The sequence below is a fragment of the Phoenix dactylifera genome, chromosome 3 (genome assembly GCF_051530095.1).
Source record: "Phoenix dactylifera cultivar Ajwa chromosome 3, Ajwa_hap1_PhDact_Kaust_v1.1, whole genome shotgun sequence".
Taxonomy (NCBI): Eukaryota; Viridiplantae; Streptophyta; class Magnoliopsida; order Arecales; family Arecaceae; genus Phoenix; species Phoenix dactylifera.
In genome coordinates this window covers 4,160,607-4,232,695 of record NC_143192.1, presented here as the reverse complement: position 1 = coordinate 4,232,695, position 72,089 = coordinate 4,160,607, and the positions used below count along the sequence as shown (strand labels likewise).

General features: G+C 40.1%; 1 protein-coding gene across 1 annotated transcript; it reads right to left on the bottom strand.

Annotated features, from left to right (window-relative positions):
- Positions 1 to 15,011: 15,011 nt before the first annotated feature.
- On the bottom strand, positions 15,012 to 29,741 carry LOC148714208 (uncharacterized). Its single transcript, XM_089929363.1, has 3 exons — positions 29,562 to 29,741; positions 28,860 to 29,480; positions 15,012 to 15,146 (listed from the first exon to the last, which is right to left on the bottom strand). The coding sequence occupies exons 1-3, from the start codon at positions 29,739 to 29,741 to the stop codon at positions 15,012 to 15,014; spliced, it is 936 nt and encodes a 311-aa protein (XP_089785489.1).
- Positions 29,742 to 72,089: the final 42,348 nt, after the last annotated feature.

The following is a 72,089-nucleotide window of genomic DNA, read 5'->3' as shown; positions in this document are numbered from 1 at the left end:
GCCCACGGGGGGGACGGCGGGGGGGAGCTCGCGGGGGGGACGGCGGGGGGTGAGGGGAGAACGGCGGGGGGGGGGGAGCTCGCGGGGGGTGGGGAAGACGCGCCGTGCGGGGGAGACGAAGGGGGGGAGCTCGCGGGGGATGGGGAAGACGCGCCGCGCAGGGGGCGGGGAGCTCGGGGGGGGGGGGACGGCGGAGGTGAGGAGCTCGCAGGGGATGGGGAAGACGCGCCGGGGTGGGGGTTGGAGTGGTGTAAGGATTATAACATCATTTCAAAATTTAATTTTATTTTTAATTAATATAAATATTATTTTTTTAACACCGTTAAAATAACTGTTATATTAGGGGTATTTGTACAATAACAGAGTTTTACAAGGGTATACATGCAAATATTAATTTTGAAAGGATATTCACGCAAAATCTAATATTTAGAAGGGTATCCATGCAAAAAGCCCTTAAAAATAATATGGTTAATATTCATGTTCGACCATGCATATATATAAGTATCCTTTGCACATAAACATTTACAAATCTAACTTATTGAATATCCACCCTGAAAGTAACTATTTACATACGCACCCCTCAAACATCCTGGTTTTGCATGGATGCCCCTCTTATTAGATGTTTGGCTAACAATTCTAATAAATAACCCTTCCGAATATCATTTGGCATAATTATCCTTTTATGTTAACATCCCTGCATTTGTTATATATTCCTCAAGAATATTATTGTAAGGGGTGATAAAATTATTTTACTCTTAAAATGATTACTTCTCAACACCGTCAACTAAAAATATAACCACATATGTATTCATGCAAAAATATGATGTTTTAAGAGATACATATGCAAATAGTAATTTTCGAAGGCTAGAAATACAATAAGCTATTTTTGTAAGGGTAATGAACAAAAAAAAGGATAAAAAGGGAAGAAGAGGAATAACATGACAAGAGAAGAAAATGATCTTTTTAATGAGTAGAGCAAGAACAAGAGGAATGACATGAGAGTGGGCCATTGAACAACTAGGCAGCATATTGAAGGCTTGCTAGTAGTAGAATAGGTATTGGAAAGCTTCATAAGAGCCTCCAGTTGGTGATACATATGCGAAGGAGGAGGTTCTGAGGTAAGAAGAAATAGGGAAAGGAATAAGCAAAGTAAAAGCATCTTGTAAGTTATGTATTTTCACTTTCAATTTATGTAAAATAAAAAATTATTTCAGTATAATAGTGAAAATAAGGTAATGAAAGAAAGTACAAATCAAAAAAAAGTTATTTTTTCTTCTAATATAAGTCTACTCTGCTGCTATGTAAGTAATCTATGCTTTACAAGTGCATAGGTAGACCGCCTAGGCACCTATACAGCACTCTTAACAACACTATCAAAAAGAATGTAAAGCATTTTGGCCAAAGTTTTCGAGAAAGTTTATTTCTGCAATTAACTCCTATTAGTAGTAATTTGGACACTTAAAAGTAAGATAGTCATATCGAGAACCATTGTTACTAACAAACAAAGATAGTCATTTCTGCAATTGTGTATCCCTTTTACTATAAAAAGGGAAAGAAGGCTTTATTCGGGCTCTAGATGCACTATCTACTAGACAATTGATATCGATAACAACATGGACAAGGCTTCTAAATCTATCCATTATCTTTTACTTTTCTCTTTTTCCTCCCCCTCCTTGGTGTAGACCTAATTAACTCTAGAGTTTATTTTAGTTTTATCAATCATTTTGTGTTGTGTTTTCAATGATTTAATGTATCAATGATGTATGAAATTGGACTATATGAATGTTGTTTTGTTTCATTTTTTTGATCTAGTTCTTTTCTTTGGTGGTTCTGATTTTTCTTGTTAGTTTAACCACTTGGTGGATTATGAAGTCCTTATGATCGAGTTACTGAATTTTTACAAGTGCATATGGATTGCTAAGAAAATGTTGTCAGTTGTATAATATTGTTTATCAAGTCTAATTTACATTGGTGACCCTTTTGCTATTAGCTTAAGCTTTTGCAATCTGACATATTGTTATCATAGTATCATAACTTTAGATTTTCTAGAAATCATGAGTTAAAATCCTTAAAATACAACCTTCCTAAAATTCGAACCCATAACCTCCTCCTAGAACATGGTTCTGAACATAATGGCAGATTGTCTACTGTGCATATCTTTATACAAATTGATATGACTAATTATGTAGACTTGAGGATAGGTATTATAATATACAAGGCTACCATTATCTTGTTAGAAGTATATAATTTTCTTTCCTCATTTTTAAAATCTTCTATTTTTTTATTGATTTATTTTCTTATATTTGTTGTTCTACCATTACGCAGATTTTAGAATAAAAGTTTCAAATGCTCCCATCTCCCTTCCAATTTCTATTCTGTTGTAGAGAAGGATATGCCTAGCAAGTACAATCAGTTGGACCACACCAAGCCTCGTAGGAGCCAATGCATTCATAGATGAAGATCGCAGCAATATTAGCTTCTCGCCAATGACTTTTCCAGTAAAGACTATGTGAAGTTTATCCTACACTTTTCTCTTCTTGTTCATTGTGCTTCTCTCTATATAACTACGACTGTTGTGTGCATTGTTCGTGTTGAAGCCTCATTGCTTCATGATACTCGAACTTTGATATAAATAGATGGCTGGTGGTCGGAAGAAGAAATAGAGATAGAACCAAAATTAGAATCAGTCTAGGGCTGATGTTCATGAAGAGCCACATTGATGAAATGAATACCAAGATATTGAGATAGAAGAATTGATAAGGTAAGCAGATCTCTCGACCATGTATTTGGCTTTTGTCAAGGATCGAACTTCTTTAGACCACACTATGAAGATGATTATGTTGATGATCATGTTGAGGATCGCGTTACATAGCCATCTGATTTGACAATCCAATCCTTGAAGGAGTTATACGTTAGGGACCTTTCGGATGGGGTGACAAAGATACTGGATTGGTTGAACACCTTCGCATGCATCATTGAATACAAGGATGTGTCCTAGAAGAGAAGAAGGTGAAGCTGGTATCCTGAAAATTTAGAGACCAAGCTTTAGCTTGGTGGGAGCAATCTAGAAAAGATCATGAGTGGAGGAACCATACAGCATCTACCTTTCAACTATACCCAAAACTTGTACCAACGCCTCTAGAATTTTCAACATGGCAACAGATAGTGTTGGGCAACGGGCCGTGCCGGGCCGGCCCGGCCCAGGCCCACCGGGCCAAAGGACTAAACGGGCCATGCCTGGCCCGGCCCGCTTATGAAGCGGGTCGTGCCTGGCACGGCCCGTCCAGCACGGAACGCCAGCCCGGCCTGGCCCCAGGCCCGTCTATTGGCGGGCCAGGCCGGGCACGGCAACGGGCGCAAACGGGCCGTGCCAGGCACGGCCCGCAACGGCTTCAAACGGGCCGTGCCTGGCACGGCCCGCAACGGCTCCAGACGGGCCGTGCCGGCACGGCCCGTCTGGAGAGGGGGGAGGAAAATAGCCGTTTCCAACGGCTATTTTCGGGAAAAAGTCCATTTTACCCCTCCCAACAGTCCAATAACAGCTGAATTGAGGGGTATTTTGGGAAAAAAAAATTTTGGGCTTCTATAAATAGCCCATTCCTCCCTCATTCTCACCACACCAAACCTCTCATTCTCTCCTTCTCTACTGCTATTATTTCTCTCTTCTAAAGTGCTCTTCTAGCAATTTAATTTTTAGTTTGTTCAAGTGCTACACAAGAGGAGGTTTCTGTTGAGAAGAGAAGGTCGCTTCTGTTGAGAGCACAAGAGGAAGCTCGGAATCTCGGCTCTGCCTCTGCCCTCCGACCCTCTACTCAATTCCTCCTTGCGGTTAGTTTTTATTTTTTGAATTAATCATAGATATGTCATCTTTTGAGGAAAGTCAGTTTGGCATTCCTGTTTCTGAGGGAGAAGAAACTAATCCCCAACCCCATGTTTCTAGTTCCTCTAGAACTGGTGAACCGAGTAAAGATCAAACCTCTTCTCGTAAGAGGACTAGTGCTGTATGGAATGAATTTGATAGAGTTATGGTTGATGGAGTCTGGAAAGCTAGATGTAAAAAATGTGCCAAACTTTATAGTTGTAGTAGTAGTGGGGGAACAGGGCATTTAAAAAGACATCAAGAGAGTCATAGGATGCATGATTCTCATGCTCAAACTCAAAGTACCCTTAATATACAAGGGGGATTACTTGTAGGTAATTTTGCATATAATCATGAAAATCAAAGAAAAGCACTTGTAAAATGGATAGTTAAGGATGAATTACCTTTTAGTTTATGTGAATCTTTTAATTTTGAAGAATATGTTCAATTAAACCTACAATCTGCTTACAAAAGAACTAGTAGGCGTACATTTAGAAGAGTAGCTATGACCAACTTTTTAGCAATGAAACAAAATTTAATTGAAACACTTTCTACTTTAAATGTAAAAATTCCATTAACTTCTGATATTTGGTCAGCATCTGTAGGTAGTAATTGTTTTATTGCCATTACTGCTCATTATATTGATAATGATTGGCAATTAAATAAACGTATTCTTGTTTTTCGTGCTTTTGATTTTCCACATTCTGGACAACAAATTTCAAATATTATTTATCAAACTGCATGTTCATATAATATTAATGATAAAATTATGTCTATTACTTTTGATAATGCATCTAATAATAATTCTGCTGTTGCATTATTAAAAGACTCATTGCATCCCATATTAGATGGAAATTTACTGCATATTAGATGTGCATGTCATATCTTAAATCTTTCTGTTCAAGCTGGCATGGGCATGATTCAAGATGTGATTTCAAAAATTAGAAATGCAGTTTCTTTTATTCATGCTTCAAGATCAAGACTTCAAGAATTTAAGGAATTATGCATAAATCATGGTAAACGTTTTAAAAAATTTAAACTTGATGTAATTACTCGTTGGAACTCCACATATAGCATGATACATGATGCATACCCATATAAAAACTTATTAAGTGCATATATTAATGATCGTGGATTAGGCTTTACATTGTCTGAAACTGATTGGAATAAAGGGAAAAAGTTTGGAAGATTTTTTGCTTAGTTTTTATAATGCTACCAATGTTCTTTCTGGTATTTATTACCCTACTTCATGTTCATTTTTACAACAAGCATATATAATTAGTCAAAAATTTGCAGAACATAGATATGATGATGTTTTAATGCCTATTATTGACCTAATGGAATCTAAATGGAATGAGTATTGGGACAAGATATGTCCTATGCATAACTTAGCTGCTGTATTTGATCCTAGAGTTAAATTAAATGGCGTGCTAATTTTACTTGATGCATATTCTGAAAATATGAATCAAGATTCTGAATCTGCTAAAGATGAGGTAAAACAACTTCTTTATGATATTTATGCTATATATGATGAAAAAATTCGTGGATCTAGAACACAAATACAAACCTCTATTTCTTCTTCTAGTAGTTCTCATTCGTCATTTATTTTTTCATTCATTGCACAGAGAAGACACACACATGCTTCAAGTTCCTCTTCATCTTCTTCATCTTTAAGTAGTGAACTAGAATTTTATTTACGAAATGATCTTCAGTCTGCATATGATGAAAATCAAATAGAGAATCTAGATGTATTATCTTGGTGGAAGAGTGTTAGAAATCAATATCCTGTTATGTCTACAATTGCACGCGATATTTTAGCTGTGCCGATGTCCACGGTAGCATCGGAATCTGCTTTTAGTGCAGGTCGGCGTGTTCTTGACGAAAAGAGAAGTAGGATGACGGGCGAAACGGTGGAGATGCTTCTCTGCTTCAAGGATTGGTTGGATGCTGAGGCAAGACTTCAAGATAAAGGTGGACATAATACAACATCCTCTGATGATGATGATACAAACACTACTGAAGACTGAAGACTGAAGACTGAAGAGTGAATACTGATTCACTGAATCACTGATGATTAGTAAGATTTCTTAATTTTTTATAATTATACATTTTTATTGTATTCTGGAGGTCAGACCAAGGTCCAAACCTCGGCCCTTTCTTAGTTTCTTATTGTATTCTAGAGGTCAGACCAAGGTCCAAACCTCCCTTCATGTACCATTTTGATTTAAATTAATAAACTGGTAGGGGTCTATGCCAAACCCCCCACCATTAAGGTGGCTTTATATTCATAAATCCTTAGTTTTCAATATTTATTTATTTTTTTAGGAAATTTATGAAGCATTAATTTTTATCGGGCCGGGCCGGGCCCAGGCCCGGACCGTGCCAGGCCCGCGGGCCAGCCCGGCCCAGGCCCTTATGGGCCGTGCCGGGCTGGCCCGCGGGCCGTGCCGGCCCAGGCCCGAAGCGGGTCGTGCCGGGCTCGGCCCGCGGGCCAGTACCCGGTGACCCAGCACGGCCCTCTCGAATGGGCCGTGCCCGGCACGGCCCGGCACTGTAGCAAGCGGGCCGTGCCAGGCACGGCTCGCTTCGTGCCGGGCCGTGCCGGGCCGTGGGCGGCCCGGCCCAGTGCCCAACTCTAGCAACAGATCTATTGTGATTACATTGAAGCACACTATCAGTTCATTGCTAGAAACAAGTTTACGGTGATGAAGCAATAGATGACCATATGCATAGGTGGGCTGCACCAATCAATCCAAGACACCCTCAATCTGCACTTGGACTGTGCACGAGGCATATGATCATGCTATTATTGAAGAGAAGCAGCAAAACCAAAGGATGTTCCAATCTATTGGACAAGATAGTAGATCAAAAGAGATGCATGGAGCTGATGTTTAAAGAAATCCTAGTCGGGGAAGACCTGATATCCTACCATGCCGAGGTGGCCAAAAAGACTCAAGATTGTGGTTCAAATCTCCGTTGTTACAGTTATGGAAAGATAGCTCATACATGAAATAAGTGCACAAAAGGTCAATTTTTCCTCCAAATTAATAGCTATTAGTTGAAGGTAATGAAGGATCTGATGTACATGAGGACGATATGGGCCCAACCTATGATGAAGTTGACAATGTAGGAGATGAAGGGGATTGAAGGGAGATATTGATAAGTCGCTTGTTATCAGAAATAGTCTTATGGCTAAGTTTGCAAGGTTGTAATGAATAGGGAAAGCTAGGAGAATGTCACATCTCAAGAGACTATTACAAAGTAACTCTACCTATAGAGAAGCATCCTTGGCCTTATAAGCTTTCTTGGTTCCAGAACGGAAGTGATATAACCATAGATAGTGGATGTTTGGTATTGTTTTCGATTGAGTAAAAGTATTTTGAAGAAGTTCGGTGATATGTAGTTGCCATGGATGCATGGCACCACAGTTTCGAGGATTTCGCAGTTTGATGGCACCAACCATTGATTGTTCGAAGGGAAAGTCTTTCCAATGGACACCAGAGGGCCGACGAGCTTGGACAAAATCAAAATCAAGAGATTTGAGCCACACCAGTCTTTAGCTCTTCCTAATTTCAATGAAGTTTTGTGGTGGAGTGTGATGCTTCTTCAAAGGAAGTTGGACCTATATATTCTCAGTCAAGAAGGAAGGCACATAACATTCTTCATTGAGAAGCTATATTCACCTACTCATGATGCTTAATTTTATGTGGTTGTTCAAGCTCTCTGGTATTAGAGGCTTTGACATCAAGTGTTTATTCTACTCATCGATCATGAGACTTTGAGGAATGTTCAAGGGAAGGATATGCTGGGTAATCGGTGTGTGAGTTAGGTGAATTTTCTGTCTGCAGGAGTACCACCTCCAAAGCATAGGTTAGGATCTTTGAATTGGGTAGTTGATGCTTCTAGTAGGAGGGCATGACTGCTTACTGTCATGAAGGTCCGAGCGATTGGTTTGGATTCTTTTAGGGATCCGTATGCAGAGGACCAGTGTTTAAAGAGCTTGATGGCTGAAGGAGGGCAACAGGAACACCCGCTTCTTCCACCGATGGACCATCATTAGGAGGTAGGGGAGTATGATTCATTCCTTGATGTTTTTCAGCAATTAGTTGTCTAGTTGTTTTGTTGTCCGATTCTAGTTCTGTCTTCTTCATGATCAGCAGCCATCTGTCTCCGCTTAAATTTCTTGATTCAATTCCATTTGTCAATTCATACATCCCAATCCCAATTCGGAGTCAAGAAAAGTAGAATACTAAGTAAAAGGTGGGAAAACAGGATTTTTTGTAAAGGTAATTGCTGTAGAATTCTATAGCAAGAGTTGAACTTTTCATTTTAATTATCGTAGTTGGAAGATAGAGATTAAAACAACACGCCGTGACAGTCTTGAACTGTGGAATACTAAGTAAATGGTGGAAAAAAGGGGATTATTTCATGAAGATACTTGTATGAAATTCTACCACAATGGTTAGAGGCGATCTGGGGACCTTGATAAGCTAGGAAGCTCTGGAACCTCGAGTTCATTCACCACATGGTTCTAGGGACCTTGAGGTAGATTTTTTTTTTGGGGACAAAATTGGCCTATACTAAATGGCCAAGTAGGAGTCTTTGGTTGTGAACGAAACATGGAATAAGATAGAATAACTAGCTTATTTCATTCCCATTTCACCATCCAAACATAGTTTTAAGGAATAGGGATCTGGAGTCTTTATTCTCCATCAATTACCCATCAAACAACAATGTTTCCTATTTGTTCCTATAGATCTTGGATACCTAATACCAAATAGGCATCACATGCTATTGTCAATTGTCCAAAAACATCCATGAATAAAATAAAAATACTTTATCAATACTTCAAAGAGGTATGGCATATGTAAAACATGGCTTTATTAGGGTACTAATACTGTTGGTAACATCCTAGCGCACAGTCAAGGCCTAGTTATAGCACCCTAGATAAGCATTTTAGGAAACCTTATTAGTTGAACCGCGTACACTTTGCACTGCTGCTAAATTCATCATGGTGCATATTGCTATTACACATATAAGGAAAAAAAAAGAGGAAAAAGTAATTACTATTCCACGTGTTGCTTTCTGGTTGGACTAGTCCATGTGAACTTAGTCTAACAAATTATTTATCAAGGGAGTGGGATCAGGATGGGTGGGGGGCGGAGTTTAGTGGCGAGCTTCAGGTTAGGCCTGATTTCTATTTGGCCTCCATAATCTAAACCTGAATTCAATCCTGAGACCTTTTGAACCAAGCCTAAAGCCCGACCTAAAGCCAAGGCTAATTTTTAACCCGATATACCACCTAGCCAAAAGTCCACATATATCCTTTTTGAAATTTCTTGTTTAGCTTAATTCTAGTTAAGTACAGTCATCTAATGGCATAGTCATAGCCATTAGTGGGGATTTAAATAGCCACTCTAATGTTGTCGATTGGTAACCACAATTCGAACATGATTTTTCTTCTAAAACTCCTTCTATAGTAATATATATTTATCTCAAATCTAGTGGTACCTATGAGTCTTGGTTTGAGGGGACCCCAGAGCACTATAATATCCATCAATTTGAAATTCAAATTTGAACCAGTCAAATTTAAAAATCTAATCAAAAACATGTCAAAACTGGCATCCTTACTACCACCAACGATTAAACACCATCTATCATGCCCTAACATGATACTGCCGACAGGGTAGACACCTCGCAAGGCTCAGCCCTGTAAGTATCTCAAGCCTAATCTATCAATCAACTAAATACAATGTCAGCTAGACAAAGATATATATGGAAAGGATCTAAATAACTTCCTGCACATAACCTAGCTTAAGGTCTATGAGCATCCAAATCTTAAAGTAATAAAAAAAAAAATTTAACACAAGCATAACGATACCAACATTTGGTATGGATTAAATAATAGTTCCACATGATGATATAATACCAGTCGAACAACTACAATACAAGGTTCTGAGCAACAAGGTCTCAAATGAAAGAAAGATTGATAATACTCCAACTGCATCCTCGAGACAACTAAGTTTACTGATTCGTTCATCTAGACAAGAAGAAAGCTATAAGCTTAACAACGAATAAATTCTTAATTGTACACACTTCAATTTAAAGAGAAATTCACCAATTTTTTTTAAAAAAAACCAATTCAATATACATTTTGTTTTATTAAAATAACAAGTATAGAAGTATGATAATACACAAATAATGGCTATGCATACAATATGAAGATTACCACTAACTCAATAGCTAAAATAATTACAATTTCTAAGTTTGGACATGTTTAAATAATACATCATGATAAATAACTTATTTAACTTTCAGTTTGTTGTCCATTTTCTTCATGATATTAGGCAACCAATGTCATGATTCACCCTATGACAAGCATCTTCTGTTACACGATCATGATTTGCCCCATGATAGGCTTCAATCGGTTGTCATGATTTGCCTAATGACAGGCATCAATCTACTATAAAAATGTCACACAAAAATCCATAACAATAGTCCCGATAATAATAACACAATTAAATCTATCAATAAAACTCAATATCAAAAACTCATGAAGTTTTTATTCTATAATCCCTTTTATACATAATTGATCCCATGCCATGTGAACTACATTATGTATACACTCACTAATACGAAGAATGCAACCACTTCAATAAAACATGTAATAAAACTTCCACAAAAAAGTGTCTTATAGGAAAAATACAATTCTAAAATTCTAATAGATTAAAGAGTACATAAAGAGAGAACTTGCCTCAAAAATACTTGTGAACAACAAAAAATATCTCAACACCTCAACATATCAAAATAATAATGCCAATACAAAATTAATTAAATAAATGAGAACTCATATTGTAAGGATCCATGGAGGCATGTGTTTGGTCTCTTATTGGCTATGCACTACGTAGATCTTGGATACTTAATAACATCTTACGACTAGCTTTTTTAGATGAGGCACTGAGTTGTTACAAATTATATCGTAGCAGATCCGGCCTATGACCCATATAGACTAAGAGACAGCTGCAACATGGGTCCATTTTAGGTTGACCATAAGTGTTTGTGATTAGATTTGTGGTACTTGTAATTAGATTTAAATAGATTTGGACCACGAGCTTGGCAAGATACTAGGGTTTAAACAAGTAAATATGTGAAGATTCATGTGGGCATGTGTTTAGTCTCATATTTATTATCTACTAGGTAAATCTTGGGTACTTATTCAATATCAAAGAACCCAAATAACACCTTTTTGACAAGCATTTTTTAGTAAGATCCTATATTGTTACAAATAGTATCAGAGTAGATCTAACCAATGGTCCATGTGGATAAGAGAACACTGTAGCATGCGTCTATTAGGTTGACTACAAGCTAATTGTGAAATTTGTAAATTAGATTTGTGGTACTTATAATTAGATTTGCAATAGATTTAAACTTTTATCCTGATGCAGATGCCAAGGCTTAAACTGGGGGAGTTTTTGAGGACCCTTGTGGGTGTGTCATTAGTCCTACATTAGATATGAATCAGATAGATCTTAGGTACTTAATAATACCTTAAGGTAGGAATGGCAAGGGGTAGGGTACCTGCAAAATTTGCCTTATCTGTATCTGAATCCATTTAAAATCCTATAGCCCGAACCTTAACAAGTTTTAATTTTAAATCCCAAACCCTTTCCAAATCCTATAGGGCTTTGCTAAATAGATCCTATTAGGGTTCGGGACAGTTTGGGTATCCGAAAATATCTGGCCAGCTGCCATCCTATCTTAAGTCTAGCCTTTTTGGATGGGGTCTGGATTGTTACACATATACTCATAAATATATAGCAAAATAAAGTGATTGCAACTCTATCTACAGTACACTCACACTTCTTATTGAACATTGCACAAGCACCATATAATTAAAATTACCATATCCCAACAATCTATATTTCTATTGAATTGTCCAATCCTACAAATTAATCTTGCCAAGAGATCTTAGTTATATTTTCGATCTCTTGTAGTGATAAAATTAGCCAAAGCTCAAAGCATAAATTCTCGAAGTCACCTTGAAATAGGTATTTTTCATCCTAAATGGATATGTATACATCAAGTTATGTCTCCAAAATCATGCTAAATATAGAACTTATGCCAAATTTTCAGCCCATTTTAACCAATATATTGACCAAATCAATAAAGATTTAGTACAAAAATGTGGGTCTCAAAGTTAGCTTCAAAATGAGCATATATATAAGTTATCCTCAATAGCAATTGCCCAACTTTTAAAAATGGTTATCACATAACAGGGGCTCCTCTCCCTATATTTCCTCAATATGTGATATTCTAGTTCCGCATTCTTGTGAAAGAACTCATAAAAAAGAGCAAGGTAAGATCTGTGAGAAAGAAATGGAAGAGAGATGAGAAAGAGAGTTATGAGAGAGAGATTACAAGGGAGATAGAGAGAGGAAGAGGGCATGGTTAAAGGGTTATGTGTAAAAGAGAAATGGTAGATTGAAGAGAGAATTATGAGAGAAAAGTGACCATGAGTAGCGGTAGGCAAACATGTGAACCAAAAGAAACACAGAGAGAGAGAGGGATAAGGTTGGTTTAGGTTGAGGTTTAGAATCTTCTAATTGGGCTGATCTAATAGGTTGTGTTAGTAGGTCATTATCTAGCCATTATATAAATAATGGTGACCACGAGAAATCTCCAATCATCAAGCCATTGCCACAAGTCATGGAGCTAAAGAGAGATGAGATGGTAATATGTGTGATAGAAAAAAATATTTTCAACATGAACATGTTGCCTCAAACCACCAAATATTTATGATGGCGAAACTACTATTACCATGGACACAAGGTTTGCCAAGACAACATGTAAGAAAGAAAAAGGAGGAAGGGGGGGAGAGAATAGGGGCGAGGGAAAGAAAAGAGAAGGGCACAGGGAGAGGAGGCTTCTCGGCTAAAAAAAAAAGCAATGAGGCTAGGGCTAAGGGATGCTTGAAAAGGAGAGGGAGTTGTGGAGTCTCTATGAAAAAACTAGAGAAAGACTATTTAGATTTTATTGTTATATAGATGAAATTATTAAAAAATAATAGTTTGGAGAAAAGCTCCCTCTCTATTCTCCTCTAAACTGCTCTAGAGCATACATGTACGGGCCATGATTAACTATAGGTAGGGGACTATGCAACCATCAATATAGCCAGTTACGGCCAAGTACTTATAATGAAAGAAATCTTAAGTCCTTTACTTAGGATTCGATATGACACTGCATGCCACTACAAACTATTGTTGTTTAGATGCTATTGTTGCTTTCTAGACTAAGAAAGAAGAAATTATGTCCAAGTATAGACTCTCATTTGTTGCCTTCCTACTATAAAATAAAATATTACAAAAAACTATACTCTAACATATACTAATTCCTAACTAATTGATAAAAAATAGACATCCAATTCGACAAAATAATTTTTATTTGTATTTTTCAAACGATAATTTTACCCCATAAAATCAAAATCTACTCCAAAATTGAACACCTAGTTCAAAAATTAAACTCAGTTACCAAACTAATTGTTATAACCTAATCTAATCAAGCCACTCGTCTATAACCCATCTTTTTTGATGAATGTGTCACAATCAAAAATAACTTAAAATAAGAAGGTATTGGAATATACTTTATAGAAATACATAAATGACATACCAAACATCCTTAAGTACAAATATCAATTATTGCTATGATAGGCTATTCTATATTGTACCTAGAATGTTGCATGTTGAATGCAGTTAGTTGAAAATTCTAAGATATGTACAAGCCAAAACAAACAATATATTTATAAATTATCTAGATGAATTTCTATAAAAAAATTGAGTTTTGTAGTAGTATAGATACTTAAAAAAAGAATTAATTGTACAATTAAATCTTGTCCCTTAGTTATACAAAGGATAAATAGGTGGTTTGTTAACCAATACTATCCATTATTATTAAGGGGACCCCAATGCATGAGGATCCTCCCATTCTAAGGTATAGAGAGGGTTAGATATATACAGCCTTACCCTTGTGTGCAGAGGCGTTGCTTCCATATTTTTAACCTATGGAACCTAAAGTCATAATGGAGTAATCTTATACCATTACACCAAGACTCGCCCTCTAAATCTGTTGTAACTAAAAAAAAATGAAACCTAGGACTAGTATCTCTCTCACTATTATAGATCTCTATTCACCATCTATCATTATGTATCAACCTATCATAGCTAAGGATGAAACTTCTATACAACACAATAATATGGAAAGAAATAGATTGAAATGCAAATTTTAAGTAGAAGACAAGTTGAATCAGAGCGAAAAATTTTGATACCTTAAAATTACTGGAGTAAGGAGAAAAGATTAAAACTTCATAGAATCACAAATTGAACATAAAAAGAACATTCATAGAGGACTCAAACGTTTAACCACAAAAATTAAAAAGGAAAGGGTGAGAGATGGGAAGGGAGGAGGGAGGAAAGAGCAAGATCATGGGATTTCAAAAAGGGGTGTGTTGATTATGTAAGAGGAATTAGCGAAAGTGCTTGTTAAGCAAAAGAGATAAGGAAGGGAGATGTGACAAGAAGAGAGAGATAGGAAGATAAGTATTTCAAATGAAAGAAGAAATACATGGGATTTGAGAAGAGGAGGTGCTAAGGATTGGAGATATTAGGAAGTAGATACTAGTAGCCTTCACCTCCTCTTTCTATCCTACACAAGACATTGAGTCTCTCTCATTGAATATTGATGGCCCTTGTCTTTCATCCCCTTCTTAAATTCCAAAGTCTCCATCATAAAAAGTACGAGCAAGAGCATGAAAGAAAATAGGGACAAAATAGACTTGGCATAAAAAAAAAACATTGAATTTATAAAACGTTACATATATTTTGCCACTTGTAATCAATAATTGTGGCATATTATTAGTACCATTGGACTAGAAAAATAGAACTATGCTATTGGCTTCAAAAATATGAACATCCAGGAAAAATATTTATCAAACCAAAAGTCAAAGAAATTAACAACTAATATACCAAATCAATTAGTAGTATGCTCTAACTCAAACCAAAGTTTCAATCTTAAAATAACATTATTAAATTTGAAAGATTGACTCTTCTTACAAGGTCCTTTCAAACATGATGTAAAAGTCAATAAAAGTAGAATACCTTTAAGATTCTTTAAAATCGATAGTCACACAATCTTCAGAGGGTGTCGGCCTAGGAGAACCATCAACTGGCAAAAAGTTAAGATAAAGAATACAGCCTTCATAGCAACCATATTCAACAAGGCTGCGCTGATCTTCCTTCATCAGACAACCATTGTTATGCGTGAGCAAAAGCCTACTTTCTTCAAATTCCTCTTTCTTTGCGATCTCTCTCTTCAAACCACTAATAGTTTCTTCATCTCCCACCTCTATATAGAAAAACCTACCAGTGAGTATCTCTATTCCCAATCTCATCTTGTCTTGCATTTCTTGGACTCTGTTGACCTTTTTATAGAGGGGTCTATCCTTAGTGCAATCTACTTATTAAGACCTATGGCAATCATGCTCCACTTTATATCGTGACCATATCAAATAAGATTTTTAGTAGATATATACTTGGAATATTATTAATTATAAACTAAAATATTATAATTCATTAATTTTTGGTAATTGTTATTAGGATTTATTTAGTAACTTTGAATTTCTATATATCTAATTGGCAAGGCCAAAATAGGGTGCATCGAATAATGCAAATTAATAAAGAATGTGTAAACCTAATTTTTTTATGTTATTCAAAAAATGATATGTCATCCTTATTAGGATAAGCACCGCAAGAAAGTTTTGTGCGAAATAACTTTCAATAGATGTTATTTTTGCAATTAACTGCCATAACTATTTGTTTGAATACTTAGAAGGACATTATTCATATAGAAATTTATTAGTAGCCACTGTCCAAAGGTAGTTATTGCTAAATTTAACCATTTCCTCAGTTCCAAAATTCTTCTAGGTATGTTTTTCTTTTTACTCGCTCTATAAGGTCCAACCTGCTCCAAAATTTATTTTGGTCTAATTAATCATTTTATGTGATTTTTTAAGCTATCGATGTTTAAAATACGACTAATGAAGGTTTATCTAATTTCTTTCTTTTGATCTAGTTCCTCTTTGGTATTTCTTTTAATTTTTTTTTTAGTGCAATCACTTGGTGAATTGTAAAGTCCTCACGACCGAGATACAAAGGAACCATTTTCTCATTGAGTTTGCCATAAACCTCAATTACCCAATAGTTTGAAAATTTGGAAACATACTTAGTACATGATTTGGTGTTTACATGAAAATATAGCTTATCATGTCTTAATCATAAGAAAAAAGATTACATCATGATTCCTATTTAAGATTTTTAGCCTAACTCTTTGAAAAGAAAGGTTGTCAGGACATCTAACCGAAGCCTAGTCAACTGGGAACTTTACTAACCTATTTTCAAAACAAAAGGTAAAGTTTTAAAAACAAAGGTTTTTTGCATGGATACCCTTCTAAATATCGGATTTTGCGTGAATACCCTTCCAAAATTGATATTTGCATTTATACCCTCGTAAAATACTTGTTTTGCTGTTCTACTCTTTTTTATTCTTATTTTTGCATATATACCCATGTCATCTAACGCCGTAAAAAAATTAGCGGTTTCAAATTAAAATGACTAAAATACCCTTAATGGTTAGGCGTACAAATAAAAAATTTTATAAGAGTATACAAGCAAATAGTAACTTTACAAGGATATTCATACAATTTTCTATATTTAGAAGGGTATGTATGCAAAAAAAACTTAGTAGATGAAAAGAATTGAGATACATTTATTAATGTGATAGCCTTTATAATCCTGTATTTATTAGGAAATGCATTTGGTTCTATGACGAGAGGCCTGTTTCTTTATCATGAATATAACAAAAATATATAATAGGATTTATTCTCAAATAAAATATATGGTATGCAGCTAGAAACCAAAAAATAGAGCTTCAATATAGGTTCACAGTAAAAAATAGGAATGAAATAAAATCAGCTACAATAATCATTATTGTTCTTCGAACACTTGTAATGATTTTTTTTTGGTTCAGATTAATAAAAGAAAAATAGTATAAATCAATGAAAGGGAAGAGAGGGTAACATGATATTGAAATATTTTCTTATAATCAACAGATAGGAGAGATATGAAAGATTTGAAAGATAGATCGCCCCAAAAGATAAGTTTTGCGGTTAGAAGAATTTTTGTTTATCATAGGTTGGATTACAAAACTGGGAGGAATAGGAAGGAGATCACGAGCCAGCTGCATCGCGAATGCCCGCGATCAGGATCTTGATACGCGGGGGGCGGGGTGGGAAGCCCACAGGGGGTGGGGTGGGGATGCTGAGCGGCGGGGGGGAAGCCCGCAGGGGTTGGGGAAGCCAGGCGCGGTGGTTGGGAAGCCCACGGGGGGGACGGTGGGGGGAAGCTCGCGGGGGAGACGGCGGGGGGTGAGGGGAGAACGGCGGGGGGGGAGCTCGCGGGGGGTGGGGAAGACGCGCCGCGCAGGGGGGGTACGAAGGGGGGGAGCTCGCGGGGGATGGGGAAGACGCGCCGCGCGGGGGGCGGGGAGCTCGGGGGGGGGACGGCGGCGGCGAGGAGCTCGCAGGGGATGGGGAAGACGCGCCGGGGGGGTTGGAGTGGTGTAAGGATTATAATGTCATTTCAAAATTTAATTTTATTTTTAATTAATATAAATATTATTTTTTTAACACCGTTAAAATAACTGTTATATTAGGGGTATTTGTACAATAACAGAGTTTTACAAGGGTATACATGCAAATATTAATTTTGAAAGAATATTCACGCAAAATCTAATATTTAGAAGGGTATCCATGCAAAAAGCCCTTAAAAACAATATGGTTAATATTCATGTTCGACCATGCATATAAATAAGGATTCCTTGCACATAAACATTTACAAATCTAACTTATTGAATATCCACCCCGAAAGTAACTATTTACATACGCACCCCTCAAACATCCTGGTTTTGCATGGATTCCCCTCCTATTAGATGTTTGGCTAACAATTCTAATAAATAACCCTTCCGAATATCATTTGGCATAATTATCCTTTTATGTTAACATCCCTGCATTTGTTATATATTCCTCAAGAATATTATTGTAAGGGGTGATAAAATTATTTTATTCTTAAAATGATTACTTCTCAACACCGTCAACTAAAAATATAACCGCATATGTATTCATGCAAAAATATGATGTTTTAAGAGATACATATGCAAATAGTAATTTTCGAAGGCTAGAAATACAATAAGCTATTTTTGTAAGGGTAATGAACAAAAAAAAAGGATAAAAAGGGAAGAAGAGGAATAACATGACAAGAGAAGAAAATGATCTTTTTAATGAGTTGAGCAAGAACAAGAGGAATGACATGAGAGTGGGCCATTGAACAACTAGGCAGCGTATTGAAGGCTTGCTAGTAGTAGAATAGGTATTGGAAAGCTTCATAAGAGCCTCCAGTTGGTGATACATATGCGAAGGAGGAGGTTCCGAGGTAAGAAGAAATAGGGAAAGGAATAAGCAAAGTAAAAGCATCTTGTAAGTTATGTATTTTCACTTTCAATTTATGTAAAATAAAAAATTATTTCAGTATAATAGTGAAAATAAGGTAATGAAAGAAAGTACAAATCAAAAAAAAGTTATTTTTTCTTCTAATATAAGTCTACTCTGCTGCTATGTAAGTAATCTATGCTTTACAAGTGCATAGGTAGACCGCTTAGGCACCTATACAGCACTCTTAATAACACTATCAAAAAGAATGTAAAGCATTTTGGCCAAAGTTTTCGAGAAAGGTTATTTCTGCAATTAACTCCTGTTAGTAGTAATTTGGACACTTAAAAGTAAGATAGTCATATCGAGAACCATTGTTACTAACTAACAAAGATAGTCATTTCTGCAATTGCGTATCCCTTTTACTATAAAAAGGGAAAGAAGGCTTTATTCGGGCTCTAGATGCACTATCTACTAGACAATTGATATCGATAACAACATGGACAAGGCTTCTAAATCTATCCATTACCTTTTACTTTTCTCTTTTTCCTCCCCCTCCTTGGTGTAGACCTAATTAACTCTAGAGTTTATTGAAGTTTTATCAATCATTTTGTGTTGTGTTTTCAATGATTTGATGTATCAATGATGTATGAAATTGGACTATATGAATGTTGTTTTGTTTCATTCTTTTGATCTAGTTCTTTTCTTTAGTGGTTCTAATTTTTCTTGTTAGTTTAACCACTTGGTGGATTATGAAGTCCTTATGATCGAGTTACTGGATTTTTACAAGGGCATATGGATTGCTAAGAAAATGTTGCCAGTTGTATAATATTGTTTATCAAGTCTAATTTACATTGGTGACCCTTTTGCTATTAGCTTAAGCTTTTGCAATCTGACATATTGTTATCATGGTATCATAACTTTAGATTTTCTAGAAATTATGAGTTAAAATCCTTAAAATACAACCTTCCTAAAATTCGAACCCATAACCTCCTCCTAGAACATGGTTCTAAACATAATGGCAGATTGTCTAATGTGCATATCTTTATACAAATTGATATGACTAATTATGTAGACTTGGGGACAGGTATTATAATATACAAGGCTACCATTATCTTGTTAGAAGTATATAATTTTCTTTCCTCCTTTTTAAAATCTTCTATTTTTTTATTGATTTATTTTTTTATATTTGTTGTTCTACCATTACGCAGATTTTAGAATAAAAGTTTCAAATGCTCCCATCTTCCTTCCAATTTCTATTCTGTTGTAGAGAAGGATATGCCTAGCAAGCACAATCAGTTGGACCACACCAAGCCTCGTAGGAGCCAATGCATTCGTAGATGAAGTTCGCAGCAATATTAGCTTCTCGCCAATGACTTTTCCATTAAAGACTATGTGAAGTTTATCCTACACTTTTCTCTTCTTGTTCATTTTGCTTCTCTCTATATAACTACGACTGTTGTGTGCATTGTTCGTGTTGAAGCCTCATTGCTTCATGGTACTCGAACTTTGATATAAATAGATGGCTGGTGGTCGGAAGAAGAAATAGAGATAGAACCAAAATTAGAATCAGTCTAGGGCTGATGTTCATGAAGAGCCACATTGATGAAATGAATACCAAGATATTGAGATAGAAGAATTGATAAGGTAAGTAGATCTCTCGACCATGTATTTGGCTTTTGTCGAGGATCGAACTTCTTTAGACCACACTATGAAGATGATTATGTTGATGATCATGTTGAGGATCGCGTTACATAGCCATCTGATTTGACAATCCAATCCTTGAAGGAGTTATACGTTAGGGACCTTTCGGATGGGGTGACAAAGATACTCGATTGGTTGAACACCTTCGCATGCATCATTGAATACAAGGATGTGTCCTAGAAGAGAAGAAGGTGAAGCTGGTATCCTGAAAATTTAGAGACCAAGCTTTAGCTTGGTGGGAGCTGTTACGGGGGAACTTAGCCACCATGCCCCACGTGACCGGCACGCGCGCCCAGGAAGACTACGGCTGCCCCTTGATCCAGCAATCCGACCTCGGGTCGGATATCTTCGGCTCCGCAGCCCGACCCCGAGTCGGCTGCCCCTTGATCCAGCGATCCGACCCCAAGTCGAATATCTTCGGCTCCGCAGCCCGACCTCGAGTCGGCTGCCCCTTGATCCAGCAATCCGACCCCGAGTCGGCAATCTCTGACAACAACAGACTGTTCCCCTGAGGCACGCCGCGGCCCCCTGCTCCACTACTCCCTGCAACGGCCGTATCCGGCGCTGTTCCACGATCCCCTGTAACAGCCGTACAAAGCGGAGCTCCACTACGCCCTGCCATAGCCATACCCAGCGCTGCCCCACGACGCCCTGTAACGACCATGTCAGTGGCAACCCCATCGCGCCACACGATGACCAATCCCCAAAAAAAACCCCCCAGCCTGGTATATATGCGGCTGGGGGGGAAGGGGGAGGGTAAGCAAGATTTTCCAGAGTATCATCTTACCTGCTACCTCTCCTTCTCCTTCGATCTTCCCTAACTTGATCGTCGGAGGGCCCCCACTACCCCGGTGGTGGTGCGAGGCTTGCTTGCAGGTTTCCCGGCGGAAGGTGGAGCGCAACCGAAGCAATTCCAAGGGAACCCCGTTCACACCGCTGTGCCAATCGTTCTTGGTTTGAACCCCCAGCAACAGTTGGCGCTAGAGGAAGGGACCTGGATCTCAGAGCGATCGTAATGGCACGGCAAGGTGGTCGTGGAGCTTCCAATGCTTCCGGTCGCGGGGCCTCTCGCGCCTCTGGCCGGAAGGCCGCTGCATCTCCAACACACTCTCAGCAACACTCCACCTCCCCACCGCCCGTTCAGACGGTCGAAGCCGCCCAGTTCGACCAACTAACCCAGCAGGTTCGCACCCTTGCGGAGGCAGTGCAGAATCTGCAGGGTGCGATGTCCCGGGCGCTGCAGCGGGCTCAGGAGCCGCCGCTGCCTGAGCGTTCGCCTGTCCTCCTCAACCCGCGCTCCTTCCTCTCCCATGGGGAGGAGCGCCGGCGCAAGGAGGATTCTCGAGCACGCTCCATTCTGCCGGGACCTTCCCACCGGAGCTGCGCGGGGTCCGAAAGGCGGGCCCGGGCGCGTTCCCAGACCCCCCAGTCCTCGAGGAACCCACGCTCCAGTCGGTCCCCCTCTCGCCGCTCCTTGTCTCCCACCCACCGGTCGCGCTCCCTGGACCGGCGGGTGGACGATCTCCACCGACAACTCCAGGTCCTGAAGGGCCATTCCAAAGATTCCTTCGCCGACTTAGAGATCTCCTCCCAGCCGGCGCTTGCCTCGAGGATCCTGCGGACCCCGAATCCGCCGGGGTTCAAAATGCCGGCGATCGAGCCCTATGACGGGGCGGCGGACCCGCGGGATCACGTCGAGAGTTTCAGGACCCTTATGCTCCTCCACGGAGCATCAGATCCCCTTCTCTGCAAGGCTTTCCCGACAACCCTCCGTGGCCCGGCGAGGGCGTGGTTCGCCGGGCTGGAGGCTGACTCAATCCGGTCCTTCGACCAGTTCACTCGCCTCTTCGTCACTCATTTCGCCGTCAGTAGCCGGCGGCGACTGGTCTCCGACTCCCTCTTTGATGTCCGGCAAAACGAGGGAGAAAGCCTGCGGGATTATCTTACCCGCTTCAACAGGACTACGCTGGAGGTCCGGAGCCTGAGTCAGGAGGTAGCTCTTTCAGCCCTGAAGCGTGGCTTCCAGAAGGGCAGACTCACCTTCTCCCTGGACAAACGCCTGCCGCGGAGCTTCCCAGAGCTGTTGTCCCGGGCGAACCAGTATGCGGACGCCGAGGAGGCGGCCGCCCACCGGAGCAAGGAGGCCGCCGAGATCCCTCCAAAGCTTGGGAAGAAAAGGCGGAAAGAGGCACGCCAGAGGAGGAGCCCGACGCCCCAGCGTCGGTGCAGAAGCCCGTCGCCGGCGAAGAACCACGGCGCCCCACGCCCTCGTTCTCCGCCCCGACGTTTCGACCGGTACACCCCTCTCCTGACTCCCCGGGCCAAGATCCTTATGGAGATCAAGGGGCGGGAGGACCTCCCGGCCCCGAGACAGATGCGGAAGATCCCTGGGAAGAGGCCCTCCCGGGCGTACTGTGAGTACCACCGAGACCACGGCCACGACACAGAAGACTGCTTCCAGCTTCGGGACGAGATCGAGGCTCTCATCCGCCGGGGGCGTCTCGGTCGATATGTGAGCGACCGACGTCCCCCCGCAGACCCGCGTCCGGCCGATCCGGCTCCTCCGGGGCCTCGGGAGCAGAATCGACCCGTTGCGGGCGTGATCCACACTATCACTGGGGGCTGCCCCCGGCCCGTGAGGAACGCAGGGGGCTCGACGGAGGCGTCAGGGACGGCCGTCGCAAAGAGGCAGAGGGTCGGCAATGTAATCACTTTTTGTGATGAGGATGTAAAGGGGGTTCAGACCCCCCACGATGATGCCATGGTGATCTCCCCCACCATGGCAAACTATGATGTAAGGCGTGTTCTTGTGGATAGTGGAAGCTCAGCTGATATCTTGTTTTACGAGGCCTTCCAAAAGCTGGGCTTGTCCAAACAATTGTTGCACAAAATGTCCACCCCCCTCGTAGAATTCACCGGTGACGCTGTCCCGGTGGAAGGTGTCGTTGAGCTGCCTGTGACTGCGGGCGTCGCACCCGCAGAAGCCACGGTGCGACTCGGGTTCTTGGTCGTCCGTGTTCCCTCGGCTTACAACGCTATCCTCGGACGACCCGGGCTGAACGCCCTTCGTGCGGTGGTCTCCACGTACCACTTGCTCATGCGGTTCCCCACGACGGTCGGGATCGGGGAGGTCCGAGGTGACCAACCGACCGCACGGCAATGTTTCTTAGCGACCCTCAAAGGGAAGAAGCCCGCAGAAGCCCTAAGCGTCGAGTCCCTTGATGCCAGAGACGAGGTGGCCTTGCGGCAGGGGGAGTCGGCCGAGGGTGTGGTCGAAGTTCCCCTCGAGGAAGGCCGCCGGGACCGGGCGGTCCGGGTCGGCGCCAATCTCGACCCGGGGGCTCGGGCCCGGTTGGTGGAATTCCTCCGAGCCAATGCCGATGTATTTGCCTGGTCGGCGGCCGATGTACCTGGGATCGACCCGGAGGTCATCTCTCACGCCCTCAACGTCGACCCGACCCACCGGCCAGTGAAGCAGAAGAAGAGACACTGTGCCCCGGATCGGATCCGGGTGGTCGACCAGGAGGTAGACAAACTCTTGGAGGCAGGATTCATAAGGGAGGTGAGTTATCCCGAGTGGCTGGCAAATGTCGTACTTGTCCGGAAGGCGAGCGGGAAGTGGAGGATGTGCGTCGACTATACCGACCTGAACAAGGCGTGCCCTAAGGATAGCTTTCCGCTTCCGCGGATAGACCAACTGGTCGACGCGACTTCCGGACATCAGCTGCTGTCTTTCATGGACGCCTTCTCCGGTTACAACCAGATAATGATGGCCCCACAGGACGAGGAGAAAACTGCCTTTATAACAGACCGGGGGCTGTACTGCTACAAGGTAATGCCCTTCGGTCTGAAGAATGCTGGCGCCACTTACCAGCGCCTCGTCAACAAAATCTTCAAAGAGCAAATCGGCCGGAACATGGAGGTGTACGTGGACGATATGCTGGTGAAGAGCCGCCAGGCAGACCAGCACATCGTGGATCTGGAGGAGACTTTCACCACCTTGCGGAAGTTTCGCATGAAGCTGAACCCAGCGAAGTGCGCCTTTGGCGCTTCGGCCGGGAGGTTCCTCGGTTTCATTGTCAACCAGCGGGGTATCGACGCCAACCCGGACAAAATCAAGGCCATCCAAGGTGTGTCCCCTCCGACCAAAGTGAAGGAGGTTCAGGAGCTCGCTGGAAGGGTTGCCGCGCTCGGACGATTTGTGGCAAAATCGGCCGAACGCTGCCAACCATTCTTCAAGGTGTTAAAACGCCCGAAAGACTTTCTCTGGACGGCCGAATGTCAAGCAGCATTCGACCAGCTCAAGGAATACCTGGCGTCTCCTCCCCTGCTGTCCAAGCCGCAAGAAGGGGAGATGCTCTACCTCTATCTGGCGGTCTCCCCAACCGCGGTCAGTGCGGTGCTGGTTCGGGAAGAGGCAAAGCTCCAGAAGCCCGTGTACTACATCAGCCGGGTCCTACGGGATGCCGAGGTGCGGTATACGAAGGCTGAAAAGATCGCCTTCGCGCTGCTGACCGCGACCAGGAGGCTCCGCCCCTATTTCCAGGCCCATTCTGTCACCCTCTTAACTGATCAACCACTACGACAGATCCTCAGCAACCCCGAGAATGCGGGACGGCTGGTGAAGTGGGCAGTAGAACTCGGTGAGTTCGACATCCGCTACCAGCCTCGACCCGCCATCAAGGCCCAGGTGCTCGCGGACTTCCTCGCTGAGTGCACGGTGCAGGTGGCGGAACCTAGACCGCCGGAAACGCCCAGCCCCGACCTCCCGACCTGGACGCTTCACATCGATGGGTCGTCGAACCCCGAGGGTGGAGGGGCCGGGCTGGTCCTTACCAGTCCTGATGGAGTGATAGCCGAGTATGCCTTGAGGTTTGGATTTCCAGTGACCAACAACGAGGCGGAGTACGAGGCCCAAGTCGTGGGACTCAAACTCACCGGGGAGCTCGGCATCCGGCATTTGAAGGTCTTCACCGACTCCCAGCTGGTGGTCGGGCAGGTCCGTGGGGAGTTCGAGGCCCGGAGCCCGACCATGCAGAACTACGTCCGGAAGGTGCAAGCACTCATTCCCGACCTCGGCAGCGTCGACCTCCAGCAGGTCCCCAGAAGCGAAAATGCCAGGGCCGACAGGTTGTCCCGCTTGGTGGGCGCAGAGGCGCACAACCTATCGAGGGCAATCTACCTGGAGATCCTGGATGCCCCGAGCATCGGCGAGGCTGGGGCGGTGATGGCGATTGATCCGGAGCCGTCTTGGATGGACCCGCTCGTCGCCTACCTCGCCGAAGGGATCCTCCCTGAAGACGAAGATCAAGCTCGGCGACTTGTCAGGAAGTCCGCCCACTACGTACTCTATGAAGGGAGGCTGTATCGGACCTCGTTCACCGCCCCCCTCTTAAGGTGCCTCCGCCCCTTGAGCGGATCGCACTCGGGAGCTAGGTCCTTGGCGCACAAGATCATGAGGCAAGGCTATTATTGGCCTACCTTGTTGGAGGACTCAAAGGATCACGTACGGAAATGCGACGCCTGCCAGCGCCACGCCAACGTCCAGAGAGTCCCTTCTGTCCCCTTGGCACCAATCACCGCACCCTGGCCCTTCGCACAGTGGGGAATGGATATCCTCGGACCATTCCCCGTCGCTTCCGCCCAGCGAAAATTCTTGATTGTTGCAATCGACTACTTCACCAAGTGGGTGGAGGCAGAGCCGCTGGCCACTATCACGGAGGCGCAAGTCCGGAAGTTCGTGAAGAAAAACATCATTGTCCGATTTGGGGTACCCCGGGTCCTCATCTCGGATAATGGTCGACAGTTCGACAACAAGCATTTCCGTGACTTCTGCGAGGAGTTCGGGATCGAGCATCGGTTCACATCTGTGTCGCATCCCCAAACCAACGGTGAGGCCGAGGTGACAAATCAGACAATCCTCCAAGAAATTAAGGCGCGAATCGGTCGGACGAGGCAAGCTTGGGTCGAAGAACTCGAGAACGTCCTTTGGGCGTATCGGACCACGCATCGGACCCCTACCGGGGAGACGCCTTTCGGCCTAACCTATGGCACGGAAGCGGTCGTCCCGTGGAGCTCGGACTCCCCTCGCCCCGGGTGGCCGCGCACCGACCCGAGGCCAATTCGGAGCAGCTCCGAGGGAACCTGGACCTCTTGGAAGAAGCGAGGGAAATGGCGCAGGTCCGGATGGCGATGTATCAGCGGAGGGTGGCCCGATATTATAACTCCAAGGTCCGACCAAAACTTTTCAGAATCGGAGATCTGGTGCTAAGGCGGGCCAAAGCATCTCAACCCGCGGAAGGTGGAAAGCTGGCGCCAAATTGGGAAGGCCCGTATAGGGTTCGCTGGATAAACCGACCTGGCTCCTACCAGTTGGAGGCACTAGATGGTCGAGAAATTCCAAGGAGCTGGAATTTCGCTAACCTGCGGGTGTATTACCAGTAGAAAGACAAAGCCAGAAAGACAGTTCAAAAAAATATATAGTTCTTTTCATTTCAATAATTCCTGGTTACAATGGCGTGTTCGTGTGATTACAAAGAATTCCCAGAGGGGGATTGGGGAGTAAAGAAACTAAGGAAGAGGTGGGGACTCCGTGGAGCTGAAGATCTGGGATCCCGAACCCTCCGCCCGAAGCAGCTGCAATCCCACTGGCCGTGGGTGCTTCCCCCCGGAGGCGCCATCGACGCCTCACGCAAAAGACGAAGAGCCGGCGCGGACGAAGAAGAAGTTCACACTGCTTCTAGAGGAACGCCACCTCCAAGGGATATTCCGGTCCTCCCCAGGAGAAGGGGAGGAAAGGAATATAAGGGAGAAGAGCGCGAGGAGGCGTGATCCCGGATGAAGCGTCTGGCGCGGAGCTCCATGGGGAGGTGGGACTGAAAAGAGGGGGGATGTGATCCCGGATGAAACGCCTAGAGCGGAGTTCCACCGGGGAGAATCCTCCCGTTGATCCCAGATGAAACGGCTAGTTGGTGGAAGTCGCGAGGGGCGCGCCTCCCGTTCCTCCGGCAGGGATTTCCCAGCCACGCGCCAGAGAGGAGGTCCACGATCCATGGCAACCTGAACAGCTCCGGCTTGGCAGGCTCCACCGCACCTGCGCTTATATTTATAGCCAAACTGTGGCCCCCCGATCGTTCCGATGCGGGTGGCTCCAATAAATGCGGGCACATCGAATCCGGAGCCATTCCGGCTCTCGAGGTTTATCCCCCCACGATCTCCTAAGCGTCGTTCTCCTTAATTGCATTCTTCGTGCAGGACACTCCGGACGGCATGTATCCCGCGGCCCACGTATCTCCGCACGCGCCCAGGCCGCATCCGCCTCGAAGAACGCGCGTATCGCGGCCGCTTAACTGGCACTCCTCGCAAGCAGCAACTGGCCGGTCCGATTTCCCAGGTAACGCCTCAATTAGCATTTAATGGCCTACTGGTGTTCCCCAGGCGACGCTTCGAGAGGAGGAGAAACACGATCGCAGCTGGCCACGGAGAAACCCCGTCGAGCGGCAAGTGACAGGCGCGTGGCCAACGAGCGGAATTCTCCGAGGCTCGGCCCTCGGATGCCAGGCTAACCCGATGATCATCCCGGGAGCAGACTAGCCTGAAGCCCCGACCGGACGCCTCGGCTTGCACCAACCTTGGCCGACCAACGAGCGGAATTTCCCGAGGCTCGGCCCTCGGATGCCAGGCTAACCCGATGATCATCCCGGGAGCAGACTAGCCTGAAGCCCCGACCGGTCGCCTCGGCTTGCGCCAGCCTTGGCCGACCAACGAGCGGAATTCCCCGAGGCTCGGCCCTCGGATGCCAGGCTAACCCGATGATCATCCCGGGAGCAGACTAGCCTGAAGCCCCGACCGGTCGCCTCGGCTTGCGCCAGCCTTGGCCGACCAACGAGCGGAATTCCCCGAGGCTCGGCCCTCGGATGCCAGGCTAACCCGATGATCATCCCGGGAGCAGACTAGCCTGAAGCCCCGACCGGTCTTCTCGGCTTGCGCCAGCCTTGGCCGACCAACGAGCGGAATTCTCCGAGGCTCGGCCCTCGGATGCTAGGCTAACCCGATGATCATTCCGGGAGCAGACTAGCCTGAAGCCCCGACTGGTCGCCTCGGCTTGCGCCAGCCTTGGCCGACCAACGAGCGGAATTCCCTGAGGCTCGGCCCTCGGATGCCAGGCTAACCCGATGATCATCCCGGGAGCAGACTAGCCTGAAGCCCCGACCGGTCGCCTCAGCTTGCGCCAGCCTTGGCCGACCAGCGGAAGAATTTCCTGAGGCCTAACCCTCGGATGCCTGGCCTAGCGCTGGAAGAATTTCCTGAGGCCTAACCCTCGGATGCCTGGCCTAGCGCCGGAAGAACTTCAAGAGTCAGGAGTTGGCGAGACGCTACCAAGAGTTAAAAAGAGGAAGGACGAAAGTGAAATGAGGAAACACTTTGTTTGCATTAACTTTCATTGCATCAGGGCCGAGACCCATACAACATGGCAAAACGCCAACATACAAAGAAAAGAACAAAGAAAAGTACAGAGAGTCAGCTTGGAGAAACCCCTGGGTCGGGAACGGCGAGCACGTCCACGAAGGGTAGGGAGACGGTTGGAGAATCGGCAGGCAATGGCATCGGAGGGGAGTCGAGGAGGGAGACCCCACTCAGGTCAATTCCGGGGTATTTAGCGGATACCCTTGCCAGGCCTTCATCGAAGCCTAAGGCAAAGGAGTCGGACCCCGCGTCCGACATGTCACGGATGAACTCGGCGGACTGACGATAGGCCTGTACCGCCTGACGCCCGATTCCCGCGCTCTTCTCGGCCAGCGCAGCCTCCGCTCGCTCCGTAATCTGAGCTTTCGCTTCCATGACCTTCGCCACAATCCGGTCGTCCGCCTCGGAGGAGACCCTCAGCAGATCGGCCCGAGCCTCCATGTGCCTCGCCTCGGCAGCGACGCGAGCAGCCTCAGCCTCCTCCAGGCGCGAATGAAGCTCCTGGTTGCTCGCACGAGTCCCCTCCAAGGCCGACTCCAATTCGGCCAGCTTGGCTTCAAGAGATCGGGTTCGGTTGCGGGCTTTGTCGGCCGACTGCTGGGCCTTCTCCCACCTCTCCCGGAAGTCGGCAGCCTTCCGGGACTGCTTTTCGGCCCGCTCCTCCGCCTTCCTGATCTCGCTTTCGAGACCCGAGGCAACCTTGAGTTGCTCCTGAGCATCCAACAGTTGCCTCTCGAGGACGGCGAAGCCGAGTGCCCGCTCTTCGGCCACCTGGAGCCTCGTTTCGAGGTCCCTGGTCGTCCTCCCCGCCGCAGCCTGGCCTCCCTCCTCTACAGCTTTCAGTCGGCTCTCGGTCCTCGCCAGAAGCCTCGCCTGTTCCTCGTGGCTCTCCTCCAGGCGGATCATGTACTGGGCGAGCTAAGAGATAGGAAAAATGAGAGCGTCAGACGGGGATCAACAGAGCCTATAAACGACGAAAGCGACCAAAAGAACACTCACCGACATGAGACAGACGCAGCTGGCAGCTCCGACTTCAGGGATGCTCATCTGCCGGACCTGCCTACGGTCCCTCTCCAGCAGCACCGTCTCGACGAGATTTCGGGCGCCGGCGAAAGTGAAGGCCGACCCCGACTTCGCCCCGGAGCCGGACGGTGGTTCTGCAGCCTTACCCTTACCCATCGCTTGGGAGAGAGTCATGCCGACCGTGCGCGGGGCAGGGGCCGCGCCAGAGATCGACAGGGTCCCGCTCGGCCGGGGCCTCGGCGCGCCCCTCCTTCTCGTATCATCCGAAGCCGACCGAGTCGAAGATCGGGCTGGGGACCGACTGCGTCCGACCCGGCCGCCCCGGGCGCGCCCGGATGACACCTCCAGAAAAATGATAGTCTCATCACTGGAGGGCTGATACGGCGTCAACTGTCGGTCCGAGCCCGCGGCGTCCCCCTGATCGGTGGGCCCGGACCCGTCTGTCGGCGTCGGAGTCGCCTGCTGGCGGGGCTTCTTCGCCGGTGGGACCCCGCTCGGAGGAGTCCGTTTCTTCCTCCGGACCGCTTCCAGTAGGGACGCCCTACTAACAGCCATTGCCTTGTCCGACTGCATGACGTCGTCGATTTCTGCAAAAAGGACGAGATGGTTAGAAACTGAGAAACCGATGGAAAGAAGAAAGGAAAGAGGAGAAAAGAGCTAAAAAAGAAGAAGTGGTGGCGGGCTCACGGTCGGCGGGGACCGAGCTCAGACCGACGTTCACCAAGGCATCCTCGGAAATAAGGCTAGCCACCGGGGGGAGCCGGCCCTCGGCAACCAACCCCCTCAAGACGGCAACGCCATCGGACTCCTCCCTCAACAACCTCGATAGGCCGATCGGGGACTTCATCGGCGTCTCCCAGGTTGTCCCGATTCCCCAAGAGGGATCTACGTCGATGAAAAAGAAACGCTCCTTCCAGCCATGAATGGAGGAAGGAGCTTCCTTGACGAGGCCGCACCCTCGCCGCGCCGCAAAGCACCACCACCCTCTGTCCCGGGGGTGGCCGTTCAGGCCATAGCATTCCCAAAAGACGTTCAGGATGGCGGGAACCTCGTGCATGCGGCAGAGAACCTGGAAGGCCGTCAGGGTACGCCATGAGTTCGGCACCAGTTGCGTCGGCGCCACTCTTAAATCTCGAAGCACCTGCACGACTAAGTTCGAGAGGGGAAAGCGGAACCCAGCCCAAAGGATGTCCTCATTGATGGCGACCTTCCCTGGAGGAGGATGGGACATCCTCTCCTCAGGCCCCGGGAGCGTAACGTTGCAGGTTTCGGAAAGGTGGTACCGGGCCACGAACCTATCTAGGTCTTCGGGGACCAGCTCCGACTGAATGCGGTCTGCTCTTACTTCGTCCATCCCTAACGGCTAGTGAATCTACGGTCAGGACGGGGTCAAGAGGGGAGAAGGGACCGGAACGACTGGGGTACACTAATACGAAAGGAGAAAGTACGGAGGGCCCTAAATTGTAGAGTGGGGCAACTCACCGGAAGGGAAGGAAGAACGGCTCTGAGAGCGTCAAAGGAGGAGCGAACGAACAGTCCGACGGCAACGGCAGCAGCACAAGGGAGAAACTCGAGGATGCCTGTGAAGAGAAAGGCGGACGGGGGAGGGCCCCCGGTTAAATAGGCGGAAAGGCGGGTGACGCCTCGGTGACGCCAGAGGACGCCTGGCTGCCGAAGGTTCGTTCGCGCCCCAAAGGCGAATCGACGCCATTAAAGAAGGATGTCCGCCGAAATCCGCAGACCGCCAGATCAGCGACAACCGCCATACGCCATAAAGAAGGCGGGGAGCTCGAAGCACGCACGCCTTTCCGAGGGATGGCGGCAATCTCGAAGCGTCACTCCCTTCACCCGTTCCCCTCTTGGTTCCAGGCTCGGAAGTGGGGGGCTACTGTTACGGGGGAACTTAGCCACCCATGCCCCACGTGACCGGCACGCGCGCCCAGGAAGACTACGGCTGCCCCTTGATCCAGCAATCCGACCTCGGGTCGGATATCTTTGGCTTCGCAGCCCGACCCCGAGTCGGCTGCCCCTTGATCCAGCGATCCGACCCCGAGTCGGATATCTTCGGCTCCGCAGCCCGACCCCGAGTCGGCTGCCCCTTGATCCAGCAATCCGACCCCGAGTCGGCAATCTCTGACAACAACAGACTGTTCCCCTGAGGCACGCCGCGGCCCCCTGCTCCACTACTCCCTGCAACGGCCGTATCCGGCGCTGTTCCACGATCCCCTGTAACAGCCGTACAAAGCGGAGCTCCACTACGCCCTGCCATAGCCGTACCCAGCGCTGCCCCACGACGCCCTATAACGACCATGTCAGTGGCAACCCCATCGCGCCACACGATGACCAATCCCCAAAAAAAACCCCCCAGCCTGGTATATATGCGGCTGGGGGGGAAGGGGGAGGGTAAGCAAGATTTTCCAGAGTATTATCTTACCTGCTACCTCTCCTTCTCCTTCGATCTTCCCTAACTTGATCGTCGGAGGGCCCCCACTACCCCGGTGGTGGTGCGAGGCTTGCTTGTAGGTTTCCCGGCGGAAGGTGGAGCGCAACCGAAGCAATTTCAAGGGAACCCCATTCACACCGCTGTGCCAATCGTTCTTGGTTTGAACCCCCAGCAACAGGAGCAATTCTAGAAAAGATCATGAGTGGAGGGGCAAACCACACAGCATCTACCTTTCAACTATACCCAAGACTTGTACCAACGCCTCTAGAATTTTCAACATGGCAACAGATCTATTGTGATTACATTGAAGCACACTATCAGTTTATTGCTAGAAACAAGTTTATGGTGATGGAGCAATAGATGACCATATACATAGGTGGGCTGCACCAATCAATCCAAGACACCCTCAATCTGCACTTGGACTGTGCATGAGGCATATGATCATGCTATTATTGAAGAGAAGCAGCAAAACCAAAGGATGTTCCAATCTAGAGGACAAGATAGTAGATCAAAAGAGATGCATGGAGCTGATGTTTAAAGAAATCCTAGTCGAGGAAGACCTGATATCCTACCATGCCGAGGTGGCCAAAAAGACTTCAGATAGTGGTTCAAATCTCCGTTGTTACAGTTATGGAAAGATAGCTCATACATGAAATAAGTGCACAAAATTTCAATTTTTCCTCCAAAATAATAGCTATTAGTTGAAGGTAATGAAGGATCTGATGTACATGAGGATGATATGGGCCCAACCTATGATGAAGTTGACAATGTAGGAGATGAAGGGGATTGAAGGGAAATATTGATAAGTCGCTTGTTGTCAGAAATAGTCTTATGGCTAAGTTTGCAAGGTCGTAATGAATAGGGAAAGCTAGGAGAATGTCACATCTCAAGAGGCTATTACAAAGTAACTCTACCTATAGAGAAGCATCCCTAGCCTTATAAGCTTTCTTGGTTCCAGAAGGGAAGTGATATAACCGTAGATAGTGGATGTTTGGTATTGTTTTCGATTGAGTAAAAGTATTTTGAAGAAGTTCGGCGATATGTAGTTGCCATGGATGCATGGCACCACAGTTTCAAGGATTTCGCAGTTTGATGGCACCAACCATTGATTGTTCGAAGGGAAAGTCTTTCCAATGGACACCAGAGGGCCGGCGAGCTTGGACAAAGTCAAAATCAAGAGATTTGAGCCACACCAGTCTTTAGCTCTTCCTAATTTCAATGAAGTTTTGTGGTGGAGTGTGATGCTTCTTCAAAGGAAGTTGGACCTATATATTCTCAGTCAAGAAGGAAGGCACATAACATTCTTCATTGAGAAGCTATTTTCACCTACTCATGATGCTTAATTTTATGTGGTTGTTCAAGCTCTCTGGCATTAGAGGCTTTGACATCAAGTGTTTATTCTACTCATCGATCAGGAGACTTTGAGGAATGTTCAAGGGAAGGATATGCTGGGTAATTGGTGTGTGAGTTAGGTGAATTTTCTGTCTGCAGGAGTACCACCTCCAAAGCATAGGTTAGGATCTTTGAATTGGGTAGTTTTTTGCTTCTAGGAGGAGGGCATGACTGCTTACTGTCATGAAGGTCCGAGCGATTGGTTTGGACACTTTCAGAGATCCGTATGCAGAGGACCAGTGTTTAAAGAGCTTGATGGCTGAAGTGTAGTCTTGCAAGAGGCCTTGACTACAAAGTAAAAGATGGTCATATATTTAGAGGAGTCCAGCTTTGCATTCCAAACTGCTCATTGAGGGAGAAGATCATTGAGGGGCTCCATGGACAAGGTCACTTCGGCAAGGACTAAATATTTGCTTTGGTCTACAGTGGCTACTCTTGGTCCAAGATGAAGCATGATGTAGATTGTGTTCTTGGAATTGCCAGAAGGACACAGAGGGATTGGATCCTGTTTTTGTTCTTGTGGATCGCCTTTCCAAGATGGTACGTGCCTTCAATATTGTTAAATTGTTCTTCAAAGAGACAAGTGCATCTCGAGTCTATTCATAAGTCTGTCTCCGAATGGATTAGGGGCGCAAACGGGTTGCTTGAGCTCGAGTCGGATCCGAGCTCGACTCCACTTACCTACTACCGAGCTCGAGTCGAGCTCAAGTAAGAAAAAATGCATATGCATGCGCTCAACTCAGCTCGGCTCAATTGCACCCCTAGAATAGACTGAAGCAGTAGGCAAAAAAAAGTCCATGCAGTTACCTTTCATGTTATATACACCAGAATTCTGTGGTGTGCATACATCCACATGTATGCACAGCTTAAAAAATGCTCTCAAGCATTTCCCTAGGTTCATCCACTTCATCCATTTATACAAGAGATTTTGTTCCCCTGCTTGTGGGTGAGAATCAGGTGCCAATTCTACCATTCATCAAGCTCCAACACAAGACAGTTCTCTATATTTCTGTGTTGAATACCAAATTTATTCTCCGTTCTTTTAATTTCCATCTTACAACATCGATGATTGCAGCCAAAACTTCAACTGTTGCCGTAGAATTTCATACAAGTATCTTCATGAAATAATCCCATTTTTTCCACCATTTACTTAGTATTCCACTATTCAAGACTGTCACGGCGTGTTCTTTTGATCTCCATCTTCCAACTACGATAATTAGAACGAAAAGTTCAGCTCTTGCTATAGAATTCTACAGCAATTACCTTTACAAATAATCCTGTTTTCCCACCTTTTACTTAGTATTCTACTTTTCTTGACTCCGAATTAGGATTGGGATGTATGAATTGACAAATGGAATTGAATCATGAAATTTAAGCGGAGACAGATGGCTGCTGATCATGAGGAAGACAGAACTAGAATCAGACAACAAAACAACTAGACAACTAAATTGCTGAAAAACATCAAGGAAGGAATCATACTCCTCTACCTCCTAATGATGGTCCTCCGGTGGAAGAAGCGGGTGTTCCTGTTGCCCTCCTTCATCCTTGGGATCTGGGACTTCTGTCTCCCGAACATCTCCTGCTGCCTTAGTAAGGAGTGGTGCATGGCGAGTTTGTGTCGCAGTACACCCAAGTCGGCCTCCGGCAGCCCACCCATACTATCCTCCCTCCCCAAAAGCTCAGCAATAGACACCTCCACCTCCTCTGGCCTTCTAATTATATCCTCTACTACCTTGTAGTTTCACCTGCGGAGTCTGCGCTTGGTAAGCTCCAGCCTGCACGAAACCCTCTACATGACATCACCTCGCACCGGCATCGTCCAAGCCTCTCAGACAATGTTCCAGGATTTGGGGTACGACAACCACATCTTCTTAAAGAAGAACGGGGGTCGATGGCTGATGTAATATGCTATAAAGTTCAGGAGCAGGCAATGGTTAGAGGCGATCTGGGGACCTTGATAAGCCAGGAAGCTCTGGAACCTCGAGTTCATTCACCGCATGGTTCTAGGGACCTTGAGGTAGATTTTTTTTTTGGGGGGACAAAATTGGCCTATACTAAATAGCCAAGTAGGAGTGTTTGGTTGCATACGAAACATGGAATAAGATAGAATAACTAGCTTATTCCATTCCCATTTCACCATCCAAATATAGTTTTAAGGAATAGGGATCTGGAGTCTTTGTTCTCCATCAATTACCCATCAAACAACAATGTTTCCTATTTGTTCCTATAGATCTTGGATACCTAATACCAAATAGGCATCACATGCTATTGTCAATTGTCCAAAAACATCCAAGAATAAAATAAAAATACTTTATCAATACTTCAAAGAGGTATGGCATATGTAAAACATGGCTTTATTAGGGTACTAATACTGTTGGTAACATCCTAGTGCACAGTCAAGGCCTAGTTATAGCACCCTAGATAAGCATTTTAGGAAACCTTATTAGTTGAACTGCGTACACTTTGCACTGCTGCTAAATTCATCATGGTGCATATTGCTATTACACATATAAAGAAAAAAAAAGAGGAAAAAGTAATTACTATTCCACGTGTTGCTTTCTGGTTGGACTAGTCCATGTGAACTTAGTCTAACAAATAATTTATCAAGGGAGTGGGATCAGGATGGGTGGGGGCGGAGTTTAGTGGCGAGCTTCAGGTTAGGCCTGATTTCTGTTTGGCCTCCATAATCTAAACCTGAATTCAATCCTGAGACCTTTTAAACCAAGCCTAAAGCCCGACCTAAAGCTGGGGCTAATTTTTTACCCGATATACCACCTAGCCAAAAGTCCACATATATCCTTATTGAAATTTCTTGTTTAGCTTAATTCTAGTTAAGTACAGTCATCTAATGGCATAGTCATAGCCATTAGTGGGGATTTAAATAGCCACTCTAATGTTGTCGATTGGTAACCACAATTCGAACATGATTTTTCTTCTAAAACTCCTTCTATAGTAATATATATTTATCTCAAATCTAGTGGTACCTATGAGTCTTGGTTTGAGGGGACCCCAGAGCACTATAATATCCATCAATTTGAAATTCAAATTTGAACCAGTCAAATTTAAAAATCTAATCAAAAACATGTCGAAACTGGCATCCTTACTACCACCAACGATTAAACACCATCTATCATGCCCTAACATGATACTGCCGACAGGGTAGACACCTCGCAAGGCTCAGCCCTGTAAAGTATCTCAAGCCTAATCTATCAATCAACTAAATACAATGTCAGCTAGACAAAGATATATATGGAAAGGATCTAAATAACTTCCTGCACATAACCTAGCTTAAGGTCTATGAGCATCCAAATCTTAAAGTAATAAAAAAAATATATTTAACACAAGCATAACGATACCAACATTTGGTATGGATTAAATAATAGTTCCACATGATGATATAATACCAGTCGAACAACTACAATACAAGGTTCTGACCAACAAGGTCTCAAATGAAAGAAAGTTTGATAATACTCCAACTGCATCCTCGAGACAACTGAGTTTTACTGATTCGTTCATCTGGAAAAGAAGAAAGCTATAAGCTTAACAACGAATAAATTCTTAATTGTACACACTTCAATTTAAAGAGAAATTCACCAGTTTTAAAAAAAAACCCAATTCAATATACATTTTGTTTTATTAAAATAACAAGTATAGAAGTATGATAATACACAAATAATGGCTATGCATACAATATGAAGATTACCACTAACTCAATAGCTAAAATAATTTACAATTTCCAAGTTTGGACATGTTTAAATAATACATCATGATAAATAACTTATTTAACTTTCAGTTTGTTGTCCATTTTCTTCATGATATTAGGCAACCAATGTCATGATTCACCCTATGTCAAGCATCTTCTGTTACACGATCATGATTTGCCCCATGATAGGCTTCAATCGGTTGTCATGATTTGCCTAATGACAGGCATCAATCAACTATAAAAATGTCACACAAAAATCCATAACAATAGTCCCAATAATAATAACACAATTAAATCTATCAATAAAACTCACTATCAAAAACTCATGAAGTTTTTATTCTATAATCCCTTTTATACATAATTGATCCCATGCCATGTGAACTACATTATGTATACACTCACTAATACGAAGAATGCAACCACTTCAATAAAACATGTAATAAAACTTCCACAAAAAAGTGTCTTATAGGAAAAATACAATTCTAAAATTCTAATAGATTAAAGAGTACATAAAGAGAGAACTTGCCTCAAAAATACATGTGAACAACAAAAAATATCTCAACACCTCAACATATCAAAATAATAATGCCAATACAAAATTAATTAAATAAATGAGAACTCATATTGTAAGGATCCATGGAGGCATGTGTTTGGTCTCTTATTGGCTATGCACTACGTAGATATTGGATACTTAATAACATCTTACGACTAGCTTTTTTAGATGAGGCACTGAGTTGTTACAAATTATATCATAGCAGATCAGGCCTATCACCCATATAGACTAAGAGACAGCTGCAACATGGGTCCATTTTAGGTTGACCATAAGTGTTTGTGATTAGATTTGTGGTACTTGTAATTAGATTTGAATAGATTTGGACCATGAGCTTGGCAAGATACTAGGGTTTAAACAAGGGAGTATGTGAAGATTCATGTGGGCATGTGTTTAGTCTCATATTTATATCTACTAGGTAAATCTTGGGTACTTATTCAATATCAAAGAACCCAAATAACACCTTTTTGACAAGCATTTTTTAGTAAGATCCTATATTGTTACAAATAGTATCAGAGTAGATCTAACCAATGGTCCATGTGGATAAGAGAACACTGCAGCATGCGTCTATTAGGTTGACTACAAGCTAATTGTGGAATTTGTAAATTAGATTTGTGGTACTTATAATTAGATTTGCAATAGATTTAAACTTTTATCCTGATGCAGATGCCAAGGCTTAAACTGGGGGAGTTTTTGAGGACCCTTGTGGGTGTGTCTTTAGTCCTACATTAGATATGAATCGGATAGATCTTAGGTACTTAATAATACCTTAAGGTAGGAATGGCAAGGGGTAGGGTACCTGCAAAATTTGCCTTATCTGTATCTGAATCCATTTAAAATCCTACAGCCCGAACCTTAACAAGTTTTAATTTTAAATCCCAAACCCTTTCCAAATCCTATAGGGCTTTGCTAAATAGATCCTATTAGGGTTCGGGATAGTTTGGGTATCCGAAAATATCTGGCCAGCTGCCATCCTATCTTAAGTCTAGCCTTTTTGGATGGGGTCTAGATTGTTACACATATACTCATAAATATATAGCAAAATAAAGTGATTGCAACTCTATCTACAGTACACTCACACTTCTTATTGAACATTGCACAAGCACCATATAATTAAAATTACCATATCCCAACAATCTATATTTCTATTGAATTGTCCAATCCTACAAATTAATCTTGCCAAGAGATCTTAGTTATATTTTCGATCTCTTGTAGTGATCAAATTAGCCAACGCACAATGCATAAATTCTCGAAGTCACCTTGAAATAGGTATTTTTCATCCTAAATGGATATGTATACATCAAGTTATGTCTCCAAAATCATGCTAAATATAGAACTATGCCAAATTTTCAGCCCATTTTAACCCATATATTGACCAAATCAATAAATATTTAGTACAAAAATGTGGGTCCCAAAGTTAGCTTCAAAATGAGCATATATATAAGTTATCCTCAATAGCAATTGCCCAACTTTTAAAAATGGTTATCACATAATAGGGGCTCCTCTCCCTATATTTCCTCAATATGTGATATTCTAGTTCCGCATTCTTGTGAAAGAACTCATAAAAAAGAGCAAGGTAAGATCTATGAGAAAGAAATGGAAGAAAGATGAGAAAAAGAGTTATGAGAGAGAGATTACAAGGGAGATAGAGAGAGGAAGAGGGCTTGGTTAAGAGGTTATGTGTAAAAGAGAAATGGTAGATTGAAGAGAGAATTATGAGAGAAAAGTGACCATGAGTAGCGGTAGGCAAACGTGTGAACCAAAAGAAACACAGAGAGAGAGGGATAAGGTTGGTTTAGGTTGAGGTTTAGAATCTTCTAATTGGGCTGATCTAATAGGTTGTGTTAGTAGGTCATTATCTAGCCATTACACAAATAATGGTGACCACGCGAAATCTCCAATCATCAAGCCATTGCCACAAGTCATGGAGCTAAAGAGAGATGAGATGGTAATATGTGTGATAGAAAAAAATATTTTCAGCCTGAACATGTTGCCTCAAACCACCAAATATTTATGATGGCGAAACTACTATTACCATGGACACGAGGTTTGCCAAGACAACACGTAAGAAAGAAAAAGGAGGAAGGGGGGGAGAGAATAGGGGCGAGGGGAAGAAAAGAGAAGGGCACAGGGAGAGGAGGCTTCTCGGCTAAAAAAAAAATAGCAATGAGGCTAGGGCTAAGGGATGCTTGAAAAGGAGAGGGAGTTGTGGAGTCTCTATGAAAAAACTAGAGAAAGGCTATTTAGATTTTATTGTTATATAGATGAAATTATTAAAAAATAATAGTTTGGAGAAAAGCTCCCTCTCTATTCTCCTCTAAACTGCTCTAGAGCATACATGTACGGGCCATGATTAACTATAGGTAGGGGACTATGCAACCATCAATATAGCCAGTTATGGCCAAGTACTTATAATGAAAGAAATCTTAAGTCCTTTACTTAGGATTCGATATGACACTGCATGCCACTACAAACTATTGTTGTTTAGATGCTATTGTTGCTTTCTAGACTAAGAAAGAAGAAATTATGTCCAAGTATAGACTCTCATTTGTTGCCTTCATACTATAAAATGAAATATTACAAAAAACTATACTCTAACATATACTAATTCCTAACTAATTGATAAAAAATAGACATCCAATTCGACAAAATAATTTTTATTTGTATTTTTCAAACGATAATTTTACCCCATAAAATCAAAATCTACTCCAAAATTGAACACCTAGTTCAAAAATTAAACTCAGTTACCAAACTAATTGTTATAACCTAATCTAGTCAAGCAACTCGTCTATAACCCATCTTTTTTGATGAATGTGTCCCAATCAAAAATAACTTAAAATAAGAAGGTATTGGAATATACTTTATAGAAATACATAAATGACATACCAAGCATCCTTAAGTACAAATATGAATTATCGCTATGATAGGCTATTCTATATTGTACATAGAATGTTGCATGTTGAATGCAGTTAGTTGAAAATTCTAAGATATGTACAAGCCAAAACAAACAATATATTTATAAATTATCTAGATGAATTTCTATAAAAAAATTGAGTTTTGTAGTAGTATAGATACTTAAAAAAAGAATTAATTGTACAATTAAATCTTGTCCCTTAGTTATACAAAGGATAAATAGGTGGTTTGTTAACCAATACTATCCATTATTATTAAGGCGACCCCAATGCATGAGGATCCTCCCACTATAAGGTATGGAGAGGGTTAGATATATACAGCCTTGCCCTTGTGTGCAGAGGCGTTGCTTCCGTATTTTTAACCTGTGGAACCTAAAGTCATAATGGAGTAATCTTATACCATTACACCAAAACTCGCTCTCTAAATCTGTTGTAACTAAAAAAAAATGAAACCTAGGACTAGTATCTCTCTCACTATTATAGATCTCTATTCACCATCTATCATTATGTATCAACCTATCATAGCTAAGGATGAAACTTCTATACAACACAATAATATGGAAAGAAACAGATTGAAATGCAAATTTTAAGTAGAAGACAAGTTGAATTAGAGTGAAAAATTTTGATACCTTAAAATTACTGGAGTAAGGAGTAAAGATTAAAACTTCATAGAATCACAAATTGAACATTGGAAAGAACATTCATAGAGGACTCAAACGTTTAACCACAAAAATTAAAGAGGAAAGGGTGAGAGATGGGAAGGGAGGAGGGAGGAAAGAGCAAGATCATGGGATTTCAAAAAGGGTTGTGTTGATTATGTAAGAGGAATTAGCGAAAGTGCTTGTTAAGGAAAAGAGATAAGGAAGGGAGATGTGACAAGAAGAGAGAGAGATAGGAAGATAAGTATTTCAAATGAAAGAAGAAATACATGGGATTTGAGAAGAGGAGGTGCTAAGGATTGGAGATATTTGGAAGTAGATACTAGTAGCCTTCACCTCCTCTTTCTATCCTACACAAGACTTTGAGTCTCTCTCATTGAATATTGACGGCCCTTGTCTTTCATCCCCTTCTTAAATTCCAAAGTCTCCATCATAAAAAGTACGAGCAAGAGCATGAAAGAAAATAGGGACAAAATAGACTTGGCATAAAAAAAAACATTGAATTTATAAAAAGTTACATATATTTTGCCACTTGTAATCAATAATTGTGGCATATTATTAGTACCATTGGACTAGAAAAATAGAACTATGCTATTGGCTTCAAAAATATGAACATCCAGGAAAAATATTTATCAAACCAAAAGTCAAAGAAATTAACAACTAATATACCAAATCAATTAGTAGTATGCTCTAACTCAAACCAAAGTTTCAATCTTAAAATAACATTATTAAATTTGAAAGATTGACTCTTCTTACAAGGTCCTTTCAAACATGATGTAAAAGTCAATAAAAGTAGAATACCTTTAAGATTCTTTAAAATCGATAGTCACACAATCTTCAGAGGGTGTGGGCCTAGGAGAACCATCAATCGGCAAAAAGTTGAGATAAAGAATACAGCCTTCATAACAACCATATTCAACAAGGCTGCGCTGATCTTCCTTCATCAGACAACCATTGTTATGCGTGAGCAAAAGCCTACTTTCTTCAAATTCCTCTTTCTTTGCGATCTCTCTCTTCAAACCACTAACAGTTTCTTCATCTCCCACCTCTATATAGAAAAACCTACCAGTGAGTATCTCTATTCCCAATCTCATCTTGTCCTGCATTTCTTGGACTCTGTTGACCTTTTTATAGAGGGGTCTATCCTTAGTGCAATCTACTTATTGAGACATATGGCAATCATGCTCCACTTTATATCACGACCATATCAAATAAGATTTTTAGTAGATATACACTTGGAATATTATTAATTATAAACTAAAATATTATAATTCATTAATTTTTGGTAATTGTTATTAGGATTTATTTAGTAACTTTGAATTTCTATATATCTAATTGGCAAGGCCAAAATAGGGTGCATCGAATAATGCAAATTAATAAAGAATGTGTAAACCTAATTTTTTTTTGTCATTCAAAAAATGATATGTCATCCTTATTAGGATAAGCACCGCAAGAAAGTTTTGTACGAAATAACTTTCAATAGATGTTATTTTTGCAATTAACTGCCATAACTATTTATTTGAATACTTAGAAGGACATTATTCATATAGAAATCTATTAGTAGCCACTGTCCAAAGGTAGTTATTGCTAAATTTAACCATTTTCTCAGTTGCAAAATTCTTCTAGGTATGTTTTTCTTTTTACTCGCTCTATAAGGTCCAACCTGCTCCAAAATTTATTTTGGTCTAATTAATCATTTATGTAATTTTTTAAGCTACCGATATATAAAATACGACTAATGAAGGTTTATCTAATTTCTTTCTTTTGATCTAGTTCCTCTTTGGTATTTCTTTTAATTTTCTTTTTAGTGCAATCACTTGGTGAATTGTAAAGTCCTCACGACCGAGATACAAAGGAACCATTTTCTCATTGAGTTTGCCATAAACCTCAATTACCCAATAGTTTGAAAATTTGGAAACATACTTAGTACATGATTTGGTGTTTACATAAAAATATAGCTTATCATGTCTTAATCATAAGAAAAAAAGATTTCATCATGATTCCTATTTAAGATTTTTAGCCTAACTCTTTGAAAAGAAAGGTTGTCAGGACATCTAACCGAAGCCTAGTCAACTGGGAACTTTACTAACCTATTTTCAAAACAAAAGGTAAAGTTTTAAAAACAAGGGTTTTTTGCATGGATACCCTTCTAAATATCGGATTTTGGGTGAATATCCTTCCAAAATTGATATTTACATGTATACCCTCGTAAAATACTTGTTTTGCTGTTCTACCCTTTTTTATTCTTATTTTTGCATATATACCCATGTCATCTAACGCCGTTAAAAAATTAGCGGTTTCAAATTAAAATGACTAAAATACCCTTAATGGTTAGGCGTACAAATAGAAATTTTTTTAAGGGTATACAAGCAAATAGTAACTTTACAAGGATATTCATACAATTTTCTATATTTAGAAGGGTATATATGCAAAAAAAACTTAGTAGATGAAAAGAATTGAGATACATTTATTAGTGTGATAGCCTTTATAATCCTGTATTTATTAGGAAATGCATTTGGTTCTATGACGAGAGGCCTGTTTCTTCATCATGAATATAACAAAAATATATAATAGGATTTATTCGCAAATAAAATATATGATATGCAGCTAGAAACCAAAAAATAGAGCTTCAATATAGGTTCACAGTAAAAAATAGGAATGAAATAAAATCAGCTACAATAATCATTATTGTTCTTCTAACACTTGTAATGATTTTTTTTTGGTTCAGATTAATAAAAGAAAAATAGTATAAATCAATGAAAGGGAAGAGAGGGTAACTTGATATTGAAATATTTTTTTATAATCAACAGATAGGAGAGATATGAAAGATTTGAAAGATAGATCGCACCAAAAGATAAGTTTTGCGGTTAGAAGAATTTTTGTTTATCATAGGTTGGTTTACAGAACTGGGAGGAATAGGAAGGAGATCGCGAGCGAGCTGCATCGCGAACGCCCGCGATCAGGATCCTGATACGTTGGGGGCGGGGGGGAAGCCCACAGCGGGTGGGGTGGGGATGCCGAGCGGTGGGGGGGAAGCCCGCGGGGGTTGGGGAAGCCGGGCATGGCGGTTGGGAAGCCCACGGGGGGGACGGCGGGGGGGAGCTCCCGGGGGGGACGTCGGGGGGTGAGGGGAGAACGGACGGGGAGGGGGAGCTCGTGGGGGGTAGGGAAGATGCGCCGCGCGGGGGGGACGAAGGGGGGGAGCTCGCGGGGAATGGGGAAGACGTGCCGCGCGGGGGGCGGGGAGCTCGCGGGGGGGACGGCGGAGGCGAGGAGCTCGCAGGGGATGGGGAAGACGCGCTGGGGGGGGTTGGAGTGGTGTAAGGATTATAACGTCATTTCAAAATTTAATTTTATTTTTAATTCATATAAATATTATTTTTTTAACACCGTTAAAGAACTGTTATATTAGGGGTATTTGTACAATAACAGAGTTTTACAAGGGTATACATGCAAATATTAATTTTGAAAGGATATTCATGCAAAATCTAATATTTAGAAGGGTATCCATGCAAAAAGCCCTTAAAAACAATATGGTTAATATTCATGTTCGACCATGCATACAAATAAGGATTCTTTGCACATAAACATTTACAAATCTAGCTTATTGAATATCCACCCCGAAAGTAACTATTTACATACGCACCCCTCAAACATCCTGGTTTTGCATGGATGCCCCTCCTATTAGATGTTTGGCTAACAATTCTAATAAATAACCCTTCCGAATATCATTTGGCATAATTATCCTTTTATGTTAACATCCCTGCATTTGTTATATATTCCTCAAGAATATTATTGTAAGGGGTGATAAATTATTTTATTCTTAAAATGATTACTTATCAACACCGTCAACTAAAAATATAACCGCATATGTATTCATGCAAAAATATGATGTTTTAAGAGATACATATGCAAATAGTAATTTTCGAAGGCTAGAAATACAATAAGCTATTTTTGTAAGGGTAATGAACAAAAAAAAAGGATAAAAAGGGAAGAAGAGGAATAACATGACAAGAGAAGAAAATGATCTTTTTAATGAGTAGAGCAAGAACAAGAGGAATGACATGAGAGTGGGCCATTGAACAACTAGGCAGCATATTGAAGGCTTGCTAGTAGTAGAATAGGTATTGGAAAGCTTCATAAGAGCCTCCAGTTGGTGATACATATGCGAAGGAGGAGGTTCCGAGGTAAGAAGAAATAGGAAAAGGAATAAGCAAAGTAAAAGCATCTTGTAAGTTATGTATTTTCACTTTCAATTTATGTAAAATAAAAAATTATTTCAGTATAATAGTGAAAATAAGGTAATGAAAGAAAGTACAAATCAAAAAAAAGTTATTTTTTCTTCTAGTATAAGTCTACTCTGCTGCTATGTAAGTAATCTATGCTTTACAAGTGCATAGGTAGACCGCCTAGGCACCTATACAGCACTCTTAACAACACTATCAAAAAGAATGTAAAGCATTTTGGCCAAAGTTTTCGAGAAAGGTTATTTCTGCAATTAACTCCCATTAGTAGTAATTTGGACACTTAAAAGTAACATAGTCATATCGAGAACCATTGTTACTAACTAACAAAGATAGTCATTTCTGCAATTGCGTATCCCTTTTACTATAAAAAGGGAAAGAAGGCTTTATTCGGGCTCTAGATGCACTATCTACTAGACAATTGATATCGATAACAACATGGACAAGGCTTCTCAATCTATCCATTACCTTTTACTTTTCTCTTTTTCCTCCCCCTCCTTGGTGTAGACCTAATTAACTCTAGAGTTTATTTTAGTTTTATCAATCATTTTGTGTTGTGTTTTCAATGATTTGATGTATCAATGATGTATGAAATTGGACTATATGAATGTTGTTTTGTTTCATTCTTTTGATCTAGTTCTTTTCTTTGGTGGTTCTAATTTTTCTTGTTAGTTTAACCACTTGGTGGATTATGTAGTCCTTATGATCGAGTTACTGAATTTTTACAAGGGCATATGGATTGCTAAGAAAATGTTGTCAGTTGTATAATATTGTTTATCAAGTCTAATTTACATTGGTGACCCTTTTGCTATTAGCTTAAGCTTTTGCAATCTGACATATTGTTATCATGGTATCATAACTTTAGATTTTCTAGAAATCATGAGTTAAAATCCTTAAAATACAACCTTCCTAAAATTCGAACCCATAATCTCCTCCTAGAACATGGTTCTGAACATAATGGCAGATTGTCCAATGTGCATATCTTTATACAAATTGATATGACTAATTATGTAGACTTGAGGACAGGTATTATAATATACAAGGCTTCCATTATCTTGTTAGAAGTATATAATTTTCTTTCCTCATTTTTAAAATCTTCTATTTTTTTATTGATTTATTTTTTTATATTTGTTGTTCTACCATTACGCAGATTTTAGAATAAAAGTTTCAAATGCTCCCATCTCCCTTCCAATTTCTATTCTGTTGTAGAGAAAGATATGCCTAGCAAGTACAATCAGTTGGACCACACCAAGCCTCGTAGGAGCCAATGCATTCATAGATGAAGATCGCAGCAATATTAGCTTCTCGCCAATGACTTTTTCATTAAAGACTATGTGAAGTTTATCCTACACTTTTCTCTTCTTGTCCATTGTGCTTCTCTCTATATAACTACGACTGTTGTGTGCATTGTTCGTGTTGAAGCCTCATTGCTTCATGGTACTCGAACTTTGATATAAATAGATGGCTGGTGGTCGGAAGAAGAAATAGAGATAGAACCAAAATTAGAATCAGTCTAGGGCTGATGTTCATGAAGGGCCACATTGATGAAATGAATACCAAGATATTGAGATAGAAGAATTGATAAGGTAAGTAGATCTCTCGACCATGTATTTGGCTTTTGTCGAGGATCGAACTTCTTTAGACCACACTATGAAGATGATTATGTTGATGATCATGTTGAGGATCGCATTACATAGCCATCTGATTTGACAATCCAGTCCTTGAAGGAGTTATACATTAGGGACCTTTCGGATGGGGTGACAAAGAAACTGGATTGGTTGAACACCTTCGCATGAATCATTGAATACAAGGATGTGTCCTAGAAGAGAAGAAGGTGAAGCTGGTATCCTGAAAATTTAGAGACCAAGCTTTAGCTTGGTGGGAGCAATTCTAGAAAAGATCATGAGTGGAGGGGCAAACCACACAGCATCTACCTTTCAACTATACCCAAAACTTGTACCAACGCCTCTAGAATTTTCAACATGGCAACAGATCTATTGTGATTACATTGAAGCACACTATCAGTTCATTGCTAGAAACAAGTTTATGGTGATGGGGCAATAGATGACCATATACATAGGTGGGCTGCACCAATCAATCCAAGACACCCTCAATCTGCACTTGGACTGTGCATGAGGCATATGATCATGCTATTATTGAAGAGAAGCAGCAAAACCAAAGGATGTTCCAATCTAGAGGACAAGATAGTAGATCAAAAGAGATGCATGGAGCTGATGTTTAAAGAAATCCTAGTCGAGGAAGACCTGATATCCTACCATGCCGAGGTGGCCAAAAAGACTTCAGATAGTGGTTCAAATCTCTGTTGTTACAGTTATTGAAAGATAGTTCATACATGAAATAAGTGCACAAAAGGTCAATTTTTCTCCAAAATAATAGCTATTAGTTGAAGGTAATGAAGGATCTGATGTACATGAGGACGATATGGGCCCAACCTATGATGAAGTTGACAATGTAGGAGATGAAGGGGATTGAAGGGAGATATTGATAAGTCGCTTGTTATCAGAAATAGTCTTATGGCTAAGTTTGCAAGGTCGTAATGAATAGGAAAAGCTAGGAGAATGTCACATCTCAAGAGGCTATTACAAAGTAACTCTACCTATAGAGAAGCATCCCTGGCCTTATAAGCTTTCTTGGTTCCAGAAGGGAAGTGATATAACCATAGATAGTGGATGTTTGGTATTGTTTTCGATTGAGTAAAAGTATTTTGAAGAAGTTCGGTGATATGTAGTTGCCATGGATGCATGGCACCACAGTTTCGAGGATTTCGCAGTTTCATGGCACCAACCATTGATTGTTCGAAGGGAAAGTCTTTCCAATGGACACCAGAGGGCCGACGAGCTTGGACAAAATCAAAATCAAGAGATTTAAGCCACACCAGTCTTTAGCTCTTCCTAATATCAATGAAGTTTTGTGGTGGAGTGTGATGCTTCTTCAAAGGAAGTTGGACCTATATATTCTCAGTCAAGAAGGAAGGCACATAACATTCTTCATTGAGAAGCTATATTCACCTACTCATGATGCTTAATTTTATGTGGTTGTTCAAGCTCTCTGGCATTAGAGGCTTTGACATCAAGTGTTTATTCTACTCATCGATCAGGAGACTTTGAGGAATGTTCAAGGGAAGGATATGCTGGGTAATCGGTGTGTGAGTTAGGTGAATTTTCTGTCTGCAGGAGTACCACCTCCAAAGCATAGGTTAGGATCTTTGAATTGGGTAGTTGATGCTTCTAGTAGGAGGGCATGACTGCTTACTGTCATGAAGGTCCGAGCGATTGGTTTGGACTCTTTTAGAGATCCGTATGCAGAGGACCAGTGTTTAAAGAGCTTGATGGCTAAAGGAAGGCAACAGGAACACCCGCTTCTTCCACCGGTGGACCATCATTAGGAGGTAGAGGAGTATGATTCGTTCCTTGATGTTTTTCAGCAATTAGTTGTCTAGTTGTTTTGTTGTCTGATTCTAGTTCTGTCTTCTTCATGATCAGCAGCCATCTGTCTCCGCTTAAGTTTCTTGATTCAATTCCATTTGTCAATTCATACATCCCAATCCCAATTCGGAGTCAAGAAAAGTAGAATACTAAGTAAAAGGTGGGAAAACAGGATTTTTTGTAAAGGTAATTGCTGTAGAATTCTATAGCAAGAGCTGAACTTTTCATTTTAATTATCGTAGTTGGAAGATGGAGATCAAAACAACACGCCGTGACAGTCTTGAACAGTGGAATACTAAGTAAATGGTGGAAAAAATGGGATTATTTCATGAAGATACTTGTATGAAATTCTACCGCAATGGTTAGAGGCGATCTGGGGACCTTGATAAGCCAGGAAGCTCTGGAACCTCGAGTTCATTCACCGCATGGTTCTAGGGACCTTGAGGTAGATTTTTTTTTTGGGGACAAAATTGGCCTATACTAAATGGCCAAGTAGGAGTGTTTGGTTGTGAACAAAACATGGAATAAGATAGAATAACTAGCTTATTTCATTCCCATTTCACCATCCAAACATAGTTTTAAGGAATAGGGATATGGAGTCTTTGTTCTCCATCAATTACCCATCAAACAACAATGTTTCCTATTTGTTCCTATAGATCTTGGATACCTAATACCAAATAGGCATCACATGCTATTGTCAATTGTCCAAAAACATCCATGAATAAAATAAAAATACTTTATCAATACTTCAAAGAGGTATGGCATATGTAAAACATGGCTCTATTAGGGTACTAATACTGTTGGTAACATCCTAGTGCACAGTCAAGGCCTAGTTATAGCACCCTAGATAAGCATTTTAGGAAGCCTTATTAGTTGAACCGCGTACACTTTGCACTGCTGCTAAATTCATCATGGTGCATATTGCTATTACACATATAAGGAAAAAAAAAGAGGAAAAAGTAATTACTATTCCACGTGTTGCTTTCTGGTTGGACTAGTCCATGTGAACTTAGTCTAACAAATAATTTATCAAGGGAGTGGGATCAGGATGGGTGGGGGGCGGAGTTTAGTGGCGAGCTTCAGGTTAGGCCTGATTTCTGTTTGGCCTCCATAATCTAAACCTGAATTCAATCCTGAGACCTTTTAAGCAAAGCCTAAAGCCCGACCTAAAGCCGGGGCTAATTTTTAACCCGATATACCACCTAGCCAAAAGTCCACATATATCCTTATTGAAATTTCTTGTTTAGCTTAATTCTAATTAAGTATAGTCATCTAATGGCATAGTCATAGCCATTAGTGGGGATTTAAATAGCCACTCTAATGTTGTCGATTGGTAACCACAATTCGAACATGATTTTTCTTCTAAAACTCCTTCTGTAGCAATATATATTTATCTCAAATCTAGTGGTACCTATGAGTCTTGGTTTGAGGGGACCCAGAGCACTATAATATCCATCAATTTGAAATTCAAATTTGAACCAGTCAAATTTAAAAATCTAATCAAAAATATGTCAAAACTGGCATCCTTACTACCACCAACGATTAAACACCATCTATCATGCCCTAACATGATACTGCCGACAGGGTAGACACCTCGCAAGGCTTAGCCCTGTAAAGTATCTCAAGCCTAATCTATCAATCAACTAAATACAATGTCGGCTAGACAAAGATATATATGGAAAGGATCTAAATAACTTCCTGCACATAACCTAGCTTAAGGTCTATGAGCATCCAAATCTTAAAGTAATAAAAAAAAAATACTTAACACAAGCTTAATGATACCAACATTTGGTATGGATTAAATAATAGTTCCACATGATGATATAATACCAGTCGAACAACTACAATACAAGGTTCTGACCAACAAGGCCTCAAATGAAAGAAAGATTGATAATACTCCAACTGCATCCTCGAGACAACTGAGTTTTACTGATTCGTTCATCTGGAAAAGAAGAAAGCTATAAGCTTAATAACGAATAAATTCTTAATTGTACACACTTCAATTTAAAGAGAAATTCACCACTTTAAAAAAAAAAAACAATTCAATATACATTTTGTTTTATTAAAATAACAAGTATAGAAGTATGATAATACACAAATAATGGCTATGCATACAATATGAAGATTACCACTAACTCAATAGCTAAAATAATTTACAATTTCCAAGTTTGGACATGTTTAAATAATACATCATGATAAATAACTTATTTAACTTTCAGTTTGTTGTCCATTTTCTTCATGATATTAGGCAACCAATGTCATGATTCACCCTATGACAAGCATCTTCTGTTACACGATCATGATTTGCCCCATGATAGGCTTCAATCGGTTGTCATGATTTGCCTAATGACAGGCATCAATCTACTATAAAAATGTCACACAAAAATCCATAACAATAGTCCGAATAATAATAACACAATTAAATCTATCAATAAAACTCACTATCAAAAACTCATGAAGTTTTTATTCTATAATCCCTTTTATACATAATTGATCCCATGCCATGTGAACTACATTATGTATACACTCACTAATACGAAGAATGCAACCACTTCAATAAAACATGTAATAAAACTTCCACAAAAAAGTGTCTTATAGGAAAAATACAATTCTAAAATTCTAATAGATTAAAGAGTACATAAAGAGAGAACTTGCCTCAAAAATACTTGTGAACAACAAAAAATATCTCAACACCTCAACATATCAAAATAATAATGCCAATACAAAATTAATTAAATAAATGAGAACTCATATTGTAAGGATCCATGGAGGCATGTGTTTGGTCTCTTATTGGCTATGCACTACGTAGATCTTGGATACTTAATAACATCTTACGACTAGCTTTTTTAGATGAGGCACTGAGTTGTTACAAATTATATCATAGCAGATCAGGCCTATCACCCATATAGACTAAGAGACAGCTGTAACATGGGTCCATTAGATTTGAATAGATTTGGACCATGAGCTTGGCAAGATACTAGGGTTTAAACAAGGGAGTATGTGAAGATTCATGTGGGCATGTGTTTAGTCTCATATTTATTATCTACTAGGTAAATCTTGGATACTTATTCAATATCAAAGAACCCAAATAACACCTTTTTGACAAGCATTTTTTAGTAAGATCCTATATTGTTACAAATAGTATCAAAGTAAATCTAACCAATGGTCCATGTGGATAAGAGAACACTGCAGCATGCATCTATTAGGTTGACTACAAGCTAATTGTGGAATTTGTAAATTAGATTTGTGGTACTTATAATTAGATTTGCAATGGATTTAAACTTTTATCCTGATGCAGATGCCAAGGCTTAAACTGGGGGAGTTTTTGAGGACCATTGTGGGTGTGTCTTTAGTCCTACATTAGATATGAATCGGATAGATCTTAGGTACTTAATAATACCTTAAGGTAGGAATGGCAAGGGGTAGGGTACCTGCAAAATTTGCCTTATCTGTATCTGAATCCATTTAAAATCCTACAGCCCGAACCTTAACAAGTTTTAATTTTAAATCCCAAACCCTTTCCAAATCCTATAGGGCTTTGCTAAATAGATCCTATTAGGATTCGGGATACTTTGGGTATCCGAAAATATCTGGCCAGCTGCCATCCTATCTTAAGTCTAGCCTTTTTGGATGGGGTCTAGATTGTTGCACATATACTCATAAATATATAGCAAAATAAAGTGATTGCAACTCTATCTACAGTACACTCACACTTCTTATTGAACATTGCACAAGCACCATATAATTAAAATTACCATATCCCAACAATCTATATTTCTATTGAATTGTCCAATCCTACAAATTAATCTTGCCAAGAGATCTTAGTTATATTTTCGATCTCCTGTAGTGATCAAATTAGCCAAAGCTCAAAGCATAAATTCTCGAAGTCACCTTGAAATAGGTATTTTTCATCCTAAATGGATATGTATACATCAAGTTATGTCTCCAAAATCATGCTAAATATAGAACTTATGCCAAATTTTCAGCCCATTTTAACCCATATATTGACCAAATCAATAAAGATTTAGTACAAAAATGTGGGTCCCAAAGTTAGCTTCAAAATGAGCATGTATATAAGTTATCCTCAATAGCAATTGCCCAACTTTTAAAAATGGTTATCACATAACAGGGGCTCCTCTCCCTATATTTCCTCAATATATGATATTCTAGTTCCGCATTCTTGTGAAAGAACTCATAAAAAAGAGCAAGGTAAGATCTGTGAGAAAGAAATGGAAGAGAGATGAGAAAGAGAGTTATGAGAGAGAGATTACAAGGGAGTAGAGAGAGGAAGAGGGCTTGGTTAAGAGGTTATGTGTAAAAGAGAAATGGTAGATTGAAGAGAGAATTATGAGAGAAAAGTGACCATGAGTAGCGGTAGGCAAACATGTGAACCAAAAGAAACACACAGAGAGAGGGATAAGGTTGGTTTAGGTTGAGGTTTAGAATCTTCTAATTGGGCTGATCTAATAGGTTGTATTAGTAGGTCATTATCTAGCCATTACACAAGTAATGGTGACCAAGAGAATCTCCAACCATCAAGCCATTGCCACAAGTCATGGAGCTAAAGAGAGATGAGATGGTAATATGTGTGATAGAAAAAAATATTTTCAACATGAACATGTTGCCTCAAACCACCAAATATTTATGATGGCGAAACTACTATTACCATGGACACGAGGTTTTCCAAGACAACACATAAGAAAGAAAGAGGAGGAAGGGGGGGAGAGAATAGGGGCGAGGGGAAGAACAGAGAAGGGCACAGGGAGAGAAGGCTTCTCGGCTAAAAAAAAAAATAGCAATGAGGCTAGGGCTAAGGGATGCTTGAAAAGGAGAGGGAGTTGTGGAGTCTCTATGAAAAAACTAGAGAAAGACTATTTAGATTTTATTGTTATATAGATGAAATTATTAAAAAATAATAGTTTGGAGAAAAGCTCCCTCTCTATTCTCCTCTAAACTGCCCTAGAGCATACATGTACGGGCCATGATTAACTATAGGTAGGGGACTATGCAACCATCAATATAGCCAGTTATGGCCAAGTACTTATAATGAAAGAAATCTTAAGTCCTTTACTTAGGATTCGATATGACACTGCATGCCACTACAAACTATTGTTGTTTAGATGCTATTGTTGCTTTCTAGACTAATAAGGAAGAAATTATGTCCAAGTATAGACTCTCATTTGTTGCCTTCCTACTATAAAATAAAATATTACAAAAAACTATACTCTAACATATACTAATTCCTAACTAATTGATAAAAAATAGACATCCAATTCGACAAAATAATTTTTATTTGATTTTTCAAACGATAATTTTACCCCATAAAATCAAAATCTACTCCAAAATTGAACACCTAGTTCAAAAATTAAACTCAGTTACCAAACTAATTGTTATAACCTAATGTAATCAAGCAACTCGTCTATAACCCATCTTTTTTGATGAATGTGTCACAATCAAAAATAACTTAAAATAAGAAGGTATTGGAATATACTTTATAGAAATACATAAATGACATACCAAGTATCCTTAAGTACAAATATCAATTATTGCTATGATAGGCTATTCTATATTGTACCTAGAATGTTGCATGTTGAATGCAATTAGTTGAAAATTCTAAGATATGTACGAGCCAAAACAAACAATATATTTATAAATTGTCTAGATGAATTTCTATAAAAAATTTGAGTTTTGTAGTAGTATAGATACTTAAAAAAGAATTAATTGTACAATTAAATCTTGTCCCTTAGTTATACAAAGGATAAATAGGTGGTTTGTTAACCAATACTATCCATTATTATTAAAGGGACCCCAATGCATGAGGATCCTCCCACTATAAGGTATGGAGAGGGTTAGATATATACAGCCTTACCCTTGTGTGCAGAGGCGTTGCTTCCGTATTTTTAACCTATGGAACCTAAAGTCATAATGGAGTAATCTTATACCATTACACCAAGACTCGCCCTCTAAATCTGTTGTAACTAAAAAAAAATGAAACCTAGGACTAGTATCTCTCTCACTATTATAGATCTCTATTCACCATCTATCATTATGTATCAACCTATCATAGCTAAGGATGAAACTTCTATACAACACAATAATATGGAAAGAAATAGATTGAAATGCAAATTTTAAGTAGAAGACAAGTTGAATCAGAGTGAAAAATTTTGATACCTTAAAATTACTGGAGTAAGGAGAAAAGATTAAAACTTCATAGAATCACAAATTGAACATAGGAAAGAACATTCATAGAGGACTCAAATGTTTAACCACAAAAATTAAAAAGGAAAGGGTGAGAGATGGGAAGAAGGAGGGAGGAAAGAGCAAGATCATGGGATTTCCAAAAGGGGTGTGTTGATTATGTAAGAGGAATTAGCGAAAGTGCTTGTTAAGCAAAAGAGATAAGGAAGGGAGATGTGACAAGAAGAGAGAGAGATAGGAAGATAAGTATTTCAAATGAAAGAAGAAATACATGGGATTTGAGAAGAGGAGGTGCTAAGGATTGGAGATATTAGGAAGTAGATACTAGTAGCCTTCACCTCCTCTTTCTATCCTACACAAGACATTGAGTCTCTCTCATTGAATATCGATGGCCCTTGTCTTTCATCCCCTTCTTAAATTCCAAAGTCTCCATCATAAAAAGTACGAGCAAGAGCATGAAAGAAAATAGGGACAAAATAGACTTGGCATAAAAAAAAAAACATTGAATTTATAAAAAGTTACATATATTTTGCCACTTGTAATCAATAATTGTGGCATATTATTAGTACCATTGGACTAGAAAAATAGAACTATGCTATTGGCTTCAAAAATATGAACATCCAAGAAAAATATTTATCAAACCAAAAGTCAAAGAAATTAACAACTAATATACCAAATCAATTAGTAGTATGCTCTAACTCAAACCAAAGTTTCAATCTTAAAATAACATTATTAAATTTGATTTACAAGGTCCTTTCAAACATGATGTAAAAGTCAATAAAAGTAGAATACCTTTAAGATTCTTTAAAATCGATAGTCACACAATCTTCAGAGGGTGTGGGCCTAGGAGAACCATCAATCGGCAAAAAGTTGAGATAAAGAATACAGCCTTCATAGCAACCATATTCAACAAGGCTGCGCTGATCTTCCTTCATCAGACAACCATTGTTATGCGTGAGCAAAAGCCTACTTTCTTCAAATTCCTCTTTCTTTGCGATCTCTCTCTTCAAACCACTAACAGTTTCTTCATCTCCCACCTCTATATAGAAAAACCTACCAGTGAGTATCTCTATTCCCAATCTCATCTTGTCCTGCATTTCTTGGACTCTGTTGACCTTTTTATAGAGGGGTCTATCCTTAGAGCAATCTACTTATTGAGACATATGGCAATCATGCTCCACTTTATATCACGACCATATCAAATAAAATTTTTAGTAGATATATACTTGGAATATTATTAATTATAAACTAAAATATTATAATTCATTAACTTTTGGTAATTGTTATTAGGATTTATTTAGTAACTTTGAATTTCTATATATCTAATTGGCAAGGCCAAAATAGGGTGCATCGAATAATGCAAATTAATAAAGAATGTGTAAACCTAATTTTTTTATGTCATTCAAAAAATGATATGTCATCCTTATTAGGATAAGCACCGCAAGAAAGTTTTGTACGTAATAACTTTCAATAGATGTTATTTTTGCAATTAACTGCCATAACTATTTATTTGAATACTTAGAAGGACATTATTCATATAGAAATCTATTAATAGCCACTGTCCAAAGGTAGTTATTGCTAAATTTAACCATTTCCTCAGTTGCAAAATTCTTCTAGGTATGTTTTTCTTTTTACTCGCTCTATAAGGTCCAACCTGCTCCAAAATTTATTTTGGTCTAATTAATCATTTTATGTGATTTTTTAAGCTACCGATGTATAAAATACGACTAATGAAGGTTTATCTAATTTCTTTCTTTTCATCTAGTTCCTCTTTGGTATTTCTTTTAATTTTCTTTTTAGTGCAATCACTTGGTGAATTGTAAAGTCCTCATGACCGAGATACAAAGGAACCATTTTCTCATTGAGTTTGCCATAAACCTCAATTACCCAATAGTTTGAAAATTTGGAAACATACTTAGTACATGATTTGGTGTTTACATGAAAATATAGCTTATCATGTCTTAATCATAAGAAAAAAAGATTACATCATGATTCCTATTTAAAATTTTTAGCCTAACTCTTTGAAAAGAAAGGTTGTCAGGACATCTAACCGAAGCCTAGTCAACTAGAAACTTTACTAACCTATTTTCAAAACAAAAGGTAAAGTTTTTAAAACAAGGGTTTTTTGCATGGATACCCTTCTAAATATCGGATTTTGCGTGAATACCCTTCCAAAATTGATATTTGCATTTATACCCTCGTAAAATACTTGTTTTGCTATTCTACCCTTTTTTATTCTTATTTTTGCATATATACCCTTGTCATCTAACGCCGTAAAAAAATTAGCGGTTTCAAATTAAAATGACTAAAATACCCTTAATGGTTAGGCGTACAAATAAAAATTTTTATAAGGGTATACAAGCAAATAGTAACTTTACAAGGATATTCATACAATTTTCTATATTTAGAAGGGTATATATACAAAAAAAAATTTAGTAGATGAAAAGAATTGAGATACATTTATTAATGTGATAGCCTTTATAATCCTGTATTTATTAGAAAATGCATTTGGTTCTATGACGAGAGGCCTGTTTCTTCGAACACTTGTAATGATTTTTTTTGGTTCAGATTAATAAAAGAAAAATAGTATAAATCAATGAAAGGGAAGACAGGGTAATATGATATTGAAATATTTTTTTATAATCAACAGATAGGAGAGATATGAAAGATTTGAAAGATAGATCGCACCAAAAGATAAGTTTTGCGGTTAGAAGAATTTTTGTTTATCATAGGTTGGATTACAGAACTGGGAGGAATAGGAAGGAGATCACGAGCGAGCTGCATCGCGAAAGCCCGTGATCAGGATCCTGATACGCGGGGGGCGGGGGGGAAGCCCACAGGGGGTGGGGTGGGGATGCCGAGCGGCGGGGGGGAAGCCCGCGGGGGTTGGGGAAGCCGGGCGCGGTGGTTGGGAAGCCCGGGGGGGGGACGGCGGGGGGGAGCTCACGGGGGGGACGACGGGGGGTGAGGGGAGAACGGCGGGGGGGGGGGAGCTCGCGGGGGGTGGGGAAGACGCGCTGTGCGGGGGAGACGAAGGGGGGGAGCTCGCGGGGGATGGGGAAGACGCGCCGCGCGGGGGGCGGGGAGCGCGCGGGGTGGGGACGGCGGAGGCGAGGAGCTCGCAGGGGATGGATAAGACGCGCCGGGGGGGGTTGGAGTGGTGTAAGGATTATAACATCATTTCAAAATTTAATTTTATTTTTAATTAATATAAATATTATTTTTTTAACACCGTTAAAATAACTGTTATATTAGGGGTATTTATACAATAACAGAGTTTTACAAGGGTATACATGCAAATATTAATTTTGAAAGGATATTCACGCAAAATCTAATATTTAGAAGGGTATCCATGCAAAAAGCCCTTAAAAACAATATGGTTAATATTCATGTTCGACCATGCATATAAATAAGGATTCTTTGCACATAAATATTTACAAATCTAGCTTATTGAATATCCACCCTGAAAGTAACTATTTATATACGCACCCCTCAAACATCCTGGTTTTGCATGGATGCCCCTCCTATTAGATGTTTGGCTAACAATTCTAATAAATAACCCTTCCGAATATCATTTGGCATAATTATCCTTTTATGTTAACATCCCTGCATTTGTTATATATTCCTCAAGAATATTATTGTAAGGGGTGATAAAATTATTTTATTCTTAAAATTATTACTTCTCAACACCGTCAACTAAAAATATAACCGCTTATGTATTCATGCAAAAATATGATGTTTTAAGAGATACATATGCAAATAGTAATTTTCGAAGGCTAGAAATACAATAAGCTATTTTTGTAAGGGTAATGAACAAAAAAAAAGGATAAAAAGGGAAGAAGAGGAATAACATGACAAGAGAAGAAAATCATCTTTTTAATGAGTAGAGCAAGAACAAGAGGAATGACATAAGAGTGGGCCATTGAACAACTAGGCAGCATATTGAAGGCTTGCTAGTAGTAGAATAGGTATTGGAAAGCTTCATAAGAGCGTCCAGTTGGTGATACATATGCGAAGGAGGAGGTTCCGAGGTAAGAAGAAATAGGGAAAGGAATAAGCAAAGTAAAAGCATCTTGTAAGTTATGTATTTTCACTTTCAATTTATGTAAAATAAAAAATTATTTCAGTATAATAGTGAAAATAAGGTATTGAAAGAAAGTACAAATCAAAAAAAAGTTATTTTTTCTTCTAATATAAGTCTACTCTGCTGCTATGTAAGTAATCTATGCTTTACAAGTGCATAGGTAGACCGCCTAGGCACCTATACAGCACTCTTAACAACACTATCAAAAAGAATATAAAGCATTTTGGCCAAAGTTTTCGAGAAAGGTTATTTCTGCAATTAACTCCTATTAGTAGTAATTTGGACACTTAAAAGTAAGACAGTCATATCGAGAACCATTGTTACTAACTAACAAATATAGTCATTTCTGCAATTGCGTATCCCTTTTACTATAAAAAGGGAAAGAAGGCTTTATTCGGGCTCTAGATGCACAATCTACTAGACAATTGATATCGATAACAACATGGACAAGGCTTCTAAATCTATCCATTATCTTTTACTTTTCTCTTTTTCCTCCCCCTCCTTGGTGTAGACCTAATTAACTATAGAGTTTATTTTAGTTTTATCAATCATTTTGTGTTGTGTTTTCAATGATTTGATGTATCAATGATGTATGAAATTGGACTATATGAATGTTGTTTTGTTTCATTCTTTTGATCTAGTTCTTTTCTTTGGTGGTTCTGATTTTTCTTATTAGTTTAACCACTTGGTGGATTATGAAGTCCTTATGATCGAGTTACTGGATTTTTACAAGGGCATATGGATTGCTAAGAAAATGTTGTCAGTTGTATAATATTGTTTATCAAGTCTAATTTACATTGGTGACCCTTTTGCTATTAGCTTAAGCTTTTGCAATCTGACATATTGTTATCATGGTATCATAACTTTAGATTTTCTAGAAATCATGAGTTAAAATCCTTAAAATACAACCTTCCTAAAATTCGAACCCATAACCTCCTCCTAGAACATGGTTCTGAACATAATGGCAGATTGTCCAATGTGCATATCTTTATACAAATTGATACGACTAAATATGTAGACTTGAGGACAGGTATTATAATATACAAGGCTACCATTATCTTGTTAGAAGTATATAATTTTCTTTCCTCATTTTTAAAATCTTCTATTTTTTTATTGATTCATTTTTTTATATTTGTTGTTCTACCATTACGCAGATTTTAGAATAAAAGTTTCAAATGCTCCCATCTCCCTTCCAATTTCTATTCTGTTGTAGAGAAGGATATGCCTAGCAAGTACAATCAGTTGGACCACACCAAGCCTCGTAGGAGCCAATGCATTCATAGATGAAGATCACAGCAATATTAGCTTCTCGCCAATGACTTTTCCATTAAAGACTATGTGAAGTTTATCCTACACTTTTCTCTTCTTGTTCATTGTGCTTCTCTCTATATAACTACGACTGTTGTGTGCATTGTTCGTGTTGAAGCCTAATTGCTTCATGGTACTCGAACTTTGATATAAATAGATGGCTGGTGGTCGGAAGAAGAAATAGAGATAGAACCAAAATTAGAATCAGTCTAGGGCTGATGTTCATGAAGAGCCACATTGATGAAATGAATACCAAGATATTGAGATAGAAGAATTGATAAGGTAAGTAGATCTCTCGACCATGTATTTGGCTTTTGTCGAGGATCGAACTTCTTTAGACCACACTATGAAGATGATTATGTTGATGATCATGTTGAGGATCGCGTTACATAGCCATCTGATTTGACAATCCAATCCTTGAAGGAGTTATACGTTAGGGACCTTTCGGATGGGGTGACAAAGATATTGGATTGGTTGAACACCTTCGCATGCATCATTGAATACAAGGATGTGTCCTAGAAGAGAAGAAGGTGAAGCGGGTATCCTGAAAATTTAGAGACCAAGCTTTAGCTTGGTGGGAGCAATTCTAGAAAAGATCATGAGTGGAGGGGCAAACCACACAACATCTACCTTTCAACTATACCCAAAACTTGTACCAACGCCTCTAGAATTTTCAACATGGCAACAGATCTATTAATTGTGATTACATTGAAGCACACTATCAGTTCATTGCTAGAAACAAGTTTATGGTGATGGAGCAATAGATGACCATATACATAGGTGGGTTGCACCAATCAATCCAAGACACCCTCAATCTGCACTTGGACTGTGCATGAGGCATATGATCATGCTATTATTGAAGAGAAGCAGCAAAACCAAAGGATGTTCCAATCTATTGGACAAGATAGTAGATCAAAAGAGATGCATGGAGCTGATGTTTAAAGAAATCCTAGTCGGGGAAGACCTGATATCCTACCATGCCGAGGTGGCCAAAAAGACTCAAGATAGTGGTTCAAATCTCCGTTGTTACAGTTATGGAAAGATAGCTCATATATGAAATAAGTAAATAAAAGGTCAATTTTTCCTCCAAAATAATAGCTATTAGTTGAAGGTAATGAAGGATCTGATGTACATGAGGACGATATGGGCCCAACCTATGATGAAGTTGACAATGTAGGAGATGAAGGGGATTGAAGGGAGATATTGATAAGTCGCTTGTTATCAGAAATAGTCTTATGGCTAAGTTTGCAAGGTCGTAATGAATAGGGAAAGCTAGGAGAATGTCACATCTCAAGAGGCTATTACAAAGTAACTCTACCTATAGAGAAGCATCCTTGGCCTTATAAGCTTTCTTGGTTCCAGAACGGAAGTGATATAACCATAGATAGTGGATGTTTGGTATTGTTTTCGATTGAGTAAAAGTATTTTGAAGAAGTTCGGTGATATGTAGTTGCCATGGATGCATGGCACCACAGTTTCGAGGATTTCGCAGTTTGATGGCACCAACCATTGATTGTTCGAAGGGAAAGTCTTTCCAATGGACACCAGAGGGCCGGCGAGCTTGGACAAAATCAAAATCAAGAGATTTGAGCCACACCAGTCTTTAGCTCTTCCTAATTTCAATGAAGTTTTGTGGTGGAGTGTGATGCTTCTTCAAAGGAAGTTGGACCTATATATTCTCAGTCAAGAAGGAAGGCACATAACATTCTTCATTGAGAAGCTATATTCACCTACTCATGATGCTTAATTTTATGTGGTTGTTCAAGCTCTCTGGCATTAGAGGCTTTGACATCAAGTGTTTATTCTACTCATCGATCAGGAGACTTTGAGGAATGTTCAAGGGAAGGATATGCTGGGTAATCGGTGTGTGAGTTAGGTGAATTTTCTGTCTGCAGGAGTACCACCTCCAAAGCATAGGTTAGGATCTTTGAATTGGGTAGTTTTTTGCTTCTAGGAGGAGGGCATGACTGCTTACTGTTATGAAGGTCCGAGCGATTGGTTTGGACTCTTTCAGAGATCCGTATGCAGAGGACCAGTGTTTAAAGAGCTTGATGGCTGAAGTGTAGTCTTGCAAGAGGCCTTGACTACAAAGTAAAAGATGGTCATATATTTAGAGGAGTCCAGCTTTGCATTCCAAATTGCTCATTGAGGGAGAAGATCATTGAGGGGCTCCATGGACAAGGTCACTTCGGCAAGGACTAAATATTTGCTTTGGTCTACAGTGGCTACTCTTGGTCCAAGATGAAGCATGATGTAGATTGTGTTCTTGGAATTGCCAGAAGAACACAGAGGGATTGGATCCTGTTTTTGTTCTTGTGGATCGCCTTTCCAAGATGGTGCGTGCCTTCAATATTGTTAAATTGTTCTTCAAAGAGACAAGTGCATCTCGAGTCTATTCATAAGTCTGTCTCCGAATGGATTAGGGGCGCAAACGGGTTGCTTGAGCTCGAGTCGGATCCGAGCTCGACTCCACTTACCTACTACCGAGCTTGAGTCGAGCTCGAGTAAGAAAAATTGCATATGCATGCGCTCAACTCAGCTCGGCTCAATTGCACCCCTAGAATAGACTGAAATAGTAGGCAAAAAAAAGTCCATGCAGTTACCTTTCATGTTATATACACCAGAATTCTGTGGTGTGCATACATCCACATGTATGCACAGCATAGAAAATGCTCTCAAGCATTTCCCTAGGTTCATCCACTTCATCCATTTATACAAGAGATTTTGTTCCCCTGCTTGTGGGTGAGAATCAGGTGCCAATTCTACCATTCATCAAGCTCCAACACAAGACAGTTCTCTATATTTCGGTGTTGGATACCAAATTTACTCTCCGTTCTTTTGATTTCCATCTTACAACATCGATGATTGCAGCCAAAACTTCAACTGTTGCCGTAGAATTTCATACAAGTATCTTCATGAAATAATCCCATTTTTTCCACCATTTACTTAGTATTCCACTATTCAAGACTGTCACGGCGTGTTCTTTTGATCTCCATCTTCCAACTACGATAATTAGAACGAAAAGTTCAGCTCTTGCTATAGAATTCTACAGCAATTACCTTTACAAATAATCCTGTTTTCCCACCTTTTACTTAGTATTCTACTTTTCTTGACTCCGAATTAGGATTGGGATGTATGAATTGACAAATGGAATTAAATCATGAAATTTAAGCGGAGACAGATGGCTGCTGATCATGAAGAAGACAGAACTAGAATCAGACAACAAAACAACTAGACAACTAAATTGCTGAAAAACATCAAGGAACGAATCATACTCCTCTACCTCCTAATGATGGTCCTCCGGTGGAAGAAGCGGGTGTTCCTGTTGCCCTCCTTCATCCATGGGATCTGGGACTTCTGTCTCCCGAACATCTCCTGTTGCCTTAGTAAGGAGTGGTGCATGGCGAGTTTGTGCCGCAGTACACCCAAGTCGGCCTCCGGCAGCCCACCCATACTATCCTCCCTCCCCAAAAGCTCAGCAATAGACACCTCCACCTCCTCTGGCCTTCTAATTATATCCTCTACTACCTTGCAGTTTCACCTGCGGAGTCTGCGCTTGGTAAGCTCCAGCCTGCACGAAACCCTCTACATGACATCACCTCGCACCGGCATCGTCCAAGCCTCTCAGACAATGTTCTAGGATTTGGGGTACGACAACCACATCTTCTTAAAGAAGAACGGGGGTCGATGGCTGATGTAATATGCTATAGAGTTCAGGAGCAGGCAATGGTTAGAGGCGATCTGGGGACCTTGATAAGCCAGGAAGCTCTGGAACCTCTACTTCATTCACCGCATGGTTCTAGGGACCTTGAGGTAGATTTTTTTTTTTTGGGGGACAAAATTGGCCTGTACTAAATGGCCAAGTAGGAGTGTTTGGTTGTGAACGAAACATGGAATAAGATAGAATAACTAGCTTATTCCATTCCCATTTCACCATCCAAACATAGTTTTAATGAATAGGGATCTGGAGTCTTTGTTCTCCATCAATTACCCATCAAACAACAATGTTTCCTATTTGTTCCTATAGATCTTGGATACCTAATACCAAATAGGCATCACATGCTATTGTCAATTGTCCAAAAACATCCATGAATAAAATAAAAATACTTTATCAATACTTCAAAGAGGTATGGCATATGTAAAACATGGCTTTATTAGGGTACTAATACTGTTGGTAACATCCTAGTGCACAGTCAAGGCCTAGTTATAGCACCCTAGATAAGCATTTTAGGAAACCTTATTAGTTGAACCGCGTACACTTTGCACTGCTGCTAAATTCATCATGGTGCATATTGCTATTACACATATAAAGAAAAAAAAAGAGGAAAAAGTAATTACTATTCCACGTGTTGCTTTCTGGTTGGACTAGTCCAAGTGAACTTAGTCTAACAAATAATTTATCAAGGGAGTGGGATCAGGATGGGTGGGGGGCGGAGTTTAGTGGCGAGCTTCAGGTTAGGCCTGATTTCTGTTTGGCCTCCATAACGTAAACCTGAATTCAATCCTGAGACATTTTAAACCAAGCCTAAAGCCCGACCTAAAGCCGAGGCTAATTTTTAACCCAATATACCACCTAGCCAAAAGTCCACATATATCCTTATTGAAATTTCTTATTTAGCTTAATTCTAGTTAAGTACAGTCATCTAATGGCATAGTCATAGCCATTAGTGGGGATTTAAATAGCCACTCTAATGTTGTCGATTGGTAACCACAATTCGAACATGATTTTTCTTCTAAAACTCCTTCTATAGTAATATATATTTATCTCAAATCTAGTGGTACCTATGAGTCTTGGTTTGAGGGGACCCCAGAGCACTATAATATCCATCAATTTGAAATTCAAATTTGAACCAGTCAAATTTAAAAATCTAATCAAAAACATGTCGAAACTGGCATCCTTACTACCACCAACGATTAAACACCATCTATCATGCCCTAACATGATACTGCCGAGAGGGTAGACACCTCGCAAGGCTCAGCCCTGTAAAGTATCTCAAGCCTAATCTATCAATCAACTAAATACAATGTCAGCTAGACAAAGATATATATGGAAAGGATCTAAATAACTTCCTGCACATAACCTAGCTTAAGGTCTATGAGCATCCAAATCTTAAAGTAATAAAAAAAAATATTTAACACAAGCATAACGATACCAACGTTTGGTATGGATTAAATAATAGTTCCACATGATGATATAATACCAGTCGAACAACTACAATACAAGGTTCTGACCAACAAGGTCTCAAATGAAAGAAAGTTTGATAATACTCCAACTGCATCCTCGAGACAACTGAGTTTTACTGATTCGATCATCTGGAAAAGAAGAAAGCTATAAGCTTAACAACGAATAAATTCTTAATTGTACACACTTCAATTTAAAGAGAAATTCACCAATTTAAAAAAAAAAAACAATTCAACATACATTTTGTTTTATTAAAATAACAAGTATAGAAGTATGATAATACACAAATAATGGCTATGCATACAATATGAAGATTACCACTAACTCAATAGCTAAAATAATTTACAATTTCCAAGTTTGGACATGTTTAAATAATACATCATGATAAATAACTTATTTAACTTTCAGTTTGTTGTCCATTTTCTTCATGATATTAGGCAACCAATGTCATGATTCACCCTATGACAAGCATCTTCTGTTACACGATCATGATTTGGCCCATGATAGGCTTCAATCGGTTGTCATGATTTGCCTAATGACAGGCATCAATCAACTATAAAAATGTCACACAAAAATCCATAACAATAGTCCCAATAATAATAACACAATTAAATCTATCAATAAAACTCACTATCAAAAACTCATGAAGTTTTTATTCTATAATCCCTTTTATACATAATTGATCCCATGCCATGTGAACTACATTATGTATACACTCACTAATACGAAGAATGCAACCACTTCAATAAAACATGTAATAAAACTTCCACAAAAAAGTGTCTTATAGAAAAAATACAATTCTAAAATTCTAATAGATTAAAGAGTACATAAAGAGAGAATACTTGTGAACAACAAAAAATATCTCAACACCTCAACATATCAAAATAATAATGCCAATACAAAATTAATTAAATAAATGAGAACTCATATTGTAAGGATCCATGGAGGCATGTGTCTGGTCTCTTATTGGCTATGCACTACGTAGATCTTGGATACTTAATAACATCTTACGACTAGCTTTTTTAGATGAGGCACTGAGTTGTTACAAATTATATCATAGCAGATCCGACCTATGACCCATATAGACTAAGAGACAGCTGCAACATGGGTCCATTTTAGGTTGACCATAAGTGTTTGTGATTAGATTTGTGGTACTTGTAATTAGATTTGAATAGATTTGGACCATGAGCTTGGCAAGATACTAGGGTTTAAACAAGGGAGTATGTGAAGATTCATGTGGGCATGTGTTTAGTCTCATATTTATTATCTACTAGGTAAATCTTGGGTACTTATTCAATATCAAAGAACACAAATAACACCTTTTTGACAAGCATTTTTTAGTAAGATCCTATATTGTTACAAATAGTATCAGAGTAGATCTAACCAATGGTCCATGTGGATAAGAGAACACTGCAGCATGCGTCTATTAGGTCGACTACAAGCTAATTGTGGAATTTGTAAATTAGATTTGTGGTACTTATAATTAGATTTGCAATAGATTTAAACTTTTATCCTGATGCAGATGCCAAGGCTTAAACTGGGGGAGTTTTTGAGGACCCTTGTGGGTGTGTCTTTAGTCCTACATTAGATATGAATCGGATCGATCTTAGGTACTTAATAATACCTTAAGGTAGGAATGGCAAGGGGTCGGGTACCTACAAAATTTGCCTTATCTGTATCTGAATCCATTTAAAATCCTACAGCCCGAACCTTAACAAGTTTTAATTTTTAATCCCAAACCCTTTCCAAATCCTATAGGGCTTGGCTAAATAGATACTATTAGGATTCGGGATAGTTTGGATATCCGAAAATATCTGGCCAGCTGCCATCCTATCTTAAGTCTAGCCTTTTTGGAAGTGGTCTAGATTGTTACACATATACTCATAAATATATAGCAAAATAAAGTGATTGCAACTCTATCTACAGTACACTCACACTTCTTATTGAACATTGCACAAGCACCATATAATTAAAATTACCATATCCCAACAATCTATATTTCTATTGAATTGTCCAATCCTACAAATTAATCTTGCCAAGAGATCTTAGTTATATTTTCGATCTCCTGTAGTGATCAAATTAGCCAAAGCTCAAAGCATAAATTCTCGAAGTCACCTTGAAATAGGTATTTTTCATCCTAAATGGATATGTATACATCAAGTTATGTCTCCAAAATCATGCTAAATATAGAACTTATGCCAAATTTTCAGCCCATTTTAACCCATATATTGACCAAATCAATAAAGATTTAGTACAAAAATGTGGGTCCCAAAGTTAGCTTCAAAATGAGCATATATATAAGTTATCCTCAATAGCAATTGCCCAACTTTTAAAAATGGTTATCACATAACAGGGGCTCCTCTCCCTATATTTCCTCAATATGTGATATTCTAGTTCCGCATTCTTGTGAAAGAACTCATAAAAAAGAGCAAGGTAAGATCTGTGAGAAAGAAATGGAAGAGAGATGAGAAAGAGAGTTATGAGAGAGAGATTACAAGGGAGATAGAGAGAGGAAGAGGGCTTGGTTAAGAGGTTATGTGTAAAAGAGAAATGGTAGATTGAAGAGAGAATTATGAGAGAAAAGTGACCATGAGTAGCGGTAGGCAAACGTGTGAACCAAAAGAAACAGAGAGAGAGAGAGGGATAAGGTTGGTTTAGGTTGAGGTTTAGAATCTTCTAATTGGGCTGATCTAATAGGTTGTGTCAGTAGGTCATTATCTAGCCATTACACAAATAATGGTGACCACGAGAAATCTCCAATCATCAAGCCACTGCCACAAGTCTTGGAGCTAAAGAGAGATGAGATGGTAATATGTGTGATAGAAAAAAATATTTTCAGCCTGAACATGTTGCCTCAAACCACCAAATATTTATGATGGCGAAACTACTATTACCATGGACACGAGGTTTGCCAAGACAACACGTAAGAAAGAAAAAGGAGGAAGGGGGGGGAGAGAATAGGGGCGTGGGGAAGAAAAGTGAAGGGCACAGGGAGAGGAGTCTTCTCAGCTAAAAAAAAAATAGCAATGAGGCTAGGGCTAAGGGATGCTTCAAAAGGATAGGGAGTTGTGGAGTCTCTATGAAAAAACTAGAGAAAGACTATTTAGATTTTATTGTTATATAGATGAAATTATTAAAAAATAATAGTTTGAAGAAAAGCTCCCTCTCTATTCTCCTCTAAACTGCTCTAGAGCATACATGTACGGGCCATGATTAACTATAGGTAGGGGACTATGCAACCATCAATATAGCCTGTTATGGCCAAGTACTTATAATGAAAGAAATCTTAAGTCCTTTACTTAGGATTCGATATGACACTGCATGCCACTACAAACTATTGTTGTTTAGATGCTATTGTTGCTTTCCAGACTAAGAAAGAAGAAATTATGTCCAAGTATAGACTCTCATTTGTTGCCTTCCTACTATAAAATAAAATATTACAAAAAACTATAATCTAACATATACTAATTCCTAACTAATTGATAAAAAATAGACATCCAATTCGACAAAATAATTTTTATTTGTATTTTTCAAACGATAATTTTACCCCATAAAATCAAAATCTACTCCAAAATTGAACACCTAGTTCAAAAATTAAACTCAGTTACCAAACTAATTGTTATAACCTAATCTAATCAAGCAACTCGTCTATAACCCATCTTTTTTGATGAATGTGTCACAATCAAAAATAGCTTAAAATAAGAAGGTATTGGAATATACTTTATAGAAATACATAAATGACATACCAAGCATCCTTAAGTACAAATATCAATTATTGCTATGATAGGCTATTCTATAATGTACCTAGAATGTTGCATGTTGAATGCAGTTAGTTGAAAATTCTAAGATATGTACAAGCCAAAACAAACAATATATTTATAAATTGTCTAGATGAATTTCTATAAAAAAATTGAGTTTTGTATTAGTATAGATACTTAAAAAAAGAATTAATTGTACAATTAAATCTTGTCCCTTAGTTATACAAAGGATAAATAGGTGGTTTGTTAACCAATACTATCCATTATTATTAAGGGGACCCCAATGCATGAGGATCCTCCCACTATAAGGTATGGAGAGGGTTAGATATATACAGCCTTACCCTTGTGTGCAGAGGCGTTGCTTCCGTATTTTTAACCTATGGAACCTAAAGTCATAATGGAGTAATCTTATACCATTACACCAAGACTCGCCCTCTAAATCTGTTGTAACTAAAAAAAAATGAAACCTAGGACTAGTATCTCTCTCACTATTATAGATCTCTATTCGCCATCTATCATTATGTATCAACCTATCATAGCTAAGGATGAAACTTCTATACAACACAATAATATGGAAAGAAACAAATTGAAATGCAAATTTTAAGTAGAAGACAAGTTGAATCAGAGTGAAAAATTTTGATACCTTAAAATTACTGGAGTAAGGAGAAAAGATTAAAACTTCATAGAATCACAAATTGAACATAGGAAAGAACATTCATAGAGGACTCAAACGTTTAACCACAAAAATTAAAAAGGAAAGGGTGAGAGATGGGAAGGGAGGAGGGAGGAAAGAGCAAGATCATGGGATTTCCAAAAGGGGTGTGTTGATTATGTAAGAGGAATTAGCGAAAGTGCTTGTTAAGCAAAAGAGATAAGGAAGGGAGATGTGACAAGAAGAGAGAGAGATAGGAAGATAAGTATTTCAAATGAAAGAAGAAATACATGGGATTTGAGAAGAGGAGGTGCTAAGGATTGGAGATATTAGGAAGTAGATACTAGTAGCCTTCACCTCCTCTTTCTATCATACACAAGACTTTGAGTCTCTCTCATTGAATATTGATGGCCCTTGTCTTTCATCCCCTTCTTAAATTCCAAAGTCTCCATCATAAAAAGTACGAGCAAGAGCATGAAAGAAAATAGGGACAAAATAGACTTGGCATAAAAAAAAACATTGAATTTATAAAAAGTTACATATATTTTGCCACTTGTAATCAATAATTGTGGCATATTATTAGCACCATTGGACTAGAAAAATAGAACTATGCTATTGGCTTCAAAAATATGAACATCCAGGAAAAATATTTATCAAACCAAAAATCAAAGAAATTAACAACTAATATACCAAATCAATTAGTAGTATGCTCTAACTCAAACCAAAGTTTCAATCTTAAAATAACATTATTAAATTTGAAAGATTGACTCTTCTTACAAGGTCCTTTCAAACATGATGTAAAAGTCAATAAAAGTAGAATACTTTTAAGATTCTTTAAAATCGATAGTCACACAATCTTTAGAGGGTGTGGGCCTAAGAGAACCATCAATCGGCAAAATATTGAGATAAAGAATACAGCCTTCATAGCAACCATATTCAACAAGGCTGGGCTGATCTTCCTTCATCAGACAACCATTGTTATGCGTGAGCAAAAGCCTACTTTCTTCAAATTCCTCTTTCTTTGCGATCTCTCTCTTCAAACCACTAACAGTTTCTTCATCTCCCCCCTCTATATAGAAAAACCTACCAGTGAGTATCTCTATTCCCAATCTCATCTTGTCTTGCATTTCTTGGACTCTGTTGACCTTTTTATAGAGGGTTCTATCCTTAGTACAATCTACTTAATGAGACATATGGCAATCATGCTCCACTTTATATCACGACCATATCAAATAAGATTTTTAGTAGATATATACTTGGAATATTATTAATTATAAACTAAAATATTATAATTCATTAATTTTTGGTAATTGTTATTAGGATTTATTTAGTAACTTTGAATTTCTATATATCTAATTGGCAAGGCCAAAATAGGGTGCATCGAATAATGCAAATTAATAAAGAATGTGTAAACCTAATTTTTTTATGTCATTCAAAAAATGATATGTCATCCTTATTAGGATAAGCATCGCAAGAAAGTTTTGTACGAAATAACTTTCAATAGATGTTATTTTTGCAATTAACTGCCATAACTATTTGTTTGAATACTTAGAAGGACATTATTCATATAGAAATCTATTAGTAGCCACTGTCCAAAGTTAGTTATTGCTAAATTTAACCATTTCCTCAGTTGCAAAATTCTTCTAGGTATGTTTTTCTTTTTACTCGCTCTATAAGGTCCAACCTGCTCCAAAATTTATTTTGGTCTAATTAATCATTTTATGTGATTTTTTAAGCTACCGATGTATAAAATACGACTAATGAAGGTTTATCTAATTTCTTTCTTTGATCTAGTTCCTCTTTGGTATTTCTTTTAATTTTTTTTTTAGTGCGATCACTTGGTGAATTGTAAAGTCCTCACGACCGAGATACAAAGGAACCATTTTCTCATTGAGTTTGCCATAAACCTCAATTACCCAATAGTTTGAAAATTTGGAAACATACTTAGTACATGATTTGGTGTTTACATGAAA

Coding starts and splice junctions, on each gene's coding strand:
- LOC148714208 (XM_089929363.1), bottom strand. CDS start 29,741: ATGGGTAAGGGTAAGGCTGCAGAACCACCGTCCGGCTCCGGGGCGAAG. Junction 29,481..29,561: donor GCTGCGTCTGTCTCATGTCG/GTGAGTGTTCTT, acceptor CCTATCTCTTAG/CTCGCCCAGTACATGATCCG. Junction 15,147..28,859: donor CGGGAATCGGGCGTCAGGCG/GTACAGGCCTAT, acceptor TGTCTGATGAAG/GAAGATCAGCGCAGCCTTGT.